Below are 72,089 nucleotides of genomic sequence, written 5' to 3'. Positions count from 1 at the left end.
CTCTGTAGTTTATTGTACTTTCAGTTTTTGTATGCAACCCACAAGAGTCCGTTTTGATAAATAATTTATGGCGCTTGCAACACTAAAGTCAGTGATCTGAATACTGGAATGTTTGATAAGAATCATGGCCAATTTACTTTTGTTATACAGTGCTGCCAGGGTTGCAGCTGTAGGTGAACTGGAGAACGTGTGATACTTGTTTGAATTTATTATGACCATGGTTTCCACTTTTTAGGAACTGACAGCTCCCTTCTAAGTTATGTGATATTTATTCCATGTCAGGAGTTACATGATGAAAGTTCACCAACCTTGTTGTTAGACATTACAATTTTTTCCTCAGCTTCCATTGCGTAACTGTGGGATTGAAAGCAAGTCACTTAACCAGATACCACTATTGGACTGCATTTGAGAAAGGTCCATGGAGATCAGTGTTCTACCCTGGAAAACAAATGCAAATAAAATGCATATATAAATAAATACATACATGCATAACATACAGGCAATAAAAGCTGCAAGTTTAATGGAATAATGAAAAATAGTCTAGGGATAGTGACTTCTAGTCACATAACACCTGACTCATTGGTTCCAGGATCAGTTATTGCCTCAAAATGCAAAAGTCCCAGTTCTAGTGTCCATATGTAAATCTTAACACCCCCCCCCAAAAAAAAGAAAAAGGTATAAGAGGAAATATAAAATTAAAACATTATAACAAATCATAAATATGCAACATTACTGAAGATGGGCAGACAGACTTACTACAAAAATACATCTTGCTAGTTTAAATTTGTACTTTGGTTTGGCAAAATAACAATACCTTTAGTGCCACAATTTGTATGAGTAAAATATGATCCTGTATTTTTTAAGTCAACATCTGATATACAAACTTGTACTAAGTCATAAGAACTGTATGTCACTGGACATGCTCATTGTTTACATGATTAAACAAATACATTTCTGCTCATGGTATAAATCTATAAGGCTTCATCCTGCCCTGTGTATTTGATCTTCAGCATTGCCATTTGGCATTAAATCCCTGCATTACTCCCACCTGAGTTATAACTGTACAATACATGGTAAGCCAGGTGTGGTATATACTCTACATAAATGTATGGAACATGTTGTTAAGATTTTGGACAAAAGAGCAAAAATTACAAAAAAAATAAATAACTTTAAAACACAATACAGTGTAAAATGATGATGAATCACAATTTTAAAGAACAAGTAAATTGTAAATGTATACAATATTTACAAGAGCCTGAGACCAAGAAAATAATAACTAAAACAAAGCAAACTTAATCATAATCCAAATAATTAAGCAGATGAAGATGATGATTCAGTAAAGGCCAAAACCACTCTACATAAATTCATGTTATTATAGGTAAGAATGTCATGTTCTCTGCATCAGATTGAGTGTAAAGTGGGTGAGGGTCCCAGTCATCAGCCGTCTGATACTGTGCTCTCCAGTTATTGTTTTACACAGTAAATCACTGTTTTACAGCTTTTTCATATGCTTGCAGTGCTTCCTTTTGTTTATTTAATTTCTCCTTTCATCAGTATTTGTGTGACAGAAGAGAGGGTATCTATAAGTTCAGGGGGTGAATGAATCTTGGTATCTATGAAGGGGTGCAAGTGGAGCCTTGACCTCTGCAAGAAACATTTACTTTAAAAACAATTCATCAGGTTGAGTTCCAGACAACCTGAATGGCTGCGACTTTTATGAGTTAAACTTTGGGAACTCATTAGTGAAGCCATAATTTCTGTAAACTAACAGATCAGTTCTGCATACGTAGTCATGCAAAGTAAACAGTTTCATTTTGATACATTTTAGAAGATATAGGGATATGTCATGTGATACTTTAGATGCATATTGCAGCGTCAGTGGATCAGCAGGTGGCATGCTCACCTTTATTGCAGGAAAATCAGAAAGCAGCATGCCCTATTCCCACTCAAGGTACTTGAATTAATTTTCCAGTACTGACACTAGAGTACAGCCTTAGGCAGATGATGTATTCCTGAGATTGCTGTATTTTAGAAAAGATGTTAAATTGAGGTCCTATCTACTTGAGTTAGTGGTTGGTCAAGTGGATATAAAAGATCCCACCCACAGCATTTAAAGGGAAAAAGAGAAAGGAAAGTGTCCTTGCTAAATTTGCCCTAGTGAGTATTAATAACACATTGTGTCTCCTCTTGAAAAAGGACACTGGTCTGTTGGGATTAACTTGTTCAACAAAGAATAGATAAGTATTTGTTACAAAGGGGAAACAGACACTACATGAGTTTCATACTTGTGCTCAGTAAGAAGACCACATCATCATTTGTGGATTTGAAGTGTGATTGTTCCCGCAGATAACAACGAACTCTTGAATGATCACTATTTGTACATACTGCCACACTACATGAAAAGCTTCAACTGTTGGCATCATGACAATTGTGCTCTATGAAGTGCATTTATTCACATTGCTTACTGGTTAATAAATTAATAAACTGGGTTTCCAGTCATCATGTTGTCTAGAAATGAATGTCAAGACATTCACCTTGAGAGCAAAGCCTGAGAGATGAATCATGACGCCCATGTTGAGAACACATAACAAATGGATTACGATAAGAGAGATCTAAGTGTAAAACTGTTTCTAGTGCATTGACTTTTACCTGCTGCCATGTACAACAAAAGTTAGAAAAGAATTGTCAGAGAGCTGTGTTTTATAACTTCGAAAGCTGTAACAAACAGACAGCAGACACTACAGAAGGTGATCAGGAAGGGCTGACAGCTTTAAAAAACACTAAACCATTCATTAAGCCTCCTAACAAGTTAAATATATTGTTTACCAGTTTTACCGCTGTTTGTCATTCTTTATATTCATTTGCAGTTGCCACTGACTGTTGTTAATACTCTATGGAAAGATCAGAGTTTAACAGAGGTGAGGGCTCCTTAACAAAAAATGAATTTAACACCTTTTTGTTTACATCAGAAATGTACTTAACAAGCCTGTCTTTTCCCTGATTTTGGATTATAATTGTGGAATTCAATGCGATGTATAAACGTTAAATCTATCTTCAAGTACTTGTTATTGTTTATCCTCTCAGGTCTTCTTTTATTCCCAAAATATATGAATCATAGGATGAATATTTACTCAAACTGCAAACAAGAGAATTAATCTTTGCCTGCATAAAACTGATACATTTGTCACCAAGAATAAAGCCAAAGATACTTCTATCCCAATATTTGTGCTCAAACTTATTAGGACAGTTTAATAGTCTTTGTTTATGTCTCAGTTAACGGAAAAAATCAATCTGACTAATGTAGAATGTATACTTCTTTTTACAGCTGATGTCTTAAAGGGTTCCAGTAGAGATATCATGGGGTTGCATTATTATTTTAAGACATAGAGATCCATTGTTGTGCTTATGTTCTCATATGAGTCGTAAACTTCCTTAAACATCAGAGTAAAACTGCATCAGAGAAGTTAGCCTTGTGGACAGAAACCATCAATAAGAAAAATATTATCCTAATTAATAGCACCTATGATTCTTAGGATCCAAATGGGTTTGGGGTGTGTGGCTATGAGCCTATGGAATATGCTAATAGGGGTGTGCTATAAGAGATCAAATCTTTAAACAGACATGTCTCTGATAATGCTGCACATATGTTACTGCCTAAGAAATAATCTAGTTTTTTGCCAAGGTAATTATCAAATGACTTTGGGGAAATGAAGGACCATTGAGTTGCAGGCAAGAAAAGTCCACAATATACATCTCAGGTGTGCCTGACTGTGAGGAATGTTCCTTATTTTGAGTTTTAAAAAGTCCATGTTACTCATTGTTCCACACCAAAAGATTGTTTTATTAGTATCCATGATAAATAACACTGAATGGTATTAATTCACCCAAAGAACTTTTTGGGTATAAAAAACATTTTAACAATACTATGAAGTTCATAATTGAAGGTGTAAATAACTTATTAGCTATTGTTCCTTATTTTGCCCATTTGGTACTGTTCCACATTCCGGAGATGGAAGGTTGAAATTTTGGTCCACCACACTATATAAGGAATTTCTGGTACAGTCTGCAGGTGTTTTGTATGTGAATACCTGCTGGACTATCTGGGAATGAGTAAAGGATCATGTCTTATGATGTAACTCTTCCCAGCTCCTCTGATCAGCTTAGACTCTTGTGATCTCATAATGTTTAAGAGGGTGGCCTAATGGTTAAGGTGTTTACCTTACAAACATAGGGTGCAGGGTTTAAGTCTCACAAAGGATAATTGGCTAGGCTTAAAATGGCTCACAAGGGCAGTTAGCCTACTACTAATCTATGAACTATGTATATAATTTTGCACAGAACTGGGAAGAAAAAGTGTATGGCTGTCTTTTATATTGGGCATAGTTATGGCATAAGCCAGGCTGGTAAATGCAAAAGCCATCTTGACTAACCATCTACTTTTCTGGTCTTCATATAACTCATGTTTATGCCAATAAATATGTTTTTTTTTATTCAGCATAAATACCCTATTTTAATGGACATTGCACTGGTGTTCTTCTTGTATAAGACAGTGACAGGTTTAACCACTTGAGCCGAGCCATCACTATGTATAATAAAATGGGGCTGTCAAGCCTCTAACACTGAAAATGACAACATGGAGGGATGACAGACATGTTAGCATTATATGTTATCTTTAAATTAAAGGTCCCTAAAGGTTAAAGGGATGAGAAATAGGAGAGACCTACAGCCGTACTAAATAATAGCTCAGTCAATACTTATTTTATAAGAAGTAAAAAGTGCTATGTGATGAAAAAATAAGTTTTAAGCTAGCACAATGTAAAACTGCTGTTAGAATTTCAATGTAATGTTGGTAGGTTTTGTGTGAGGTTGCAGGAGATGAAGAGGTCTTATTATTTTTTTTTACTGTATTGCCACACTTTCCATACTAAAGGCAAAATAGCAAATCCATAGTGATGACAGCAGTTTCCTGGCCACACACAATATCAAATGTTACAGTGCTTAATGCATAAAGTTTGATATTTTTGCAATAAAATTTCTTTATAAGGACAGCTCTTTATACATTTTCTTGAAGCTGAAATCTCTTGACATGACATTGGGCCAGATTCACAAAACCTCCGTGTAAGACTTAATATGTCTTACTCGGAGGCTGCAGTTGAACGGTATGATGTCAGCATGCCATGCATATTCATGAGGGCATGCTGAATCATACCCTAGGCTAACATGGTCTGTGTAGGAAAGTAGGGGGCGTGTCCGAATGCCGAGTACTGAAAAGAGACATGCCCCCAGAAGAGTCAGAGGCCTGAAAGTAAACACCCACGAGCGAGTCCTGAGAAATGTCAAGGAACACAACACCACACAACCCCACAGACTAAACCCTACTGAAAATGTGTAAAACGTAAAAATAGCAGTTTCATTTTTTTTTATAATTTCAAAAATGTTTGTCCGCATTTGCGCTCATTTGCGCAGGTATGCCCTTTGCTCAGCCACAGTTAGCAGACATTGAAAAGCATATAAGATCAACATATGCAAATTAAGCCAAGTAGCAATAGCGTAGCGGTAGAGACGTTGGCCAAAGAGGAGGTAGTCACGGTTCGAGCCCCCACAACATCATTCACCATTTTTATTTAAATAAGTATGAAACAATCCCGACACATACATATATATATATATATATATATATATATATGTGTGTGTATATATATATATATATCTATATATATCAAACTATAATTTAAGTAAAATGTGATGAAATGGGTCATGTATTTATAAAGAAATCTGACAGAATAATTTATAAAAAAAGGATTATAATTGCCCATAGCTGAGCAATGCTTTAGCAAGCTGAATATGAGTGCCCGTAGGTGAGCAGCACTTTAACAAGCTTAATATGAGTGCCCGGAGGTGAGCAGTGCTTTAACAAGCTTAATATGTTTGCCCGGAGGTGAGCAGCACTTTAACAAGCTTAATATGAGTGCCCATAGCTCAGCAGCGCTTCACCCAGCATAATATGAGTACCCATAGCTAAATAACGCGTTACCCAGCATAAGCCGTTTGCGCGGAGCTGCGCCGCACGCCAACCAGCTTACCAGCAGGCAACATTGGGCAAGCTGTATCAAAGCCGCCTTTACACAGACACACCTCCTAGCCTGTCTAGACAGTAGTAAAATAAAAAAAGCAATGCCAAGGGTTGAACCCGGGATACTGTGCACCATAGTCAAAGTACTGAACCACTAAGCCATGACAGTCGTACTGAGAAATACAGTATTAGCATATATATAGGAATGAATGAAAATAGAACAATGCCAAAGCAGGTTTGCTTTAAGCTGATAAATATCCAAAATGGCCAATCACAGATAAGTCTGGGAAAACCAGCATATATAAGCCCCATAGGCGGGAATACACAACATAACTGATTGTGGTACCCATTTGCAGTCAGGATGGCAGGTGCAGGAGAGGGAAATTGCTTTACAGCCCAAAGGTGGGGTGTTGAGGAGTCAAAATATATGGTTTGGCTCCTAGTCCATGATCATGAAGCACAACTCATGCAGGGCCAGGTTCAATGGGGAGCGTACAAGGCAGAGGCGTGGAACCGGTTGGCACATGATCTCACCAGTGCCACAGGCATTCCAAGGACTGATGAACAGGTCCGTCACCACCATGCGGACCTGAAGTGACGTAAGATAGACCAACTGAACCGTTGGATCCAGGAGGCCCGCCAAATGCCCAATGCCCCACTACTGAGTAAGTATCCATGTAATTACGTATGTAAGAAATGCTATCCTAGCCTATAGTATGGAGAGGTATGTTCCAATATTCCTTCATTTATATTACAGCTGCAGGTGTTCATTCCGTGAATCGGTGAGCCTATGCTGATAGGCTGCTGAGGTTGCACCACCAGGCAGGTTAGTAATTATTTAGCTGGCATTGTTATAGAATATAAGTGAGACAGATTGTAAAAGAGTTCAGTGTTGTAACCCAGTAATAAAGGTGAAATAAGCCTAGAATAAAGATTCTGCTAGTATTGTAAGATTAGATAAGTGATGCAGCCTGGAAAAGAGTGTATTGCAATCCAGTAATAAAGATTAAACAAGTCTCAAATAGAGTTTCCACCTGTATTGTAATATCAGATAACTGCTTCAGCCTGAAAATGAGTGGTAATCAATCAACAAAGGATAGACAAGTGTCGAATACATCCTTGTAAATTCTGCCATATGAAATAAGTGAGTCGGCTGGAAAGGATTCTTGCAACCCAGTAATAAATGTTAATAAAGCCTAGAATTAAGTACCATTCTGAAATGTAAATATAAAATAAGTGAGAGAGTGTGAGAAAGACAGTTTGAAGTTACCAAGAAAGCTGTAATAAGTCTGGAATAAAGGTATACTGCAGTCACTACATAATGAAATGAATGAAACAGCCACAACCAAAGAGTGTAATGTCTTAAATAAAGTACAGGACCTGGACTGTGTCCATCCCACAATTTGGATATGTTGCTGTACCCTTGCATTATGGAGATAGTATGGTTGTATGAAATGCTGAACATCCACAGTTGTCTAGACCCATATAAATCAAATGTAGCAAGATGCTGTACCTGAACACAGCCAGATATGAACATATATGAATAAAAATGGAATGTATATTAATGTAGCAGTAACATCCCCATCACCAACATTCCTACGGTTACATACAGGAAACTGTACTAATACATGTAGGGGATATATATCTGCATCTACTAGGAATGTACAGTATATGTATATGTAGTGTAAGTTGTTAATGTAATATTTCTCCACCCTACCCTATTTTCACAAGTTATGCCATTCCACACCAAACTGGGTATGTGTATTCACAATTAATTCCCATGGATGTTTGTCCTGTTGGTTCATACATATCTGCATGTACGTTGATGCATGTGCCCTGTTCACATATCCAAACCTGATGCCACCAATCAACCCTGCATGCTGTTGGAATGTCCACTCTTGCTCTAAATATGCATGTGTTATGCCTGCTGCTCAATGTTCGGAATTCATGGGTGTTTGGTTAATGGGAATACTGATGCATGCTGTTACAACTAATTTTGAATGGTGTTGTTTGTCACTAACCCAAAATGCCATAAAATACCGCTAAACATAGGACAACAGGGAAGGCGGGTTCTAGCGGACCCACCTCAGCTGGCGAGTGCACCTGGCACCAGTGCCCAGGCCGGGACCTCCTCGTCCGGTGGCCCTGTGCCACCTTTGGGTGGAAGCAGTGCAGGGGATGGGGCTCATCCCCCCTCTGCAAGCGTGGCCAGAAGAGAGCCTCCACTCACCCTCCATAGGGTCCGGTCTGTGGTGTGTAGTGAGATCAGGCGTTCTGTGACTGATCCCCTATGCCAGCTCGAGGCGAGAGTGGCGCAACTCACGGGTGTGCCTGCCCATCCTATCCAGCCCCCAGCACAGCCCCGGCCTGGGCTGTGAAGGCACAGTGGTAACTGCCCATGGGTGGGGATCTCAGTTCCACTGTTGCCATCTGTGGGCTCATGGGCTCGCGATATCCAAACATCCGTCCCCATCAATTGTGTTTCCCCCCAACATGTGTCATACTCCGCCCCTGTATGCATCTTGTTTGTCTTGTCTGTTAACCTCCCCAGCCTACCTCCCCAAATATACCTACTTCCTGTACCTCACATTCCACTCTCACCTGAAAAAAAATAAAAAAGGGCACTCTGTTCCCACAAAAAAATTACGCCCCATACATTGCTGCCCAATTCGCACACATATCCGCTGGACATGTAAACTGATAATTCTAATTGGCAGTACAACATATTTTGTTGTCCTCACCCCTCTCTCAGGGGTGGAAGTTTTCAAATTTCACACCAAATTTCAAACATATGCACAGCTGTTGCTGATAAAGAAATGGGCAGCTATGGACCTTCCCTACATCCTTCCTGCACATCCCGAGTTTGTTTTCCTACTGTCCGACCCTCTTTGTGCCCCCTTTTTCACCACTTTCCTATTTCTCCATTTTCTTTTCTTTAAAAGAAAATAGCGTGGGTGTTAGCAGGAGTAAGCACTTTTAAGCAGTAGTCAGCGGGTGTGCGCTTGTGTGCACTTAGCTAAGCGTAGATAAGCATAGCTAAGTGTTGTGCAAACTCGCGCAAACCCGCTTACAACTACTTAAAAGTGCCTTAGTCACTCTGTATGACAAGGCCTGTAGTCTGCTCATCAGCAAAATAAAATACCCCTGTCAGTCTCGAACCCCAGACCTTGGACACACTAGTCTGCATGAATTACCACTGAGCCATGACAGTCGTACTGAGAAATACAGTATTAGCATATATATATATAGGAATGAATGAAAATAGAACAATGACAAAGCAGGTTTGCTTTAAGCTGATAAATATCCAAAATGGCCAATCACAGATAAGTCTGTAAAAACCAGCATATATAAGCCCCATAGGCGGGAATACACACCATAACTGATTGTGGTACCCATTTGCAGTCAGGATGGCAGGTGCAGGAGAGGGAAATTGCTTTAGAGCACAAAGGTGGGGTGTTGAGGAGTCAAAATATATGGTTTGGCTCCTAGTCCATGATCATGAAGCACAACTCATGCAGGGCCAGGTTCAATGGGGAGCGTACAAGGCAGAGGCATGGAACCGGTTGGCACATGATCTCACCAGTGCCACAGGCATTCCAAGGACTGTTGAACAGGTCCGTCACCACCATGCGGACCTGAAGCGACGTAAGAAGGACCAACTGAACCGTTGGGTCCAGGAGGCCCGCCAAATGCCCAATGCCCCACTACTGAGTAAGTATCCATGTAATTACGTATGTAAGAAATGCTATCCTAGCCTATAGTATGGAGAGGTATGTTCCAATATTCCTTCATTTATATTACAGCTGCAGGTGTTCATTCCGTGAATCGGCGAGCCTATGCTGATAGGCTGCTGAGGTTGCACCACCAGGCAGGTTAGTAATTATTTAGCTGGTATTGTTATAGAATATAAGTGAGACAGATTGTAAAAGAGTTCAGTGTTGGAACCCAGTAATAAAGGTGAAATAAGCCTAGAATAAAGATTCTGCTAGTATTGTAAGATTAGATAAGTGATGCAGCCTGGAAAAGAGTGTATTGCAATCCAGTAATAAAGATTAAACAAGTCTCAAATAGAGTTTCCATCTGTATTGTAATATCAGATAACTGCTTCAGCCTGAAAATGAGTGGTAATCAATCAACAAAGGATAGACAAGTGTCGAATACATCCTTGTAAATTCTGCCATATGAAATAAGTGAGTCAGCTGGAAAGGATTTTTGCAACCCAGTAATAAATGTTAATAAAGCCTAGAATTAAGTACCATTCTGAAATGTAAATATAAAATAAGTGAGAGAGTGTGAGAAAGACAGTTTGAAGTTACCAAGAAAGCTGTAATAAGTCTGGAATAAAGGTATACTGCAGTCACTACATAATGAAATGAATGAGACAGCCACAACCAAAGAGTGTAATGTCTTAAATAAAGTACAGGACCTGGACTGTGTCCATCCCACAATTTGGATATGTTGCTGTACCCTTGCTTTATGGAGATAGTATGGTTGTATGAAATGCTGAACATCCACAGTTGTCTAGACTCATATAAATCAAATGTAGCAAGATGCTGTACCTGAACACAGCCAGATATGAACATATATGAATAAAAATGGAATGTATATTAATGTAGCAGTAACATCCCCATCACCAACATTCCTATGGTTACATACAGGAAACTGTACTAATACATGTAGGGGATATATATCTGCATCTACTAGGAATGTACAGTATATGTATAGGTAGTGTAAGTTGTTAATGTAATATTTCTCCACCCTACCCTATTTTCACAAATTATGCCATTCCACATCAAACTGGGTATGTGTATTCACAATTAATTCCCATGGACGTTTGTCCTGTTGGTTCATACATATCTGCATGTATGTTGATGCATGTGCCCTGTTCACATACCCAAACCTGATGGCCTGTTGTCACCAATCAACCCTGCATGCTGTTGGAATGTCCACTGTTGCTCTAAATATGCATGTGTTATGCCTGCTGCTCAATGTTCGAAATTCATGGGTGTTTGGTTAATGGGAATACTGATGCATGCTGTTACAACTAATTTTGAATGGTGTTGTATGTTACTAACCCAAAATGCCATAAAATACCGCTAAACATAGGACAACAGGGAAGGCGGGTTCTAGCAGACCCACCTCTCCCACCTCAGCTGGCGAGTGCACCTGGCACCAGTGCCCAGGCCGGGACCTCCTCGTCCGGTGGCCCTGTGGCACCTTCGGGTGGAAGCAGTGCAGGGGATGGGGCTCATCCCCCCTCTGCAAGCGTGGCCAGAAGAGATCCTCGACTCACCCTCCATAGGGTCCAGTCTGTGGTGTGTAGTGAGATCAGGCGTTCTGTGACTGATCCCCATGCCAACTCTAGGCGAGAGTGGCGCAACTCACGGGTGTGCTTGCCCATCCTATCCAGCCCCCAGCACAGCCCCGGCCTGGGCTGTGAAGGCACAGTGGTAACTGCCCATGGGTGGGGATCTCAGTTCCACTGTTGCCATCTGTGGGCTCATGGGCTCGCGATATCCAAACATCCGTCCCCATCAATTGTGTTTCCCCCCAACATGTGTCATACTCCGCCCCTGTATGCATCTTGTTTGTCTTGTCTGTTAACCTCCCCAGCCTACCTCCCCAAATATACCTACTTCCTGTACCTCACATTCCACTCTCACCTGAAAAAAAAAAATAAAAAAGGGCACTCTGTTCCCACAAAAAAAATTACGCCCATACATTGCTGCCCAATTCGCACACATATCCGCTGGACATGTAAACTGATAATTCTAATTGGCAGTACAACATATTTTGTTGTCCTCACCCCTCTCTCAGGGGTGGAAGTTTTCAAATTTCACACCAAATTTCAAACATATGCACAGCTGTTGCTGATAAAGAAATGGGCAGCTATGGACCTTCCCTACATCCTTCCTGCACATCCCAAGCTTGTTTTCCTACTGTCCAACCCTCTTTGTGCCCCCTTTTTCACCACTTTCCTATTTCTCCATTTTCTTTTCTTTAAAAGAAAATAGCGTGGGTGTTAGCAGGAGTAAGCACTTTTAAGCAGTAGTCAGCGGGTGTGCGCTTATGTGCACTTAGCTAAGCGTAGATAAGCATAGCTAAGTGTTGCGCAAACTCACGCAAACCCGCTTACAACTACTTAAACGTGCCTTAGTCACTCTGTATGACAAGGCCTGTAGTCTGCTCATCAGCAAAATAAAATACCCCTGTCAGTCTCGAACCCCAGACCTTGGACACACTAGTCTGCATGAATTACCACTGAGCCACAGCAGATATACAAGAACTTGGTGCTGAAAGAAATATAGCATGAAATACAAGGAGTGAATGTAAAGGGAAAATAGGAAGGCCATTACACAAAGCTTGTTCTGTGTATCTCTACTGGCAATTCTTGTGGAATTGCATTACATTACTATGAGAAGAGAAGCAGCCATGCTAATAGGTAATAATGTTACAGTAGCACCTTACAAACCCCACACAGTATCAGAGCAGGATAAACACCGCCATGTTTGAATAGGTAAGAGGCCAGACCTCCCAACTGTGACTGATTTACAGGGATGTCCCTGATTTGCAAACAACTGTTACCTGTGCCCCACTGACTCCCTGAGAAATGTACTAACAGTAGGCAGAAAGGTGGGGAATCCCACGTAATGGTACCTGTCAATAAGTTAAGTAGACACTACTTGCATGTCAGAAATGGTGTAGTAATACATATGCTCAAAATACCCCACAGTCACAACTGCAGAATATCTGAAATATACTACGGGTGTATCCCACTGATATGTACCTTTCCCTGAGGCTGGTCAAATAATATACCTGAGAGTATCTGAGGCCTACAAGTGTCAGAAACACACAGGTATATCAGCCTGTCTGCTGTTACATACTCTGTGAATAGCTGTAGAATTACTTCCACAAGCATGCCCTTATGTAGGAGTACAACACAGAAATATCAAAGATGTAGCCATCTAACATACTAATGACAGTATAGCAGTTCACAAGCACTGCATGTGCCTGATATTCATAATTGTTAGTATAATATACTTAGTTGTCCTCACCCCTCTCTCAGGGGTGGAAGGTTTCAAATATCACAGCAAATGTAAAACATATGTACAGCTATTGCAGTTAAAGAAATGTGCAGCTATGGACCTTCCCTACACCCAGCCTGCACATCCCTAGCTGGTGTCCCCACTGACTTCCTGCTTCCTGCTTACAACTGTTTAAAAGTGCCTTATTCACTCTGTATGACAATGCCCTAGTACTGCACATCAGCAAAATAAAATACCCCTGTAAGTGTCAAACCCCAGACTTTGGGCTCACCAGACTGCATGAAGTGCCACCAAGCCACAGCAAACATATAAGAACTTAGTGCTGAAAGAAATATATCATGCATTACAAGGAGTGAATGCAAATGGAAAATAGGAAAGCCATAGCAACACATTCCAGTAAAGACAAATACCAGGCATTCAAGGAGTTAATGTAAAGGGACAATACAAAAGCCATAGCAACACATTGCAAGAACTACTGTTGTATGCCAGTTAATCCTCAAATCCCACAGGTAAGTACATACTCCCATGTAAACAGTGTTAGCATTAGCAGGTGTGAGTTAACATGCACACTGAGAAGAGTGAACTGGAAGAAGCAACAGTCAGGTTTCAGTACAACATGCATTTCAGTGGCTACAACACAGCATTAGATATGAGAGATATACCAACCTTCTGACTCACACAACAGTGTCCACAGCAAACCAGCATGGTCCCCATCTTGCAAAACTGAAAGGCCTACGCCTACCTAACCTATCATTTTATAGCAGTGTCCTGAAATCACAGTGAGAACTGCAATTAACACACAGCAGGCTGCATGCAATTACTAAATGCTGGCCACCAATTGGTGCAGAGGCCATCACATGCACATGTGCAGATACCTACAAAAGCAGCCTGTACTGCCAGTCCACACATGCAATAATATCATTGCAGCAACTGGATGGAGAGAGAGAGAGAGATAGATAGATATATAGATAGATAGCTAGATAGATAGATAGAGACAGAGACCAAAAAATAAAAAGCAAGCCAGCCAGCACGCCAGCCAGCCAGCAAGCCAGCCAGTTGGCCAGCCAGCAAGCCAGCAGAAAAAAAGCTGTCAGAGACAAAGGTAATGTAAACTACATAATCTAATAATCTACATACTGTGAACCCTCCATATGTGTTAGCAGTCTGTATCTATATGTATATGCAGATGTGCATAGGGCAAGGGACATACTGCAACTGTTAGTGAAGGCTGGACATACATATGTAGTTGAAGGTTGCTATGTGCACATATCAATGTAGGTTGCAGTGTGTGGCATTGAAAACAGCATGCAGTGCAGGTATATGTCATGTGGTGGTGAACTTCTGTGGGACTGAGCCAGTAAGGCCTGCTACAGCTATATGGCCTGAGGACAGCATAATGCATTATGCACAACACTGTGCAATATCATTACAGAATGATATGTCTCACAACTGTTTCAGAAGTGATATTCCCACCATGAAAGGTGGGCAGTCTATGTGCCTACATGTGTATGTATATGTACAGCAATGGATGTTTAGAAGTGTGTGTGTATATATATATATATATATATATATATATATATATATATATATATATATATATATATAGATAGATAGATATATATAAAGAGAGAGAGAGAGAGGGACAAGGGGGGAGATGTACTGCAACAGGTGCCTGGTGACCAAGGCATGGACTGAACACCATTGTTGATACTGCAGTACCATACCCCATTCCAAAACATGTTACCCACTAACTACCACATAGGTGGTTGCCTGCCTACCACTGGAGGTGTCAGAAGGGAACATGGGACACAGGTGTACAATAGCCTCCCGTTTGATATCTACAGCAGCACACTAGTCTTGTAATCCCTGTACATGGTACTTGTCATCACAAAAGGTGTGTCAGCTAGGGAAATGTAAGTCAGTGTACCCCTCTACACCTCACAATGTCCTATGCAGTATGTATCCCCCATGAGAACTACAGCAAGTGGAAAGGCCACAGACATACCTAACAAAGACTGATAATGCCCTCAAACACATTTCCTATGCAGACTGACTCTCAAAACCTTAGCTAGAGTGCCTTGCATACTTCCAACACAGAGGTTACCACTGCTGGACATACACAGTTATGTCACACCCATACCAGTTGGCCACCCACCATGGCAACACCTCACAATCCGTTCAGCCTACATGACCTAGGGCCCTAATCCTTGTCACTGCACTAAACAGCACATGCTGGAGGTACAGGTTTCTATACACAAATATGCCATACCCTGGAGTAAACCACCCAGCATTAACAAACACAGCTCCTTATTAGTAGATGTCATACATACCCCTGGTGAATGTTATGGAGATAGGTAATATGCCCTGTGAGTCACCTCTGTGTAACCGTTTCACAGGAGCAAGTAAAATCACATTACATGTGTCCCAAAGGGCAGGGTAGCATATGGCTAGGCTGCCCTAGGCCCAGGGCCAATAGCATAGTACCTACCTATGACACAATGCACACACATATGTATTCAGTGCAATACCAGCTATGTGACATTGAATGAGTGTGACACTGATTGTGCGCAAGGTCTGTAAAGGTGTGATAGCTTAGTGTGAGTTTGTGTCTGTCATAGTAGTTGGTGTCCTTGGTGTGAGGCCAGAGAAAGATGTGTCAGTTATCGGGATGCAAACATAGTAGATTGGCATATGTTGTGCCGTACTTACCTGTGTACGACTGTGCTGTCCCATCGTAGGCAGAAGCAATACATGTATGCTGAGTAAGTGGTACTGCTGTTGAATCCAGCTCACATATGAACTGTTGTACTACCTGATGTTGTAGGCCTAAACACTACAGTATGGTGTATGTTCACATTCCCTGGTAACACTGTCTGGTGTGTTTCCTGTAGTCTGCACAGATTACATACCTCATGCATAGGTATCTGTAAGTAGGGGCACACAGTACTATAAGGTACACAGTTAATGCTCATCTGTGTTGTCATACATTTGTGTGTTGTATGTATGTGTAATGTGTGTGTAATGATGCCTGTACCATGGCCGCAATCACATGTGTGTTACAGGGTATGTGTGTGTACCTGGCAGCATGTATACTCTGTGACAGCAGTATGCTGGCTATAGTAACAACTGTGCACATATGTCAGGTAGGGGTATGGCATCAAAGACTGGGGTGGATTACCATTGAAACTGTAAATGTGCATTGCATTCATTGCATGGGATGACAATATTCTTCATCCATTAGCTTGATACATACCCCCAGTGTGAGGTTGTGCATTGTATCCCACACAGTGTGCCGAGTGCTTGTGTATACTATTTTGCTGTATGGAGTGTGGCAGGCACTGTCAGACAGTTGTGGGCTGAGCACTGATATGTGGTATTGAACATATGTATCCCCTGATAGACAGACAGAGGCTATATATGGCAGTTAAATGATATCAGTACATTAGAATATTAAGTGTGCCACATGACTTGCTCATATATTTTTCTTTTCCTTCCAGGGTGATGGTGCATCAGCGAAACCCACCTTATACAGCAGCAGAGGATCAGGAGATCCACCAGAGCCTGGTGCAGAATTACTGTGTGCTGTTTTCCAGGACCAGCCAGAACAAGCATGAGAGGGCTGCAGTGTGGCAAGATCTTGTCCGTCGGGTAAATGACATAGGTATGCATAACTGGACATATGAGCGGGTACGCCATCACTGCAGTGATTTCATTAGACATGTCCGGCAGCGTGTGTCTGATATCCACAGACAACAGCTTGCCACAGGTGGTGGGGTACCTATCCACCCCCCCCTCACCAGTGTGGAGGAGCACCTACGAAGTGTTGTGGCTCCAGGCCAACAACAGCAACATCCACAAACATGTGTCATCATGGAGGCTGGAGCCACCCAGCATGTTGAAATGGAGTGTGCAAGTAACATGCCATATCTGTAGTTGACTTTTCTCTGTACTGGTAGTTTATGAGTGTGTGAGATGTGTACTGTTTGTGTAGCTGTTAACCTGCCTATTCTTCTGCAAGATTGATATTCTGAGCATAATCTGTACACCTGTGAAAGCCACCTGTTGTACTACTGTACTTTATCATAGACACAGTATCAATGGCACAGTTGTGGCCACTGGCAATCACTCTCATATTTTTGCAGGTCCCTCTGGAGTGACAGCAAGGCAACCAATCCATGCTGGTGAGTGTGTAATAACAATACTGTTGCTAATGACATGTGCATGTCATATGGAGGTGTAGTCTGTGCACATGTAACACACCTACGCATAATGCATGCTGTGCATGTTTGCTGTGAGACTATGCATATCCCATTATTCTCAAAAGCTGCCTCACTCACATGCAATACACAGAGAATGACACACATGTGTGGCAACACAGTACTGGACATTGTATAGGCATACCTGATACACATGTACACAACACACACATGTTTGGCATACACACTACACCTTAGCCTGCTACACATGTCCAATTATGACACCTGCTGTATGGCCACCCTTCAATATCCCACTTATCATCTATGCAGCACACATAATATACCTGAGGGGTAGAGGCGTATCATGTCTTTGTGCAACAGTCTTGAACAAATAATACATTCATGTTAGGCAATGCTCACTATTGGCCAGCTTACAAACCCATGTAACAAGTGGCTGTGTAATTGTGGATGTAGTCATGTTACTGCACGTCAGGTACAGCATGCTAGCTGCCTGTCTGGCACACATTATTATTGTTGACTGACCACAAGAAGCATGTTGATCATGGCTCACGTTACTACACCACATCCAGTTCCGACCACAAAAGTACACATAGCAGTCATTGTAGCACTGTCATGTGTTGTGTATGTGTGTGTGTGTGTGTGTGTGTGTGTGTGTGTGTGTGTGTGTGTGTGTGTGTGTGTGTGTGTGTGCAAATATATGCACCCACAGCTTGTAACACTTGCACAACATTGTTATGTCCTTGTACACATTATGTCCCAGGGTGGAGACAATCACTGAACAACTACACACAAGCATCAAGTACACGTATACTGTTATTAACAAGGGCTGTCTACACTTGCACTGCATGTTCCTGTGCAACACATAATCTGCATGCTGACACGTGTGCAGTGATGTTTTTCCTTGTGATACTGTCACCCACCCTAAAACAGTACTGTGTATGTGTTGGATTGCAGGTGTGTCTGTGTTTGTATCTGCTGTACTGAGGAGTGTGCCCGTGTGCTTGTGTGCCTGTGTGCCTGTGTGCATGTGTGCCTGTGTGCATATGTGCAGTGTGCCTGTGTGCATGCGCACCTGTGTGCATGTGTGCCTGTGTGCTAATATTGTGTACACATTTGTAAACTGTGTTTCCTATCTTCCTCTCACAGGTTCTGATGTTGCTCTGGTGGAGTGCAGCAGGGAACCTGAAGCCACTGCTGGGGATAGTGATTATGATGATAAATGTGTAATGGCACAGGGAGGTGTGACAGGGTCTGTTGTTGGTCAGCCAATTGACACTACACAGCAGTCAACCCCATCAATGCGCACAGTCATCCTGCCGATACATCCATTGTCACCAATGTCCTTAGCTGAGGGACAGCATACAGTGGGCATTGACCAGGGTAGTGTGGTATCATTGACACATGTATCCCCCTCACAGCAGCCATGGCCAGATTCCTGACATGGTACCACACAGGCAGATGTCCAGGGGTTCTCATGGGAGCATCCGTGGTCGTACTGCCCCTGTCAGATGTTCCCACAGAGGTCTTTCAACCACAGCTATGTTCCGGGGTGTAATGCAGGCACAGGCACATATGGAACGGTACACCAGACAGGGTCTGAGGGAGCTTAAAGTACATCGCACTGCTATGAATGACACTATGCATGATGTTGCATCTGCGATCCGTAACATCAGCGAGGTCATTGATAGACGTTGGCGGGATACATTAGATCTCTTCCACAACTACATGTCCAGGAGCCAGGACAGTGCAGGATGGTTGAGGCATTGATGTGGACGTATGCCAGCAACATTATCAACTGGCAGTCGTCACGGACGACAAGAAACCCGCAGCCGCTCCCATAGTGCCAGTACCAGCCCCAGCAATGCTGGGTCTGTGCTGTCATTAGACCATCCGAGAAGACCATGTGCACATGGCTCTGGACAGTCCCAGCAGGGACATGTGTCCAGTCAACAACCCACTGCTTCTGATGACAGTATCCAGTCTGGCTTAGTACCTGATACTGTCCGTAGCACCCCTGCCAGGCACAGGTACCGTGTCCGTGGCCAGAGACAGTGATCTGTATGACCTGGCAGGTACAGTCTGTGGCTGTCCACAAACACCCGTATATGGCAGCCACATGGTGGAACTGTGTGCATGTATACACACACACATGATGATAACACCTAGGGCTAACACATACACACACACACATTGCAGCAACATTGCCCCATGTTGTACTGTTGTCCCTCACTAACACACACACACACACACACACACATACATGTCAATTGGATGTGTCAATGGCAGACTCTGGCAAACCAAGTACACACCCTGTGCATATGATGAAACTGTGCCACCTCCTGCCATCTGTAACATTAATGCAGGAACAGGGTAGCATGGTGCTGATGCACAGGGTGACTACATAGCACTGTAGTAATATTATCATGTTGTTAACAGTACAGTGTAATGATGTTGTGGGTATATTTGAGCATGCATGATGCATTACCTATGTTTGTCATTGCAGTTTTGTATACACCAGTGTTAATTCCCAAAGTGTACTGTCTGCACATGTGCCACATGGCTGTTGTGTGTACCTGTGCCTGCATGTGTTGGGGTGTGGATAGTACATGTGTGATGTTTGCAGCACTGAGTTGCAGGTGTACATTTGTGAACATGGTTAGCATGGAACATGATATGGTTTGACAGTATGCTGTGGGTGATACAGTTTCCAAATGTCAATGGTCTGCATTCTGGTAGTATACACAGCTTACATAGCTTGACATTCAGTGGTCATTACATGGTGTCTCCTCAACTGATGCACAGATGTAGGAACCTGGTGTCAGTGATATCCCTGCAGTACTACACTATACCAGTAGCCATTCTTACTGATCCCCACACATCCCTGGGAACAATACTCTTTGGCATATAGCAGTCTCACGTACATGCCAACACACTATGGATATGTCCATCCACGACTGAAAATGCATACAGTGGCCTACAATGCATTCTACACATGACACACCTAACCACCACACGGATATCATACGGACAGATACCTGTTGTCCAAGCCATGCTGTATTGCTGTAATGTGACTGTGGCATTGGCATTAGCATGTAGTTAACATAGTATTCCAACAGTACCATGTAGGTGGTAGCACCCATCATGTAGAACAGGTAATGGTGTGTACATGTGGACAAGTGTTATCTTGTCTTTCCTGTGATATTCACATTTCCAAAGGTATTCTGCAGTCCCTCGGTGTATCACCTAAGCAAGAAGGTGTCTGTATGCATATTGGCGACAGTTGCCATACACCAACACTGGGTGTCCATCACTCACAGACTTTGCTGTGTTTTAACATGTCTGACATATACTCCAGACATGAACCCTCACCCACATTAACCTATCAAAGCTTTCATGGGTGTATGTCACATAGTTGGCCTAGGACACAGATCACTGCAGTAGCCTGCATTGTCACCAACATACATGTATGGCCTAAGGTCTGGTAAGCTGCGGCACATGCTGGCAAAGGTAACAACTGTATTCATATGGGGCAGGCTTCACACATAGGAACTATTAAAGGTCACAGGTAAATATCTGTATGTGGCACACACATACCTGATGTGTGCATTAAATTACTGTTATAATAATATGTCATACAATAATAAAAGCAAAACACACAACACATTGACAAGCTGTGTGACAAACGCAAACATGGCATTTGTAGGATTCAAACATCTTTTAGTGTGTTATCCCAGTCTTCAAAAAGGCCATTCCTTTCACAGAGAATTGCATACATACCCCCCTCCACACAGCGTTTGCAGGATTCAAACCCCTATCTAACTATGTTATGATACTTGAGAGAGAGACACATTAGCGCAGCGCGCTATTCACATTACTAGATGAGTTCTCTTCTCCTGCTGTATTTATAGCGTGCTGACATCATCAGTCTTTCCAAAGAGGAAGGTACATCTTTAACTATCCCTCAGTATGGGGGATAACAATATCTGTGCATTAACAGACGCCTAGTTCAGGGTCACATATGCACACTGGCACTGCCATGTTATGTTCTATAGTATGATTCGTGACCACAGGACTTGTAACACACAACACAAATAGGGGGTGTATCCATATACATCACAGATACACACACCTCTGGGTTGGTACCACTGCACTAAGCATGACAGGCCATACATATACAACTACCATTGTGCAAAACTGCCTTTTGGTTTGGTGTGTAGTTCAGACCCCCCCCCCCATACCCAGTAACCACACTTGGCTTTCCTGGGAAAAGTGTAGGATATGCAGGTCTTCACACACACCATTATAGTGGTTGACTTCAGGTACACAAATATTGACTGGGGATACTACTCAGACCCTCAACAGCATCACCCTACAGCCACTACAATTTGTGAATCCATGTGCTATGGCACAACCAGTCACCTCACCCACAAGGGGGAATACATATTGGACCTGATCATCACCAACATGGGGACTCTATGTTCCACACCAGAGGTAGAACTGTCATTGTTAAGATCAGACCATAAACAACTTTCCCTGGACATCCATATCCCATCCCCACCCCCAGCCAAGGAAATCACTGTAAAGAATTTCTCAAAAGCAGACTTTGCACTTGTGAAGACTGGGGTGGAATACTTCAAAGGCCCCATGCTGGAGGATAATACAGCCCAATCTGCAGAATCCTTTACAAACACATTGTATGAGCACCTGCAGGTATGCATTGATCATGCTATCCCAAATAAAACCATGACTCCTCCAAAACAGGAGACCTGTCTGATTGACCCCAGCCATATATAAGCTGTACAACAGAAGGAGGAAGCTACTACATAACAGAGCAATATCCCACAGACCCACATAGATAATAACCTCTCCTTTGCTAATCACATTGACAGAGTAATTGCAAAGACCTTTATATAGCCCTCCTTATCACATGGGTGTTTGCATGTAGATCATGGGAGGTCATTGTGGCCCTCTACTAGTCACTCATCAGGCCCATGTTTGACTACAATGCCCCTTTTGGGGTGTACCTTACCCAACACCTGCAGCAACTACAGTGAACACAACAGTACCTCCTCAAGAGGATCATGGGCTACACACAGATGTCCTATGCAGCTCAACTAAAGGATCTCCAGCTCTACTCAGTTGCTTAACGCCTACTCCGAGGTGATCTATGCCTGACATACGCAGCCATTTCAAACTCAGAAGTAATGGACATGCTCCACCTCATAACATCCAAGACCCTTAGAGCTACACACTCCAGGGACTTAAACCTCAGCACAAAAATAAATAGGACATGCTGCAGGGACAGATTCATTACCCAGAGGCTCCCCTCACTCTGGAATTGAATCCCAATTAAAGTTAGACATAGCCCCTCGCCAACCCTCTTCCAGCGAAATACAGCCACATGGATGGGAAATTGCAAATTCACCCCTGGGATCTCCACTGTGTCCCTGCTTGACAGAAGCACAGCAAACTAGCCTTAAAGGGTGCCTTCTGTGACCTACTTTACAGAGGCACAGTAGGCTACTCTACTGGGGAGGTGGACACCAAATACACTCTGCCTAGGCTTATGAATTCCCTAGGGCAGACAGCCTAGTATTGACCTCTGCACCTGTGCTTATGTTTGGGATGCACAATATTTGTTGCTGCTACTGTTTGCAGGTGTTTATTGCCATAGCTTTCCCAATTTCTATGAACAACTTGTGTATCTGCATAACATGTTTGATCATGACAGGGTTCCAGTATATTAATATATGTGTCTGTTGTCATTTAACTGTGTGCACAGGGCGGATTGCTGGATCATGTAAGGTTCCTGGCTTAACACATACAACTGCCAGATATGTGTGACTGACTGCTATACTCAGACATGGCCTAAGTGTGTGAGCATGCCCAGTTCAGGCTTTCCATGGTTTGTTGCCTGACATATGTCTCATTTATCCAAGTGTGTGAGCATGCCCTGTGTGACCTTTCCATATGTTGTGATCTGGAGTCCACTACATTTCTGGTTGTGTGTGAACATGACCAATATTGACATTTATACTGTGTGTGTTGGAAGTCATGTTGTGTTCTTACTGCCAGACTCCTTTGTGTCATAACTCAACAGGGATTATGCTGTGCCTGCAGGGTTTCCATGTGATAGTTTGCAAAGACTTGGCAACATTCTCTCATACTGGCTGAGCACTTCAATACTGTCATGGTGTAGTGGTTCAGTACTTTCACTACAGTGCACCGTATCATAGGTTTCAGTCCCATCACTGCTTTAAATGTTCATACTGACCAGACTGGTTAAGGGTCAGTTGGGCAACTATGAGCATGTTGCATTTTGTTCAGCTATGGCCTACTTAAACCAGGCGTGTCCGACATTGCTGTGTATTCATCAACTTGGGTGCACATTGCCAAACATTACTCCACATTGGCCACAGTTGTACTAGTTGGTGTGTGTGATTCTGTTCTTAGTTTCATACTAGGCTATCTGTCCTAGGGTATTTATAATCCTAGCCAGTGTGTTTGGCTTTCAACGCACATTTTAAGTGGAGTTTGCCATGACATTTTTCAAGGTTAGTATACTGTGCCTCTGTCTAACAGACGTAGAAGTGATACCCAGGGTAAACCTACAATCTCCCATCCACTCATCAAGATTCCTCTTGAAGAGAGTCAATGAGGGACTCTGGCTAACCTGGAGTGGGGGTTTACTCAAGAGTGGGGGGAGCCTCTGGGTTATGAATCTGTCACTCCAGCATGTCCTATTTATTTCAGTCCTGAGGTTCAGGTCTCTTGAGCATGTAGCTTGATGGGATTCTGATTTTCCAAGGTGCAGCATGTCCATTGATTCCAGGTTGGACATGACTTTATACAGCAGACACAGATTGCCTCTGGGCAGGCGGTATGCCACTGAGTGGAGCTGCAGTTTCTTTAACCGGGCAGCGAATGGCATGTGTTTGAGCCCTTTGATCCTCCTGGTGAGGTACTTTTGTGGTCTTTCCAGCTGCTGCAGGTGTCTGATAAGGTACATCCCACAAGGGGCATTGTACTCCATTATGGGCCTGATGAGGGATGAGTTAAGAGGCACGATGACCTTCCCTGATGTAGATGTGAATACCTTCATGATTAGGTGGGCTATATGAAATTTGTTTTTCTAAACATTTTGGCCACGTGGTTATCAAATGAGAGATTGCTATCAGCTTGGGTCCCCACGTCCCTTATCACTTCTTCCATACTTAATGGTTTACCACCTATGTGGTAATTTGTGGGCACTTAGTTTTTGAAAAAGGGGAGGACTATACACTGTTTTGCGTTTAGTTTGAGGACATGGCTCTGGCACTGGTTGCCTGTTTCTATGAGGCCCTTTTGTAGGATACTTGTGTCAGCTGGAGGGTCAATTATAGCACCCAGTTTGTAGTCATCTGCAAACTTGTTCACCAACAGTCCTTCTGTGTTGGCCTGTACCTCTGAGAAATATATACCAAACAAGGGTGGTCCCAGGACTGAGCCTTGTGGGATGCCACTTGTAGCTGGTTTGGGGTCTGACATGGCTCCAGCATTTCTGACCATGTGGGTTCTGTCCTTGAGCCAGTTTGCAACCCATCTAGTGACATAGGGGTTTATATTGAAGCTAGTGATCTTATCTATGATGACCAAGTGGGGTACTGTATGGAAGGCTTTTGTGAGGTCCAGGTAGGCTGTGTGGACCACCTTCCCCTCGTCAATGGCCTTGGTGACTGTTTCAAATGACTCAACCAGGTTTAAGAGGCAGGATCTGCCCTTAACAAAACCAAACTGGGTAGGATCCAGTGTCTGTAGATCCCCAATATGTTTATTTCTGAGGTCCATGATGATCCTTTCCATAGCTTAGCAGACCAAGCTAGCCAGGCTTCTGGGGCGATAGTTTGCAGTATCCATTGAGGCACCACCTTTGTGGAGAGGGACCACTGTTGCTGTACACTGCTCTTTGGGTAGAAATCCTGTGGTAAGGCTGAGATTGAACAGTGGTTTTATGTTTGTGTTCAATTCTTCTTGGGGTTCATGTTGGACACAGCCCAGGGCACCGTCTGGTCCCATTGATGCTGTGTGTTTTACTTTGGAGAGGCTATCTGTTACCTGAGCATCTGCAATGTCAGGGGGCCAGCACTCTGCTGGGATAGATATTTGCCCTTTGGTGGGGAGTTTGCACTGAACCTGTCAGCTCAGATGTTGGCAATGTCTGTGGGTTTGGTGTATTGTTTGTCATTTTGGACTACTTCTGAGCATATTTGAGGATTCCCACACAGGTTCCTACCATAAGTAAAGAATGCCTTGTGATTATCCTTGGTGTCCTGTACAATTTTTATCTCAAAGATGGCCTTAGACGATCTTATGTGTGGCCGTAGTTTTTCTATAATACTGATCAGAGATGCCTTCCCTTTTTGGGATTTTGATCTATCATATAGTAGCTTTCTCCTTGTATTGTATGGTTTGTTTATGGCTGGGGTCCACCGGACAGGATGCCTGGCTTTGGAGGATTGGGTCTTGGTTTTATTTGGGATTGCATGATCCATGCATTCCTGAAGGTGTTCATAGAATGTGTTTATAAAGGGTTATGAGGTCTGGGCCATATTTTCCACAGGCACAGGGGCAGTGAAGGATTACACCTCAGTTTTGAGGTGTGTGACATTTGCTTTAGTGAATAATTTTCACTGTGTTTTTCTGGCCATGGGCTGGGATCGGGATTTGAATATCCAGTGAGATTACTCTCTGGTCTGATCTTACCAGTGAGTGATACACTTCTGGTCTTGGGCATAGAGTCCCCATGTTGGTAATGATCAGGTCCAGTATGTTTTCCCCTGTTGTGGGAGTGGTAGCAAGTTTTTCCATAGCATTTTGGTTTATAAATTCTGGGAACCTTCGGGCTAGGGTGTTGGGGCTAGGCTAATGCTCCCAGTCTATGTTTGGGTAGTTGAAGTTGCCCAATATAATGGTTTTTGGGGAGACCTTCATATTTCCATGTGTTCTCCAGTCAGCCAAGTGTGGTACCTGGGTTTAGGAGAGTGGTCTGTAGCAGGCTATGAACTGGAAGGCGGTTTTAGCCACTGTTAGTTGCACATGGCTAGTCTCTGATGCTTCATGCTGTGGCACCAACCTGGGGGTGTGGGTATCTTTGAAAAATATTGATACTCACCCTCCTTTTGTAGTTTGTTCCATGTTTTGCAGCTGTAAAGCATGGTATGAGGTATAACCTGTTAATACTAGGGTGCTCTTGGGAGCCTTGAACCAGGTTTCTGTTATTGCACAGATATCAACATTTTCCATGCTGAGGAGAGTTTGGAGTGTGTGCATCTTGTGTTTAGACTTCTGGCATTGAGTAGCATTACTTATGGTTTCTTATCCTTTGTGATACCTATGGAGGTGGGTTTGTGTTTTGAGCCTTACCTAAAAAAGGCACTATGGGGGTGACAATAGCCTTTGGCAATATCCAAAAGGCTACAGGTGATAGGTGAAATCCATCCCTAGCAAAGCATCATGTCTTGTCGAGCATGTCTTCCCAGGCAGACAGGCATTGTATCCGCTTTCACTGACACCAATACTTAAGCCAATTGTAATTGATCATCTTGTCTTCATATTGTGGCCTCATGTTTGGTGAGGGTAGGATGATACTCAAGGTCATCAAGTTTGCATATACTACATGGTGGTAAATGCTGTTTAGCACTACCTTACATTGCTTAACACATGGCAATCATGCCTCAGGTGATGCTGCAGGGCTGCCTATGTCAGATGCACATACTGCACTCCCTATACATGTTTGGAAACAGGTATTGTCAAGTTAGGCATCCCTTTTACTATATGAGCGAGTCAGAGAGAGGTATCATTTCCAGGGTTCCTACTGAGCCAGTGTATGTGCTATGCGTTGCTTCTTTGCCAAGGCCAAGGCATACTGGGCACAGGCTCAGGTTGTTCCTCCTCAGAGTCATGCTCTGCCTGTGATGGCCTTGGCACTGGTGGGGGGCTGTTTGGCCCAGGCCTATGCTGGTCCTGCTGCAGTTGTTTTCGCAGAATCATATTATGTAGCATAGCCCATACCATGACAATTTGGGTACATGTAGTTGGTGAGTATTGCAAGGCTCCACCAGATGTGTCCAGGCACCGGAACCATGACTTCAGCAACCCAAACACACACTCGATTACATTTTGTGTTTGTGCGTGTGCCTCATTATGACGTTCCTGTTCAGGTGTGTGTGCATTTCCGATGGGTGTCATCAGCCACGGCTCCAGTGCATAGCCAGCATCCCCCACTAAGTGACCATGTGGGATGTCCCCATTGGCAAATGTCTGGTACAGCTGCGTCAGATGCCAGATATGGGAATCATGGTAGCTTCCAGGGCAGCCAGCACACACATTCATTATTGTGCCCTGGGCATCACACACAACCTGGCAGTTGATGGAGGGGAAGCCCTTGCGGTTAATGTAGGTCCTACCCCGCTCACTGGCTGGTGATTTGATGCGTATATGCGTGCAGTCTATTGCACCCACTACCTCAGGGTATTCTGCTATTTGCTGGAAGAGATGCATATTGCTGGCCAATACCTCACGGGAATTGGGGAAATATACATGATCACCGACATGTGCTGACATGGCATCCAGGAACTGGTGCAGTACCCTGGATGCTGATGCCTGTGATATCCCCATCATATCACCAGTTGGTCTCTGAAAGGTACCTGTTGCTAGTATTCTTAGGCCAACACATACCTTGGTTTCCACTGGGATGGGTTCCCCTCTGTTGGTTCCGTATGTGAGGCATGGTCTGCACAGCTCAACAATTTGCTGCAGGAGGTCTCTGTCCACTCTATAGCGCTCCACTATCTCCAGCTCATGTAACCCCTGGTAGGTGACCCTGGGCCTGTACACTCTTCTCCATCTCCTCACTGTGGGTTGTCTGGCAGCATTTGCATTGTCACCACCCTCAGCATGTTGCGTATGTCACCTTATAACAGCAATGGCAGCCCCTAGCATTTTTTGTCCGAGTGTAGCTTTTTCAGTTTTCACTTCTAGTAGCTTACTCCAGTGTTGCGGTGTCTCTTGAGAGAAACAAATTGCACTGTTGTTTGCAGAGTTTTAAGTGCTGGGCTGGGCTAATGTTCTGCCTGTGTAATTGCCTGATTCTGATTGTTTGCACCTGCTAGCTCTACTAGTATTCCCTGGTAGCTTCCTACTATTTGTTGTGCTTCCTTTTTCCTTTCTGTTTCCTTGGGGGAGCGACGCGCATACAAGCGGAAACACACTTTCAGCAGCTCACACATGCGCACGCATGCTTAGACAGACTAAAACTTGCTTATTCGGGTTGAAACGCTCGCACACCAGCGCAAACACACTTACAGGTCTTCCAACAGCCTTATACATGCTTACTCCAGCTTAAATGCGTGCACTCACGCTTCCACGCTCGCATTCTGTCTTACTCGAGTTTACAGGCGTGCACACATGTGCATACCCACTCAGCAAGAAACTTTGGTGTTATCCACAGTATATACCTTCCATTTTTTGGCTTTCCCTGGCCTACCTGTTGACACACCACTTTCCATGATGTCTGACTGACAGCTAACACATGCCACTGAGCTCCAATGAGTTTCACTACTTTCATACATACCCCCCTTGTGATGTCACCTATCTCCTACTCCTATACTCCACTGACTGTGCTAATTTGCTATGTAAAAGTGTGATTCACTATCCTAACACTCATTTACATAGGATTGCCTACTAATGCTTGGTTACATGTCTTAGACTGGGCTTCTCCCCTTAGCAACCCCTACTCGGTGGCCATGTTGTCTTCAGCCTGATATTCCCTTACATTGTCACTTAATTTTCATAAATTCCATGTTTGTGGCTTTTATTGTCTTATTTTATGATTTTTATAGCACACTCCATTTGTGCGGTGCTGCGCTATGCTTAAACATTGGAAATCGCCGAAAAAAAAAATATTTTTATTTTAATTTTGCATCTGGGAAACTTTCCAATGGCCATATATTTGGCCATTGGCATGCTTCCTCAACCATATGCAACCTTTATTTGGAGCTGACAAGGCTCCATTGTGCTATTTGCAGAATGGTACTCAGTTGTCAACTGAGTCCATTTCTGCAGCTAACACGTCTCCTACTCGGACAGGTGTGTGCTTCCTGGATCACAAATTTACATCATTTGCATGCCTTTCGGCTGCAAGTGAGGTAATTTGCATATCCCAGCCCTGTCCTTGTAGGAGACGTTTTAGGAGCTCTCTTACATGCCCCTACAGGCTGTTCCTGGATTGCTCGTCGGACATGATGGCTGCATGGAGTCTTACTGTACTCGTAGACTCGATGCAAGCCATCGTGAATCCGGTCCATTGTGAAAGACTGAAACCAAAGTGCCTCACTACCAACCTAGATTGGTATATAAAGCACTATTTTTCCATGTGAGAGCATCAACGCGGGAGTCTTCTATCCCAGTAAGACAAGCTGTCGGCTGTGTCTCACAGGTGGAACATCCTACAATGAAAACTAACATGAAGATATATTATAGAAACAATAATGTAAGTATGTTGATGTTTCCCTGAAGAAGTAGAGTGGGTTTGACTACCAATAATGCTTTGCTGTTTTTTATAAATCATTGTCAATGGCTGCATTGACATTCTTTTGTAGGCATGGCCTTAAGAGAAAAAATGAGTTAACAGTGAAACTAAAACATAAAAAAAAAACCCAGTCATAATCTTTGTTTTTTTCATACCGAGAAAAAATAAATAAATGTAAAATAAAGATACATGAAATGTATATGGATACACCTTAAATTGGTTCCAGTTGCTCTGTGTGTTATCTACTTATGAAAATGAATGAAAGAGGCAAATGAACATGTTGAAACTTTAGTAAGGCAACTAGCTGGCATGAGGTACCTTTTACTTTGCGTGATCTAAATTACATATTTTTATAATTATAAACATTTGCTGTTACTTAATGAATGCTCTTGATTTTGTTCCTATCTTTCCTTTGACAAGACATGCCATGCTAGTTAGTCTTGTTGCCTATTGTTTTAAGACTGTCCCCTGGATTTATGAAGCCCTTTATTGCATGCAGGATTAGTCTAAGAGCTATTTTCAGCAATATGGCCGACGTGCGATCCAGGAATGAGCTCCCGGGACATGCACATGATCTCTTAGACTAATCCTGCACGGACCAGGCTCCTGTATGCAAATTACCCTCATTTGCATGTGAAAACCATGCAAATGAAGGTAATTTATGATCCAGGAAGCTGGCAGCTGTCAGTGCAGGACGAGTGCAGTCTGCAGAAATGTACTTGGTTAGTAACTGAGTACCATTCTGCAAACTACAAAACGGAGCTATGACAGCTCCAAATAAAGGCTGCATATAATTGAGGAAGCATGCAAGTGGCCAAGTAGAAGGCCATTGGCATTGCAAACTGTCTAAAAAAAAAAAAAAAAAAAAAAAACTGTTGTTTGTTTTTGCTGATCTCGGCTGTTTAAGCATAGGACAGTGGCACGCAAACAGGATCGTGGGGAAAATAATAAAATAAACCTAAAATAAGCATTCTAACTAAAAGCAGTATTCTGCCATGCAAGTCAGTGGCAGGCATAAGACAACCTAGCCAGTGGGTAATGGCTGCTAAGGGGGGAGGCTCAGTGTGGGACATGTAACTATGCATTAGCAGGCAATCATAAGTTCATAGGTTAGTACTAGGCTAATTGCCCTTGTGGGCTATTTTAAGCCTAACCAGTTACCCCATGTGAGAATCAAACTCTGCACCTTGTGTCTGCAAGGTAAACACCTTAACCATTATGCCAACCTCCCACCCCTCAATCTTATGTAAATGAGGTGAAGGATAGTGAATCCTAGTTTTCCCCAAGGTGTGAGGCAGGTCCCAAGAGTGTAAGAGTATAAATACCTAGGTGCAAGACTAGGATATAGGTGATATCATAGGGGGGGTGTCAGGCATACTGAAAGTGGATTGGAGCCCTGTGGCTCGGGATTGCTCTGAGCTTAGCACAGCTAAGCTAGGGGTGTGTCTAAACCTGCCTCGCACTCTTTACAAAGTGTAAGTGGGTGTGCGTGCTGTGCACCAGGTTTTACAGGAAGAAAAAGAAGTTAAACCAGGAAATAGCAGCTCTGTGCACATTTGAGCACTCCGTTTGCACAGCGCACACACGGGCTTAAACAGGGAGGCAATGGGAAGGGAAAACAGCAGTAGGAAGGTAATCAAGGAGAACTAGCTTAGCTGACAGGTAAAATGTATCAGAATCAGCCAATTACATGGGCAGCAGACCAGCCCAGCCCAGCACACCACTATAAACTATGTAGACACCTTTCCCTCTTGTTTTTCCCAAAACTCTGCACCACTGGTGTATACGAACGGGGAAATTTTACAAAACAAAAGCAAGAGAAAAATGTTAGGGGCTGATTTTGCTATCATAAACCAGCATGTGCAAGAAGCCGAGGGTGGTGAGGATGTGAATGCTGCTGAGCAACCCACAGTGAGGAGACGGAGAAGAGTGTACAGACCCAGGGTAACCTACCAAGGGCTACATGAGCTGGAGATAGTGGAGTGCTATAGGGTGGGCAGGGACCTCCTACAGCAAATTGTTGAGCTGTGCCGGCCACACCTCACACACAGAACTAACAGAGGGGAACCCATCCCAGTGTATACCAAGGTATGTTTAGGCCTAAGAATACTAGCTACAGGTACCTTCCAAAGGCCAGCTAGGGATATGATAGGGATTTCACAGGCATCAGCATCCAGGGTACTCCACCAGTTCCTGGATGCCATGTCATCACATGCCAGTGAGCACATATATTTCCCCATCATCTGTGAAGCGTTGGCCAGCAATATGCGTCTCTTACACCAAATAACAGAATACCCTGAGGTAGTAGGTACAATAGAATGCATGCACATATGCATCAAAGCACCATCTGGTGAGCAGGGTAGGATCTACATCAACCACAAGGGCTTCCCCTCCATCAACTGGTAGGTCATGTGCAATGCCCAGGGCATAATAATGAATGTGTGTGCTGGCTGCGCTGGAAGCTTCCACGATTCCCACATCTGGCATCTGACGCAGCTGTACCAGACATTTGCCAATGGGGATATCTCACACAGTCACATAGTGGGGGATGCTTGATATGCACTGGAGCCATGGCTGATGAAACCCATCAGAAATGCACACACATCCAAACAAGAACTCCATAATGAGGCACACACACACATGAATTATAATAGAGTGTGTGTGTGGGATGCTCAAGTCACGGTTGCGGTGCCTGGACACATCTGGTGGAGCCTAGCAGTACTCACCAACTACATGTACCCAAATTGTCCTTCTATGTGCCATACTACACAATATGATCCTGTGGGAACAGCTGCAGCAGGAACAGCATGGAGCAGGGCCACACAGCCCCCCATCATTACCAAGGACTGCAAAGGCACAGAGTGACTCAGAGGAGGAACAGCCTGAGCCTGCCCCAGTAGGCAGAAGGAGGCGTGCCCAGTATGCCCTGGGCTTGGCAAAGAGGCAGTGCATAGCACATGCACTGACACAGTGGGGACCCAGGGAATGATACCTCTCTCTGCCTCGCACATACAGTAAAAGAGATACCAAACATGACACTACCTGTGCTCAACCATGTATAGGGAGTGTACTATGTGCATCTGACATAGGCAGCCCTGCAGCACCGCCCTCAATACTGGGACACCCACAAGGTAAGTGACTCACACATGTCAGTTGGGGGGGTAGTCACATACCCAACAGCAGTTACAGCCAGCTGGATAGGTGTAGACAAACACAAACAAATGCTTTACTATGGCCTCTGAATGAGCCCTATGGGTAACCCATCCCCCAGGCCTACACAGACAGACTACAGCAGGCCAGGCAGTTGGATGTAAGTTGTGAAGGCTAGGAAGTCAGAAACTAATATGTAGGGAGTTAAAGCTAAGATCTATAGAACACTGGTATGCCTCTAGCCAGCACGATAGGTAAAACTACAGACTGAAATGGAGTACCCGACATACCAGTACAATCCTAACAAATGTGTACAAGTGTCAGGTGTACCCCCCATCCTATGTACACTTATAGTAACAGTCAGGTGTGCCCCCCCACTCCTGTGTAGAAATGTAGAAACAGTCAGGTGTCCCCCCCACTATGCAGAAATGCAGCAACAGTCAATGCCAAATGACCGATGGATACCCTGCAGACACAGCATGCTACCTGTCGGTGTACAACACAAAGGTCAACACCGCAGTACAAACTACCTGGACTTGATCCACTCATGCAATACAGATGGCCATACTGAGCATGCTCACACACTTAAACACATGAAGGCCATGTCTGCAAACACCAGTGGACCAGACATATCTGGCAGTTGCAGTTCTTAGTGCAGACACGTCAGTATGCACCACTCCTTCCTTGCACACACAGTGGATAGGAATACAGACATACATGTGAGGACAACACACTATAATAAGCCAAAGGTAGATGGACATAGATGTGTGGAAGAGGGTGACCGTGACAAGGAGCCATCCAGCCCTGTCCCACCCAGCACATAGCCAAAGGGCCCTAAACACTTGAGGTGCAGATTTCACTCACTGCAGATACTAGCCACCAGTATCTGTCAGCATGACAGACTATGCGGTGCACGTGACAGCTGTGCAACATAACTGTACAAGGAAGTAGTCATCTAGTAGCTATATACATGTACCTGTGACATATGACCCCGTGTGTGCCTGCATGTTTCATGTCAACCCCTACATGAATGGGTTATGGCCCATGCACACACTGCCCTCCCCATAGCAGTATTATGACAAGCCTGTTGAAGTCATCCAATGTGAAATACACCTTTGGGAGAGCTGTAGCTCAGTAATCTCCATAGTGCGTCCCATAACTGCGTACTGCTGTAGTGATAAACTAGTTAGGTAGTAGTTCTAATCCCAGACATGGAAACTGTGTGAGTGTGTGTTTGTTGCCATGTCTGTCTGTCTCTGACTGTGTAGATAGAAATGCTTTTTAGGCTACTCACACTCCGTACAATTCATATACTAAACTTTGGCAAGGCTGCTGTCACTATGCATTCGCTCATTGCAGATTCAGCAGTTTGGGTGTGGATGGCACTATAGTCGGGATGGGAAAAATTTACCTTTCCCCACTGTAGTGTGAACTCAGAGTTAGTATATCAAAGTAGGGGGGTTGTGGGGGTCCCAGTCCCCCAGATGGGGGGTACAGGAGGGCTTGCCCCCCTGCATTATGATATGTATTCCAACTTGTAGTTTGAGAATCAGTAAAGCTGCTTTTAAATTTGCTGGGTTTTGCACTGTGGTGCAATTAGAAATGACGGATTGGTCCTTTCGGTTCGCAGAAAGGGCCATTCAAAGGAATGATTGTCTCCCTTTCAAAGGTAAACATATATATATATATATATATATATATATATATATATATATATATATGTATCTATATATATCTATACAGGTATATATGGACATATATCTGTAGATGAAACTGGGAACATAACCACAACATATATGTCCACATGCACCATTGATGGGTTTGAGAGACCCAAACAACATATATCTGGCACAGATAGGTATTCTCCCCCACCCCACAGCCAAACATGTCTGGCCTGCAATACACTATCAACCTTAGCAGATCCCATAACCAGGACCCTACACAACAAGGGCAGTACATGTTAACAGTATGCCATCCCACCTGTAGGATGTCAGGCTGGCATTACTAACATATCATGCAGTACAGTCAAGTGAAGTGTCATGCTTGGGGGGAACCCCCTTGGCAGGCGCAGTAAGTAGCTGGGATCCTTCATATGATCCAACAGGCCTACACCTGACAATGCATTCATCAATGTTGGCAAGGATGACCACAAATCCACCATGTCAGCTGGGAACTACCACCCAGTAGCCTGATGACCCTGGTCTGCAGGGACATTGAACATATCAGCAATGAACCCATGGCTAATGTCAGTGGTAATCTTAACACATGGGACCCCGCCAATGTTGGCCTTGTCAAAGGCAGAGAAACCTGAACCTGGTATACTTCCTTAATGCACACAGTTCCACCATGTGGCTGCCCTATACAGGGATTTGTAAGACAGCTGCAGACTGTACCTGGCATGCTTTGCAGTTCACCGTCTCCGGCCATGGACACGGGACCTGTGCCTGGCAGAGGAGCTACAGGCAGTATCAGGTAAAAAGCCAGATTGGGTACTGTCGCTCGAGGTTGACAGATGTCCACTGGATCCAGGTCCCTCCTGGGACTGGCCAGGGCCATTCCACTACGGGAGCGGCTCTGACTGGTGGGATTTCCACGGTGACCTCCAGCTGCTGGTGTTGCTGGCATACATCCACATGGCCTTCACAACCATCCCGCACTGTCCTGATGCATGGACATAACATTGTTGATGAGATCCAATGTCTCATCCCACCGTCTATCCATGACCTCGGTGTAATTACGAATGGCACCTGCTAAGTCACAGATGCTGTCATTTACAGAGGTGTGATGAGCCCTCTGCACCCTTAGACCCTGTCTGGTGTACCGTTCCATTCGTGCCTGTGCCTCCATGACAGCCTGGAACATGCGTGTGGTTGATATAGATGTGGTACGTATGCCAGGGGTATGATGACCAGCAGTGCTCTGATGAGCACCCCTGAACATCTGCCTATGTGGTACCCCACCAGACATGTGGCTATGGCTGCTGTGTCCTGACAAACATGCCATAGATACCACACTGTCCTGACCAATGCCAACTGTAGACTGTCCCTCAGCTAAGGCCAACGGTGATGAGGTATCTAGAGGCAGTGTGACTGTGTGCGTGGATGGGGTGGATATTTGTGGGATGTCAATTGGTGGCCCAGTGGCAGCCCCTGATGACCCTGCCTGTGCCACAACACACCTATCCTCATGGTCATTGTCTCTATCAGTGACATCATATTCCCTGTGGGAGGGACCCAGCCCCACCTCGCCACCTGTGAGGGGAAAATAGGGAACAGACTGTAAGACCTGTACATCACCGCTAAACAGTACATACACACACACACACACACACACACACACACACACACACACACACACACACATGTGCAGACATGGCCACACACACAGACATACACACTTGCAGTCTACATAAATGACAACCCATACACTCCACCAGACAGCACCTACAGACAGCTCCAGCACCCCCATAACACACACAATAGCAGGTGATGATGCAGTACAGTATTACACACAAACCTGCATTACACACATGTCAGCATGCAGGACATGTGGTGCTCAATAGCATGCAGTGCAACTGTAGTCAATCCCCGTTACCAACATTATACATGGATGTGATGCATGGCTTCTGTTAGTAGGTAATGACCCTCCCCCTGCAACACCCTGCTCCCATGTCCACAGCATTGCTTTGCATCTGTTCAGCACCCTGGCATGTACTGTGCACCATACCTCATGAGTGTACACACCATTGCAGGGTGTGTATCTGTGTGTCAGTTATGTTTCCTCTGCTGCTCATTGCCTCTGTTTGTTTTTGGATTATATGTGGGCACGTGTTTAGTGAATGCCTGATGTGTATTCACAGATGTCATCATCAGTGGTGCATGCATGAGTGATATGATACCATTAGACAGACCACAGACACAATGTACTGTACCTATGGTGAGAGTAGAGACCATTATTGACATGGCAGTCTCTTCCATGACATGCCATGGTGCACCACTACTGCATATGCCAACAATACACATACCTGATATGTGACATATGACCTAGGTAGTTAATTGCATTACAGGCCATATGTGTCAGTTGTGCAGATGCTGGTTGGGATGCATACTTTTTGTGGGTGCATATGTATGTGCACACACATATGATGGTGTGTAGCAATAAATGCTATATATACTACTGCGGTCACTATACCTGGCAGGGGTATAGTAGCATGGGTCATTATCATGAGCCAGTAGTTGGTCAGTCAGGCCAGCAAATGTTCCCCAAACCTGCATGTTTGCATGCTAAACATGTGCACAGCCCTTGGAGGTCATACAGTACCATCACTAGTGCCGTGGAGTCAGGGTTATGCCTGCCACACTTCCTGACCTTGACTGTGTGCAGATAGAGCCATTCTCAGTGGGTTTGTCTCTCCCCTTCAGTGCACTGTTGTGTTTCAGGATGACGCACCCTCACCATCTCTTACTACATTGCAAATGCTCGACATCAGTGGCCTACACATGTGTCATATTGCAGTATCCCAAACTGAGAACACCATGTGTACTGGCATATTCCCTGCCAATGCAGGGAAAACATGCAGGTGTACAGTGGCACCAGCATTGTACAGATAGGGATGTCATCCCTGAGTTGATGTGAGGTGTGTATTGTGCAGCACATGCATCATAACTGCAACTTCCTGGACTTCCCCAACATGGTGCTGGTTCATCAGATCCCATTGCAACACATGGCTTTGGCAATGTCCAACCATTATGCAGGTTATATCTGTATTGAGCCCTGGCTGATGTTGCCTGTGGTACCCATATGTTTATAGGTGAGTACTGGTCTATTCGTCCTGGGGCCTACATACGCATAGCCACAGGGGTTCCCAGCCATGCACCACCCAATAATGTTATTCCCCTGTGCCCCTGTCAGGCTGTGGCAGAGATGTACTACCCAGGGTGAATTCCCCTTTTCCCATCTAGTTGTCAAGTGTTTTTGTAAAGAGGGCCAATGAGTAGCATTGCCTGACATGAATGGGTAGTCTGTTCCAGAGTGTGGGAATTCCCCAGGACAGGACAAGGCCCTATCCCTCCAGTATGTTTTGTGTAATGTGCTGATGAGATTTAGGACCCTGGAACATGTGTTTGCAGAGTGAGTGGGATTTCTGTCTGTGTAGCATGTTCAACTGCTCTGTGTATGACACAGCTGTGTATGTTAGGCAGATGTCAGCTCTGCTTGGGCAATGTGTAATGGAGTGTAACCACAGTTGCCTGAGATGGTCTGTGTATTGCATGTGTTTGAGGCTGGTAATCCTATTAGTGAGGTGTGTGCTCTGTCAGTGAACATGTACAGCATGCATTATGGATAGGTGTGTTAGATGTGTACATGGCCTACACCTTAGCTATGACATGCACAGTGAATTGCCAAGCATAACCTTAAACCATACTCACCGGCATCTGGCCACTGCCTTGCTGGTATCCCAGAGGTACCTACATTGAGATGAGATAGAGTTGATGTCAGTGGCCACAGCTGTGGCATTGCTACAGGGTGGGTGCAATATTACAGTAAAACAACAGCTGAAGTCCAAAGTACTACAGATTATGCATAACTGCTTAGCAGCTATACAGCAACAGACTCCACATCTCACATATGCATGATCTATCTGTACAGATGCATACACAACATTGGTCTACTGATATGCCCTGGAACCTTACCATGCTCCATGTCTGGTGTGTGGGTAGCACCCACCTCCATGACTGCATATGTCTTTAGCTCTTGTGGGCGGGCAAGTGCCACCAGGCTCATGAGCAGGTCCTCCACTCTGGTGGGGGGATGGATGTTATGGTCCCCCCTGTTGCAAGGTGGTCACCCCGCACAGCAGCAGCACAGCGACATACTTGGCAAAGCAGGTCATTACAATGATGGTGGACCTGCTCATACATACGGCTGTGTATCCCCACCTCATTCACTCTATGGACCACATTGTTCCACATGGTGGTCCGCTCATGCTGGTCCTTTCTTGTCCTTGAAAACAGCAGCTGGTAGTGCTGGAAGATACTGGTGAGTATTATATCATCCTCAGCAGCACTGTGACTGGGATTCCTTGGGTGTGCCATACTCCCTGAAATACATAAAGATGGAAATATGTCTGAGCAACTCATATGGCACATTTACCATAATACAATACACATATCAGTCTCCCGCCACCATATCAGCTCCAACTTAATGTTCACACAACACAAGTGGTATGTCTCCGGTTTATCTACCATTGGGACATATATTGTATTGTACAACACTTTCTGCTATGTGTTTATAGACATGCTCTTTGTGGGGATGCTAGAGTTGCCGGGCTGTTACAGAATATTTCACTTGCATGCCATTGTCACTGCCACTATGTTTCCACATATGCATGTGGTATGCTTGCTAAGTGATTGCTACACATCTGCCATTTTGTGTTATGGGGGATATCTATGCATGCTGTTGGACATGTTCTGGGATTGTGTGGACTATTACAACCCACATATGTTCCATGACAGTTACACAACAGTATATGTAAGGGTTATTTGCCAGCAGGAACACCACTCCCACCTAATGTGCCCATGTTACCAGTCCACATCACATCCGTGACCTGCCATGGAACCTCATTATCTACTGTTCTGGCACTACCTTCATGTGGAACCACCTCAGAGGATGGTGCCCCCCCCCCATGGAGCACACACAGACATATGTCTGAAACCCAGTTAGGTCCAGGATCTTGTGCAAAGGGAGCTCCACAGAGACATGGGGTATGTGCTACATCACCTGGAGGCATGTAGTACACATACAGAAGGTTAGACATGTGTGTTCCTCCAGCTCGACCCACAGCCGAGGCAGCTTTATGACCATGTAGATGCTGTCATGACTGTCCATGGAAGGGCACCATGTTCCCTTTGTTCCCATATGGGGGCTCAATGGCCTCCACATTACAAATGGAACAACCCATCCACAGTATTTAACCACCACATGTGTCATATACTAGCCCTGTATGCTGTCTTGTTTGTCACCCAAACAAACCTAGATACCAATATGTGCCTAATACCCTTCACCAACATATATATCCCACCTTCTCAAACAATTCCAATGTGTTCCCAACATGGGATACACACCACACTCCACACTCTATTTTGCAGCCATGTACTGGTGTGTAGATATGTTGTGTGTTGATGTGTGATATTCTCTCACACATATATATATATATATATATATATATATATATATATATATATATATATATATATATATATATATATATATATATATATATATATATGTGTGTGTGTGTGTGTATACCTATATGTGTCAGTATTATGTATATGTGTGTATGTGTCTGTATATATGTATGTATATATATATATATATATATATATATATATATATATATATATATGTGTGTGTGTGTGTGTGTATGTGTACATATATGTGTAGATATTATGTATTGTTTATATATATATATATATATATATATATATATATATATATGTATATATATGTATAACTGTCAAGGTTCTGTAGACATACACAGCTGTGAATATGTATCACACATATATGTTTCTGTATGTGGGGTGCATACAAACATCTGGTCCACACTCTTGTAACTCTCTTTACTTCACAGCTGAACTGTTCTGCCTTGCTGCAACACAGACAGGTGTCACATATGGTGACAGATTTTAGATAAGCATGTTATACTGCTATGGCAGTTGGGCATGCCATGCTACACTTTAACATGACTGTCCTGCAGGTGGTATGGTCTCAAATACATGTGTCTATCATGGCAGTATTAATACCACCACCAGCCATTGGCTACAGTAATGTACAGAACACAGATATCATGGGTCACATCTTTGTCATTCACTGCTGATCTGCACAGTTAACAGGTATGTCCCACTGCCCACAGGGAGTGACACTATTGTCCAGAGCAGTTGAGCTGAACAACATTACAGGAACAAGTACTGATGGCACATATACATCATTTCACATTATACATCCTATTATTCTATGCCATATACTACATGCAAGTAAATACATATCTGTTTCACATACCTTTTATGTTTTTTCCGCTGTAACAAATCCCTGGGCTTTGTTACTTTTATTAAAGTTATTTCTCTCTCTCTCTCTCTCTCTCTCTCTCTCTCTCTCTGTCTCTCCTGTATAGTGATTGAGCTGGTTTGAATAGATTGCAGCATGCTTTTGTAGGTATTGCACATGATCAGGTGATGGCCTCTGCACCAGTCTGTGCCCACCAGTTACTGACTGCATGCAGCTGGCTGTGTAGTACTTCAGATAACCACTGTAATGGCAACCCTGTACTATATATTGTTGACTTTTGTGGGCGTTGTCCCTTCAACTTTCCAGTATGGATGACATCCTTCCTGTGTGTGGACATCAGTGTTACAAACAGCAGGTAACAATACCTCTTACAGCAGAACCTGCAGACAAAGGCCAAATACACATTTGGGTAAGGTTCCAGACTGACAGATAGTGTGAGTAGTGTTGTTGTATGCATTGTATCTTGCTGGTCTTACAGGGTTTCTATAGTGTGAGTAGTGTTGTTGTGTGCATGGTATTTTGCTGGTCTTACAGGGTTTCTGTGTACATGGTACTTTTGCATGGAATGTTGTCTGTCTGCATAGCTCTCAACTGTGGGCCTATCCATATGATATCAGGAGGATTGGCTGTTAGGTTTTGTCTGTGCACCACATAGGTTTTGTCCCAGATATATCAGTGGCATTCTGTCTGTTGAGTGCTATCGGTACATGGCTACATCCATTTGTATTTCAATATCGTGTTCCTCCATAAGGGTATGCTGCAATAAATCCTGTAACACCAGCAATTTTCAGGGTGTGCAACAGCAATAATGCAAATATGGCTCTATTTTCCTGCCTCTGTCCTCCACATATATGCCAGTCTTTGTCCAGCTGTGATACAGAAAGGGGTTGTTAGGTAATGGCCTATCATTATTTACCACTAGCATTACTGCTATCATCACAGTCATGTCATGGGCTCCCATACCAACTGTTGGGTCAAGTCCATATATATGGGGGCAACAGCTGGCGAACACATATGTGCCCTTGTACATTCCAGAGGTAAGTGTGTGGTACACAGTGTTCCTTGCCCTTGTACAACCTTTTATGGGGGGGGGGTCGATGCCATTAACCTAGGCTGTGACACCTTTTCAGGGATATAACTGTTAAGACAAGGGTCATTCAGTGTGATAGTGAGATGTTATGTTAAGCAATGTTATGTACAAGATACTGTGACATTAACACAAGTGCTACTTTTCCCCCCAGGGCTTGACTACAGGGTGTAATTGGAAGCTGCTGAACTACATCTGTTATTGTTGATTGTTATGTATCTTGAAGGCAAATCCTGTGTCTACTGTTGTACTAATTAAAGGCCTTGGCCTGGACAGCATAGTATAGTATATATCCAATTGATTGCATCTACTGTTTTGTGTTGGCCTTGAATTCATCACTGATTACATAATTCAAACTTTATGTGGTGTGAGTACTGACATACATTACAAATGAAGGTTATCTGTGTATGCATACCTGTGTGTCGTGTCATGTCCTTAGAAATGTGGGTGGGTATATGTTTAATGTCAGTATTCTCATTTGTGGGAATGGTTGCCACACTACACATTTCACAGGTGAAAGTTAAAGGGCTTGTGCCTGAGGGATATACTTTTCACCCAGTACTTCCACACTACTTCTACATATGTATGGCTAATAATACCATTTGTCTGTGTATATGTGTATGTAACTGTATATATCTCATATAGCTATATTTATATATATGCATATATATATATATATATATATATATATATATATATATATACATATGTACATATATATATATATATATATATATATATATATATGTATATATATATATATATATATATATATATATATATATATATATATACTTATACATATATACATACATATGAACAGATTTATGTATCTATATACAATTGATGTTATATGATTATTTGTGAGTCATACATATATATATATATATATATATATATATATATATATATATATATATATATGTGTGTATTTATATATATATATATATATATATATATATATATATATATAGCTGTCTATCTGTCTACATTTACAGATATATATCTGTCCATATGTCCATGCATGCTTGGCTCATATTTTGGCATGTACCTCATTCTCTTGGCAATTGACATGGATGATCGCAGCATTGAAGTCAATAACTAGTGCTGGCACTTTTGTGTTTCAGACTTCATCTCCTTCTACATGTGTTCTAATACATATAACTGTGTAACTAGCAACATTTTAAGTGTATTAGAGCATTAGTTGACATATATCTCTATTTGTACCCACATTGTGGCATACTCTGTCCAGACTTCTTGCATTAACAGGTTTTGAGGTATGATATTAATACATTTCCTGTACTGTTGACTGATTGTGCTGGATGATATGTTTGTGAAAACATCAGGTTATCTATATCTGCCATGATTTAGTAGTAAATCACTTTGTGTATGGAGTGCAGGGTCCTGGGTTCGAGCCTTGCAGAGGAAGTTTATTTTGCTGCTGGGCAGAACAAGGGCCGTTGGATACATAGTGATTAAGGCACTTTTAAGCAGTTGGCAGTGGGTTTGCACTGGTTTGCGTGATGGTAAGCTCTGCTAACCTCCAGTTACAGTTTCTCATACTCTGTTAGCTTTTAAATACCCCCGCATAAACAAGCTTAAACCCGCTTACTGCTGCTTAAAAGTGCTTACTCCCACTTTCCCCCGCACTAATTTCTTTAAAAGAAAAGAACAAAGGGTTGATAGGAAAGTGGTGAAAAAGGAGCACAGAGAGGGTAAGACAGTAGGGGAAATAGCTATGCATGTGCAGGAAGGGTGTAGGAAAGGTCCATAGCTGTCCATTTCCTCTACAGCAACAGCTGTGTATATACACTGAATTTGGAGGTAGCTTTGGACCCATAAACCCCTGGGGGAGGGGTGAGGACAACATAAATTTGTTGTGATGCCAATTAGATCAGATTACATGTGTCCAGTGGACATGTGTTCGAAATGGACAGTTATGTATGGGGCGAGATTTTGTTGTGGTAACAGATTGCCCTTTTTTTCTTTTTCAGGTGAGAGTGGGATGTTGGGGAAGTGTAGTAGGTATATTTGGTGAGGTAGGTTGGGTAGGTTAACAGACAAGACAAAGAAGCATACAGGGGTGGTATATGACACATCCATGAGCCCCCAAATGGAAACAGTGGGACTGTGGTTTCCACCCATTGGCAGCCACCACTGCACCTTCACGGCCTCAAAGGTGGCTGTGCTGGGGGCTGTGTAGGAGGGGCAGGCTCACCCTCTAATTGCGCCACTCAGCCCTCAAGCTGGTGTAGCCAGTCTCGAACCTCCAGAGTGAGCTCCCTATGCACCATGGTTCAGACATGTTGACAGGTGGCAGGTTCCCCTCTGAGACTGCTCTTGGTGGGGGGCAAGCCCCATCCCCTGCAGTGGTTCCACCCGAAGGTGGTGCAGGGCCCACGGAGGAGGAGGTCCCAGGCTGGGCCCCAGATGTGCTGGTGCCCAGTGCCATGGCCAGCTGAGGTGGGACAGGTGAGTCCACTGGAAATGGCCTTCCCATATGAGCTATGTTGTAGCAGGTTTATCACAGATATGGGTTAGTAACAGTCAACAGCATTCAGGATTAGTTATAACTGCATGCATAGGTATTCCCATAACCCATAACACCAGATTTAACACAGTTGCAGAGCAAGCAGAACACACACATATATGGAACAACAGTGGCCATTACAGGAGCATGCATGTTTCATTGATGGCAACAGGCCACCAATATGGGTGTATTTTAACATGGCACATGTATAGAAACAAATGTGAATATTTATAAACCATTAGGACGTATGTCTCAACAAAAGTTTGGAGTGTACACATACCAGTTGAGGAGTGTCATTGGGTTATTTTGCACATATGGTAGGGGTGAGAGAGAGAGAGTTCAATTAACAACTAATATATCCTTGTAGTTTTCACAACATTCTTAGTCATTGCAGTGATCTTTCCCTTACATGTATTATTACACTACCCAATGGCCTTATATTGTACACTGGTATGTTTATAGATTATTATATACGTGACCTTTGTCTTACATACAGGCGTGACAAGATGCAGGTGTTAATGCAACATACATTGAGAATTGCTATCATACACTTTGTGTGAGGTGCTAGAATGACAGGTTTGTTTTCATATACATTCTATGACTATGTACATGTTTGACTATCAGTTATATGTCATCAACGGCTGCCTACATTTCTTGGATCATCACACTGATTTTTCAGGGGAACAGGGTACCAGGCTGGTGATATGGGCCATTTATCTGGACATGCTGGACAGATTGGAACAGTTGTGGGGTATAAATATACATACAACTTTCAATTTGAACATTCTAGCAAATTTGTACAGTTGTTGGGTGTAATTATTCATACAGTTTTCTATCTGAACATTGTAACAAAATCTGTACAGTTGTGGGGTATGATTATTCATACAACTTAGTAGCACTCCAATGGGATTCAAACCCATGCTGTGTGTGACAAAATGTTATATCTAACATCACAGTACACTTTGCTATCAGGGAACTGATGTAAAGCTTTCGACTGTTTTCTATCTAACTCTCCCTCACTTGTACAATATGGCTGACCTCTTAGCACTTCCAGCATTGTTATGCAGGACTTCATACACATTTTATCTGCTTACCACAGTGTGGGTGACACTGCTTAAAATACAACAGTAATATTTATAGTATGCAACAGTTCACTAACACATGAAAGAAAAGTAAATAGAAGCACTCTAGGGATTATACCTTTATTCAGAGACTATTACACATTTATTTCTACTGGTACAACACTTTCTAAGGCTCTTATATTTATTTGTTATGACAGTACATGCAGACGAATTACTAACCTGCCTCGCAACACAGCCTTTGCAACCTAGCATCGTGGGCTTGCTGGTTCACAGCCCACTCATCTGCAGCTGTCAAAGAAATACAGTGATGTTTAGCCATACCTATCCATAGTATACACAAGCTAGGCAATTATTTACTACTTAGTAGAATGAGTACTTACTCAGTACTGGGGCATTGGGCATCTGCCGAGACACCTGGATCCACTGTAATAGTACATCCCCCCTACTCCCCTTCAGGTCAGCATGGTGGTGCTTGACCTGCTCACCAGTCCGGGGGATACCTGTGGCACTGGTGAGGTCATGGGTGAGACTGTCCCAGTCCTCCATTTTATACTGCGAACCCTGGTACTGGCCCTGCAGTAGTCTCTGCTCATGGTGTTTTACCTGGAGCCATACCATGAATTTTTGACTCCTGAATGCCCCAGCGCTGCATTCTAAATCGAGTGCCTTCACCCATGCTAGCCATTCTGCCTGCAGTAGGAAGCTGCAACCAGTTATGAGAAGTATTCCTGGCTGTGGGGTTTAAATACGGCCAATTTCCTGCACTTTACCGTGATTGGCCGGTTTTGAAAAGGCTAAGCTATGGGCACACCTGCTTACATAAGGTTGGCACTGCTTAAAGAGGTATACCACTAGAGAGATTGAATTGGCTCTCCTACACATTGCTTACACTTGCTAACTTAAGCTGTGCTGTGGTTAGCATTGCTTAATAGTTAATTAGCACTATATTTGCCATTTGGCAGTGATTTATTCTTCATTACAGGTTATATATGTGTCTGGTATCCATGATTCATGTGTACATACACTGTATGGGGACCTGGGGACTTCAACATATTATTACTCAAACACCTCAAATCTATGCTTACCGCAGTACTCCAGTTCACATATTTATGTTCTATGGCAGGTTATACAACATCACACTGTACATAGATTCAGTTCACATGTTTGGTTTGATTTTCCTGTGGTGAGGATTAGTTTGCTGATACCTCATTTATATGCATTGCTTGAATGACTTAGTGGTTAACTACTGTGACTGTGGAGTATAGGGTCCTGAGTTCGAGCCGTGCAGTAGCTGTTTATTTTGTTGCTGGACAGTACACAGGCCATTGGGTACAGAGTGATTAAGGCACTTTAAAGCAGTTGTACACGGGTGTGCATTGGTTTGCTTGGAGCTAAGCAATGCTAACCTCCAGGTACAGTTTCTTACACTCAGTTAGCTTCTACTTTGCTTAATCTGTGTAGGCAATGTTTACCCCTGTGCAAACACACTTAAATACACTTACTAGTGCTTATATATGCTTACTACTGTGCATTTGTGCTTGAACCTGCTTACTAGTGCCTTATTCATTATGACACTGACACTTCACATGTGCATTTAATGCAGTACTCCGGTTCACATTTAAATGTTATTTAGTAGGTTATACAGCAAAAACATGTCAAAAAATGTTCATATACAGATTTCACATAGAAAATGGTATGTGCTGCAGTGGGACTCAAACCGGGAATGCCTGCTCTTTAGTCAGATGCTCTGACCACTACACAATTGCTGTGCAGTTTCATTTGCATATATCATCCTTGTTGTCCTCTTCAGCCTTTTATGCTGCTTTAACTGTAGCTAAGCGATGGGCACACCTACGCTTAGCTGTACTCGGGGTTTTTTAAAAAAAATAAAGGGGTTTCTTTTATTTTTATGTCCTGTTGCTGTGGTACACATGGGGGACAGTTGGTGGGGATATGCAAACACCTATGAGCGGTCTCGCACATTTATTTATAGTTCCTGCTGTTCTACTTTGCAGGGGCATGTTTATTCTGATAGCTCTGCTCTCAGACATGCCCCCTGCACTCATCCACACTCCATGTGGGATTAAGAGGTCAGGCAGCGCGCCTTCATTAATATGCATGGCACGCTGCCATTATCCTCATAAACTGCCGATTCCGTGCAGGACTAGGTTAGTCCTGCACAGAAAATTAGTAAATCTGGGGGTGTATTTGTATTTACTTATTTGGCATTATGTTTTATAACTGTTTTATAACTCCATTTTTTTCAAGTGTCAGGGTGGAGAAAATCTTCAAAAAAAAAAAAAAGAGTTACAGTAACTCACTTCAGGGTGCAAAGAAGAAAAATACCATAGCATTCCATGTTTGTAGTCCATCTCACCTACATTCTTGCTGGATGGGTTTGGAGCTGATTCTCGGCTCTGACTCAGCCAATACTAAAGCTCGAAAGCTTTTACTGGCTCGAGGCTAACCCCCATCCCATGTTGCACCATGGCAATTCCCCAGATCTTGTTTGCAAGAAAGTAAATAGGTACATAATAGTCAGCAACTATCAATAACTATGCCCATACAAACAGAACACTATGTATTATAGGTTCATAGCGAGGTACTAGGCTATGTGCCTGAGGGCATTTATAAGCCTAGCCAGAGTGTGTCAGCTTTTGCCACCCCATTGATTAATTAACTGAGCCTCTGTCAAGAAGAGCCAATGAAGTGATCCCAGGGGTGTATTTTCTGTTACCCATCCACTCATCAAGGTTTCTCTTGAAGAGTGTTAGTGAGGGGCTTGCCTAATGTAGTTAGAAATTTTGTTCCAAAGCATGGAGAGTCTCTGTGACAGGAATCTATCCCTCCAGCATGTTCTATTTATTGTTGTGGTGAGGTTTAGCTCACTAGAGCGAGTGGCTCACAGTGACTTGGATTTCTTTAGGTGGAGCATGTCCATCAATTCTGAGTTGGACATGGCTTTGTAAGTCAGGCAGAGATCACATCTGAGTAAGCAATATGCCACTGAGTACAGCCTGAGTTTTTCCAGTCGGGCTGCATAGGACATATGTTTGAGGCCAGTAATCCTCTTGGTGAGGTACTTTTGTGGTCTTTCCAGCTGTTGGAAGTGTTTTGTCAGGTACATCCCAAATGGGGCATTATACTCTATGATGGGTGTGATGAGTGACGAGTAGAGGGGCACTATAACCTCTTTATTTCTAGATGAAAAACCTTTAGTAATTAGATGGGCTACATAGAAGGATTTCCTAACTACTTTGGCTATATGATTATCAAAGAAAGATTACTATCTACCTGGGTCCCCAGATCTCTTATTACCTCTTCTGTATTAAAGAGGCTGCCACCTATGTGGTAATTCATGGGTGTTTTGTTTTTCCCAAATGGGATGACTATGCATTTTTTTGGCATTTAGCTTGAGACCATGACTTTGACACCAGGTGTCCATCTCAGTAAGGCCCTTTTGGAGAATGTCCATGTCAGCCAGAGAGTCAATTATGGCTCCCAGTTTGCAGTCATCGGCGAACTTGGTTAGCCATAGTCCTCCTGTGTTTGCCTGTACTTCTGAGAAGTATATGCCAAACAGTAGGGGTCCCAGGACTGAGCCTTGTGGGGCACCACTTGTGACTGGTTTAGAGTTGGACCTGGAGCCTGCTATTCTTACCATGTGAGTTCTGTCTGTAAGCCAGTTGGCAACCCATCTCATGATGTAGGGGTTTATGTTTAGGCTGGTGAGTTTTTCTATAATTCCCGAGTGAGGAATGGTGTCAAAAGCCTTGGCAAGGTCAAGGTAGGCTGTGTGAACCACCTTTCCTTCATCTATGGCCTTGGTGACTGTCTCAAAGAAGTCAACCAGGTTTAGTAGGCATGATCTGCTCTTAACAAAGCCGAACTGGGTTGGGTCAAGTGTTTGGAGGTTCCCAATGTCTTTGTTAATGAGTTCCATGATGATGCGCTCCATAGCCTTGCAGACAAGGCTAGTCAGGCTTATGGGGCGATAGTTACCAGGGTCAGTTGTGGCCCCTCCTTTGTGGAGTGGAATAACCGTTGCTGTGCACCATTCTATGGGCACGTAGCCTGTGGAGAGGCTGAGGTTGAACAGTGTGTTTAGGTGGGGGTTAGTTCATTCTGTAGTTCATGCATGATGCAGCCTGGGACACCATCTGTCCCCATTGAAGCTGTGCTTTTGGCTTTTGAAAGGGCTGTTTTCACCTGTGCATCTGTGATTTCCGGGACACTACACTTTTCCGGTATTGTTGTGGGCCCTTTTGGGGGTGAGAGGGGGGTGAAGTTTGCACTGAATCTATCTGCCAGGATGTTGGCAATATCAGTAGGTTCAGTATATTTTGTGCTATTTTGCACTAGCTCAGAGTATATCTGTGAGTTGCCACTTAGAGTCTTGACATAGCTAAAGAAGGCTTTGTGGTTATTTTTTTAATCCTTGGCTATTTTTCTTTAGAAGTTAGCCTTGGATGATTTTATGAGGGACCTTAGTTTCTTACTGATACTGATCAAGGATGTCTTTCCTTCTTAGGATTTGCTTTTTTTCCTGAACTAGTTTCCTCCTTCTGTTGTATAGCCTGCTTATGGCAGGGGTCCACCAGACTGGTTTCCTTCTCTTAGGGGAGTGAGTCTTGGTTTTGCTAGGGATGTCACTATCCATGCATCCTTGTAGGTACTCATAGAGTGCATTTGTAAAGGCTCCTGCATCTTGGACACTGTTATCCTTTAGTGTGGTGGCTGTGAAACTTACCACCTCTGTCTTAAGTAAGGTGAAGTTTGCTATAGAAAAGTTTTTCACTGTGGTTTCCTTGGTTGGGAGTGGTGGTGTGGTGTGGACATCCAGAGTGATTAGTTTATGGTCTGATCTAACCAGTGACGAGTTGACCTCTGGTGCGGAACACCTGTCGACCATGTTGGTGATGACCAGGTCCAATATGTTTTCACTTCTGGTAGGGGGAGTTTACCAGCTGATCCAGGGCATTTGAGTTGATAAATTCCAGGAAGTGCTGGACCTGGGAGTTTGTACTTGAGGTGTTTTCCCAGTTAATGGTAGTGTAATTGAAATTGCCCAATATCAGGGTGTTCGGTAGGACCCTCATGCTTTCCATTGTCTCCAGAAAGGCAGAGTGGTGGTCCTGGGTCATGGAGGGTGATAGGCCACAATTTGCATTGCAGATCTGCCCGATGTTAGTTGCATATGGATGATCTCAGAGGTTTCATGCTGCACCACTAACCTGGAGGTGTAGGTATCCTTGATGAATATGGATACATACCCTCCTTTTGTGTTTTGGTCCATGTTCTGTGGTTGAAATGTGTGGTATGAGTTGTAGCCCGGTAGTGCTGGGGTGCTCTGTGGAGCCTTGAACCAGGTTTTAGTTACTGCACAGATGTCGAAATTCTCCATACTGAGGAGTGCTATGAGCATGTGCATTTTGAGATTTAAACTCCTGGCGTTGAGTAGCATAACCCTCATTATTTTATTTGTGCTGTTTACAGAGGTGGGTTTGACTTTTGACCCTTGTTTAAAAAGGCACTATGGGGGCAGCAAGAGCCTTGGCCAGTATTCGAAAGCCTAAGGGTGACAGGTGCAAGCCATCTCTTGTGAAGCCACAAGGCTTGTTGAGCATGTCGTCCCAGGCTGACAAACACTGGATCCCCTTTCAATGACACCAGAAGCTTAGCCAATTGTTTAAATTGATCATTTTTTTCTTTATACTGTGGTATCATTCTTGGTGAGGGCAGAATGCTACTCAGGGTCAGGGTCATACTTTCCATGCCAGGTGGACAGACAACTACAACCAGGTTAGACAGCATAATTGATAGTCCACCAATTCCTCCAGAAAACAGGAAGGGGGAAGGATGGTGAGATGCAAGAATGTAGGCGAGATGGACTACAAACATGGAATGTTATGGTAAGTACATAACTTCTTTATGTTATGTAGTCCTATCTCACTGTAATTCTTGGTGGATGGGACAGTGTCCCTAGCACCTTTATCCTGGGTGGCTCAAGTGAAGAGACACTTCAGCACAGCGGACCCAAAGGATGACCTGTCCCGGGAGGCCAAATCCAATTTGTAATGAGTGACAAAGGTATGAGGTCTTGCTCAAGTAGCTGCTGCACAAATGGTATCAATTGGGAGTTTAGATCTAAAGGCATAAGAAGTAGATACTGCTCTGGTTGAATGGTCATTTACTTTGGCTGGTAATTGTTTGCCTTAAAAACAGGCAACCCTTTATTTTTATCTGAAAAGGAAACAAACAATTGGTCTGATTTTCGAAATTCTTTAGTCCTGTGTAGGTAAAACCTGAGAATTCTGTGGACATCCAATTGGTGTAGTGTGTATTCTGATTTATTAGTATGATTTAGGAAGAAAACTGGTAGTTTGATAGTTGTGTTGAGATTATCTGAACATACCTTAGGAAGAAAGGAAGGATTAGTTCTAAGTGAGACTCTATCCTTATGGAAAAAAATGTAAGGAGGTTGAATGGTGAGGGCTTGCAATTCAGAAACTCTCCTAGCAGACGTTATAGCCACTAAGGATAAAGTCTTCCAAAACAAGAGTTTCAAATCCGATGAAGAAGAGGGTTCAAAGGGTAGGGAAATTAAAGATGTAAGTACTAGGTTTAGGTCCCAGGGCTCTGGTGGTTGCCTGATTGGAGGTCTGAGAAGGAGAACTCCTTTCAAAAAGGTTTTGCATAAAGAGTGGGACATGATTGGTTTTCCCATGTAGCCAAAAATGATAATTAGAGATGGCAGTTAACTGAACTCTGATAGTAGCAGCTGCAGATCCTTCATGAAAAATAGATGCCAGGAAAGATAGGATAGACTCTATAGGAGCTGAGTAGGGATCTATGTCTTGGTATGCTGCCCAAATGGAGAACGTTTTCCATTTACTGGAATATAATTTCCTGGTGGAAGGTTTGTGTGAAGAAATCAGAATGTGTTTGACTGTAGGGGAAAGGGAAACACACCTAGCTATTCATGGAACTGGAGCAGCCATGCTGTCAATTTCAGGGTTTGGATAGTAGGAAGGAACTGCCCTGATTGATGAATCAGGAGGTCTGGAGATGGTTCCAGAATCCATAGTTCCTCCAAGAGATAGGGCCACAGGAAGGGGAACCAGACTTGGCAAGGCCAGTAAGGAACAATGAGGATCAGGGTACTCTACAACAATTTTGCTTTCTGAATTACTTATGGAATGAGAGTAAAGGGTGGAAAAGCATAAAGGAGTCCCGAAGGCCAATTGTGGATCAGAGCATCCTTGGGTGACATCCCCAGATGGGGAATTAGGGCAAAGTAGCTGCTGCATTTGGTGTTCATGTACATGGTGAATAGGTCGCAGCAAGGCTGGCCCCATTTGCGAAAGATGTCTTCCGCAACTTCTGAATTCAGAGACCACTCGTGAGGAGTCAGAATTGCTCAACTGAGTTTGTCTGCTATCACATTGGACTTCCCCAGGATGTGCGTTGCTACCAGAAAGCATTGAGTGTCCATCACCCATTTCTATACTCTTAGTGCCTCTAGACATAGTGGGTAGGATTTGGTACCTCCTTGCTTGTTTATGTACCACACTATAGACATGCTGTCTGATTGAATTGCAATTGTCCCAGTGGGAAGAGAACTGTGAAGTGCTTGCAATGCATATAGCACTGCTCTCATCTCCAGAACATTTATGTGCAAGTAGCTCTCATAATCCTGCCAAGTACCCTTTGACCGTCATTCCCAGATAATGCCCCCCCTGTCTGTGAGGTCAAGACTGCATTCTCTTGAGGGGGAGCAAGTGGGTGACATAGATGAAGTTTATCCGTATGTAACCATGTTAGATCCTTCTTGCAGGAGTTTGCAATGAGTATTTGGTGAGACAGGGGGAGATCATGCATTGAAGTACTTTCATGTGCAGATGAGCTAGGGGACCTAAGAGAATGGTGGAAGCCATAGTCCCTAGGACTTGGACTATCCTGGCCTGTACTCTGTCTCTCTTCAGCAAGAATCTGACTTGGTCATGTAACGATTCTATCCTTTCTAGTGTCAGCTTTGCTGTCATGGTGGTTGAGTCTATTTCTGAGCCTAAGAATACACTGTGCTGCGATGGAGATAAGGCTGATTTTTTTAGGTTTATTGTAATGCCTAATCTGGCACACAACGATAGAGTCTCATCCTGGGTTCTGATAAGCTGGTGCTTGGTGGTAGCAGTGAGGAGCCAGTCTAGGTTTGGAAACACCTGGAATCCTTGACGTCTTAGGTGAGCCGTTATGACTGCCATGCATTTGGTGAACACTCGGGGCTGTTGTGAGTCCAAAAGGCAGTGTTCGAAATTGAAAATGACAAGCTCCCAGCCGAAAGCGTAAGTGTCTTCTGGAACATCTGTCCATTTTGATGTGGTAGTATGTGGCCTGAAGATCTAATGAGCACATCCAATAAATATCGACTGCAGAGTGATCATTCGGAACTTTTCTTTCTTTACAGACTTGTTGAGTTTGTTGATATCTCGAATTGATCTCCAGTCCCCTGTCTTTTTTGGAACTAAAAAGAATCATGATTAAGTTCCAGATCCTATTTGCTCTGTGGGGACTTCTTGGATGGCTCTTTTTTGCAACAACGAGATGACCTCTGATGTTGCACAGTTTAATTGAATGGGTGGCATGTCTGGTAGAGACTGGTTTACTGAGAGGTTGGAAACAAAGGGAATAAGGTAACCTCTGGATATTATGGATTGTACCTAACAATCTTGGGAAATTTGTATCCAGGTGCTTGGGTACAGTGAAAGACGACCCCAGACTGCCTCCAGAGATGGACAGTCAGGCAACCGCTCAGGGGTGATGGAAGGGATGATCAGAGAAAGTATCTCTATCTCCCTGATGTTGCGGACCTCCTCTGCTGCGAGGGTGGAATCTTCTGTTATATCCTCCCTCCTCTGCCTCTAGGGGAGGGTTGACCTTGTGCCTGAGGGAAACGTTTATGGGATTTATGGAACCACATTTTCCCTCCTGTTTGGCCCTTGGGATAGGGTCTAGAAGGAAGGGAGAAATGGACTCCGACAGCAGATAAGGTTTTCCCTTCCTATTTGCACCTGTTCAAAGTCTCTTTTACCTGCAGTCTAAAAAGAGTTGAACCATCAAAGGGGACATTGGTAAAGGAAGACTTAAAGGATTCTGTAAAGTTACATAGACACATCCAGGAATGTCTCCTAAGAGAAATTCCTGCTGCGGCTGCCCTGCTCGCTCTGTCTGCTGCATAGGAAATCAGCCTCATGGAGGAGTTAGTTATAGATGCAAGGGTGGAGAGCTGTGCAGATACCTTGTTTGTGGATCCCAAAGCTACTGAACCCTGAATGGTGACTCCCAATTCCTTCAGGAGATCCCTTTGAAGTCTAGTAAAATGGGACAGGTAATTCAGCGATCTTAAGGTAAATGCCGCTGAAGAAAAGGTACACTTTCCATACCTATCCATTGTCCTGGACTCCTTGTTAGGAGGATAGATATTAGAAGATATCTCGGACAACTCCTTTTTCATGGCTGCTGCTACCACCATAGCATCAACAGGAACTCACTTAGAAAGAAAGGACTTATCTTTCAGATTAGTCATAAATTTGTTTGGCCTCCTTGAAACAGGCTCCACTGTATCCAGGGAGGTCCAGGCTTTCAGGGATATGAATCCCAAGAGCTGGTCATAGGCAGTGTCACCCGGGAGGTGGAAGGTCTGGAGCCAAAGGCCTCAAGGTACACTGATATATCCTCAGTAGAGTTAGAGGTCTTCCAGTTGCTCCTCTGTCTAAGGATTTCAATGATGTCAGAAAAGGAGACATCCTCAAAGGGGGATCTTGGGGACCCTTCTGACTCATCCCAATCAGTGTCTGACATGACAGACTCAGGTGAGTCAATATGCGTCCTCTTACAAAGTCTATTCCGAGAAAGCTCTCCAGTGGGATAATCTGGGGAGGTCTCGGAAGAGGGGACACCTCCAATGTGGGCTGCTTGAGTTTCTGGTTCTCTATGCTGTGGGGTTGGCGGGGGAGAAGAGGTTGCTGCCAGCCACTGGTGGGACATTGGGTCCAAAGGCATGGTTTTGGTACTAGGCAAGGCTTTCTCTATTGCTTTGAAGGCCTTTCTACCCCACTCCAAAGATGACTTCCATACTGAGGAGATGCAAGGTCGGCTCTGATCAGGAGAGACAGGTTCCGAAGCAGACGTGGGAACCGAGCTCAGTCGAGACAAAGCACCGAGAGGGAGGATCAGTTCTGAAAAAAGGCCAGACTGACTATCCCTCTTGGAGTTGACTCAATATCATCGGCTCCCAGATCTCTTAGCTCCAGAATGAGTCACCGAGGATAGAGTTATCAGTTCTGAAGAAGCAGGAAGAATTCTCGGAGCCGAAGGATCCAACATGGAAGAACTCAAAGTGTTTGGCTCCAAGAGCGAAGCAGTTGGAGAAGGAGCAGTAGTCTGTAAATAGGATGGCTCCGAAGCCTTTGGGTCCAGAAGAGCCAACTTTTTAGTGAGAGCCAGGTCACAGAGCAGCCTCTTCATCACCCGCTCGATGTTCTCATCTGAAAGTGTCCTGGAGGAACGGGTGGAGATAGAAGGAGACCTCCTCCTCATTAAAATAGGAGACCTCAATGTTGGTGAAACAGGGTCGATAGCTGGTGAGTGTCTCGATACTGAAGGTTGCCTTGGCACTGAAGAAACTGACAGCACTGTGACAGAAGAAGCGGAATCGGAGCCAGAACTCCTTGGCTCTGTTGCTTTAGATTTTTTAGACAGCTCCGATGCTGGAACCGAAGATTTTCTCTTTACAGTTTTGTGAGTTGTCTGAACAAGTTCCAGCTGTTCCTGGAAGGAACCAGTCATAAGACGCCTGTCTGTTAATTTACGTTTCCTCTCATTAAGAACCCTAGTACTGAAGGCATGGCAAAAAGTACATGGTTCTTGTAAGTGATCCTCTCCCAGACAGTACACACAGCTAGTGTGACTATCAGTTAATGACATTTTTTGTGAACACTTGTCACATTTCTTGAACCCCGAAGGGCGGTTTCCTTATGTTCTCTTTCTTTCTCTTTAGACATGCTGACAAGAAAACAAGGCTAACAGCAATTTTCAATAACAACAATACTAACTATAACTAACAACAAAGTTATGACGAGAAAAAAAAGTTTTTTTTTTTTTTTTAAAGGAAGAAGGACTAGCACTCAGGGAGGAAAGGCCCTCCAATGTAAATGGGCAACTACAGCCCTCTAACTATAATGGGCCGTACAATCTTAAAAAGGTGGAATAGGTGATCAAACACTCAACCACAATCACACAGGTAATAACTAACAACTATTAAAGGTAAAAAGTGAAGAAAAAGGATGAGAAAAAATAAGATTTATCAAAAAATCGTCTACTTAGCCAACAAGACAGTAAGGAGACAACCTTGATGTTTTCATGGCAAACAAGATCTGGGGAATTGCTGTGAGGCACCATGAGATAAGGGTTAGCTTTGAGCCAGTAAAAGCTCTCCAGCTTTAGTATCAGCCGAGTCGGAGCCGAGAATCAGCTCTGAACCCATCCAACAAGAATTACGGTGAGATAGGACTACATAACATCCCTAGTTATGATCTTGGTGACCTGAGAATGATTAGTAATCCATGTACTGGAGGGGACCTATAATGTGGGTGTACAGGATCAGGTGGGTGTACCCGATCAGACAAATGCAGTTCTCCACAGCAGGCATGCCCATGTGCTAAGAGCGCACATGCCCACTACATTCCGTATTATGTGCATTGTACTCAGGGTAAGTTATGTGAGCAGAAATAAACACGAATTGATAGATTGGTACAATGAATTATAGTGTCAGTCTGACATGGGTTAATGGGATCTGTGTCAGTGATATAGGAGGTGCAACACTGAAAATCTTTGTTGGGATTGGGATACTGTTGGAATTTTAACTTTCTCCCAAAGGGTTCATAATTCTTCTCTTAGTTGTAACAATGATTTTAGTTTTCTGGTCATCTGTTGGTTAATATTTTATTTCTTTAATTGTGTGCTGAGTGGAAGTGTGCTGCATTGATGGCTGGTCAGGTATTTGAATGTATTCTGTCTTCCAAAACCACAAAATGGAATGTTTGGTATAAGTAGTAATACTTTTCTTGTGACCTTGAACTAAAGGTAGACAGGTGTTCATGGGAGAGGGGATTGAGGAGACCTATAATTAAAGTGAAGATGGTAATATATTGATGACTTAGAGGAGAATGGAGGAATTTAAGATACACCATCTTCTGAGGAATGTTTGTGATGATAAATGCATGCAATGGATGCCTGATACTGGTTTAGTATTGCTGATTCATTTATTAGCTGCAGAACAGTCAAAATCTGCAAGTAATTCAATGATAGCATGTCTACAAGCTCCTAGAAGGATGACATTAAAATTATCTAGGATGATGAGGTCTTTGAAGGAGTTCATGTTTTACACCATGTTGTCCAGAAGATTCCATAGGCATTGGAAGCTGAAATGGTATCCTGAAGTTAAAGTAAGGGATTCAGTTTTCTGAGAAGTTATTGATGTGATACATATGGAGTTATGATAACTAACTGATGCTGCTTTACAACTATTTTAAGGTATGGATGGTCATTATAGAAAGATGTAAATCATTTGGCATTTTTTCATCCTTTCATTATGGATATGTTGGTAACCAAGAAAGAATTATTTAGTTTAGCTGGAGTGGTTGTGCTATTTTTGAACCTCACCTGCTTGAGTAGCATATAGAATAGGAAGAATAGTCTATGAAATGAGAGAAAATTGTGAAAAATCTAATCCCACCCCCTACCAGTACAAATTACAAAACACTTTAGTTTTCCTACTCTCTTTCAGTCTCATCTGTCCTCATTAGCCTCTGTTTACCTGACCTGTATTTCAGAGCATTTCTGCTTCTCTGCCTCCTCTCAGTTAACTAGTTTATTTACCCTAATTAAGAACTTTAACATTATCTGACTTTTTACTTTCTGAAAACCTATGCTTTTATGATAGTCACTTTTCATTAAGCATATTAGTTTTGTTGTTTAATTAGTTGGAAGGATTCAGAAAGATTTACTGTGAATAATAAGGCCCATCACACTCCCCCTGCCCTAATACCTTCCAGTTCAGAAGTTACCCTCCCACAATGATTTTCTACCAGTAAAATAATCACAGTGGCAAATGGTACATCTAGCCATAGTAAAAGAAGGGAAGAGGCTATTGCTAATTACCCATGTGCCCACCCCTGGAAATGCTAGTGGCTGCCTGTTTACACTGTTGAGCAATTCTGAAAATCTAACAGCTGCTTATATGACTATGTCTGGCAGACAGAATTAACTCCACAATAGAATGTGGTCACCCATTGCAGCCAATGGGAGAAGCCACAAGGCAGGTAAGTTTAGATAAGGTCAGCAATCACATACTTGTGGTGGAGGAGTGTGAGTGCATGTGTGTGTATGCACATGTCTGTAGGAGCAGAAGTGGAGTAATATGGCATTTTGAGGCTCTTCCTAAATGATTGCAGTAGGGGGTTAGGTAAGGGATTGTGAGTGCAGCTGCATGTGTGTGTGTGTGTGTGTGTGTGTGTGTGTGTGTGTGTGTGTGTGTGTGTGTGTGTGTATACGTGCAGGGGATGAATGTATGAGTGTGGGATTGTGGGAGGATGTAACATTGAGTGGATTTCTATGCATGTATCAGGCTGTGTCTGTGTGTGTGTAAGAATTTGTATTCCTATACACTTTATAAACAATAAGCAGTAGAAAACTCTAATGCCTGTGTTTTGAATTACCTGAGTATGTACAATATGATGAGGGAAAGCATCTTTATACTAGGCAACCTTACGGATGTCCAGCAAACTTCTTTATAGTTGGAAGGAATGGTATTTGTGGCAAAATGACGTGTGGGCCATCAGAGGACACAGCCTCTGCAAGGTGCTTTTAGCACAGGCAGTATAAAACAGCTGATAATGAGGTCTAACTCATTTCAGCTAAAGCTCTCTCTAAATCATTTTTTCCTGCAATCGCATAAATTGACATACACATGGAAGGCACATTATGTAACCATGGAACTCTTTTTTCTGAATTTTGCCAGTGTTATGCATTATGTTGGATTAAGTTTTATTTATGTATTTATTTATTTATTTATTTATTTATGTTTTTCAATTTCTATGCAATCCAGAGTAGAGTCCTATTTCTTCTTAACTCATAGGTTTTCAGGTTTTCACTGACAAGAATCATACAATTAGACCTAAAAAAAGGTAAACAATGTGCAGAGTGTTAACCCATCTCTTTTAAGTGGCTATATTTCTCAAACTAATTACAGAACTGGTTATTTGGTTATTAGGTTATATAACTTTTAAAATAAATTTTCATTCAAAGGAGTTTGATATAAAATTGAAAGACCACTGTGATAACTTACTCTGCATCTTTGTTGAGATTTCCTTGACTTCAATGTACATAATTGTAAGCTAAAGCCATATTTCTTTAAGCAGATGCATTAAATCTGACGTCTGAGCTGCAATGTAGCTTGGGCTTTTGAAATCATATGTTGACTCAAAGGGTTCTCATACATTTATAGTACCTTAAATATGTAGTAAATATTCAACATTTTGTGGAAATGTTTTATTGGGCAAGTAGTCATTTTTATGATGGGCATAATACAAAGCAGAAATAACAAAAATGAATAATGTACTTTGTGGATGGTCTGCCACACACTTTACACAGCTATTACTATATTCTGATGCTAGTGGGTATCACAAAACATGTGGGTAGTGTCAAAAAACTTCAGCATTGAACTATATGGAATGACTTTATAATATTATGATTTTCAAATAAGCCTTAATGGGATGTAAAGACAAACAAAAAAAAAAAAACTTTTCTATCTTAAATTGACGTTTTTACCAATTTCTCATTAAATGAAGAGGGTTATATCAGGTTATATTGGCCCATGATGGGAAGTTTTGAGACTGACATTATAATGCTGAAGGTTTAACAAGAAGAGGAAAAGGAACTAAGATGGGCATTCATACTGAACAGAAAAAAATAAAAACAGCAAGTATATTCAGAGAAAGTGTCAAGATAAGCATCTGAGTCCATGCTGCATATTTCACATTCTGTAGATACAGTATGTATAACACAAGCTTTCTAGATACCTTTGCACTCAGTGCTGTCCTGCGATATGACACCCCTCAAAATAAAGGGGGGGTTGCAACAGTTTATGCCACTCACACACAGAGCACAAAAAGCTCTTCTCTTCCTTCAAACTGTAGCAGCTGCTTGATACAATTTATACCACACACAGAGTGCTAAAGCACTCAGTTTTGAGTGCAGATGCAATGCTGGCATATATTTCTAAATACTTGTAAGAATAAATATCAGTCATGATCAGCTAAATGTGCTGCCTGACAATTTGCAACCAGGGCAGCTGCCCCATTTGCCACACCCTAGCTTTTCTAGTGATGTATAGAGTAAGACTTTCTAAGAAGACCATGGACAAAAGACCAAAACTCTTTTAAATATAGTAATTCCAAAGTTTGCTAGATCATGGATATTTATTTATTTAACATTTTTGTACTGAGAAAGTCTGACGTGGAACGAGACAATTTTCAGTGGAGGCACAGGGAGAAACATTCTAGATGCATGTCTTTGTAATGTTTAAGGAAACTGGAGCACCCAAAGAAAAAACACACAAATGCAGGGAGAACATGCAGACTCCACACAGAAGGCACCCCAGCTAAGAATCGAACTGCCGAACCTTTTGCTGTGAGGTGACAATACACCACCAAAGATACTGGTTTAGAAGTCATAAACTAACAAAACTATATAAATTAAGGGCCTCAATACTGGTTTATCCAATTCTGTAGCCTCAAGGAAGTATAACACATCACTTTTCAACAGACATTTGGTGATTAATAATGGTCTGAATCAATGAAGAACAATATATATTCAGTATAGAGTTCAATTAATGATACTTGTCACTATAGTAACTCAGTTATTTTTGAGTCTCATTGAATCCATGCTGTTAATTTATTATATAAAACATTATTTGGCCTACTCTAACTCATATCAGGGAACTATGATAATGGGTGGAGAGGCCTACATGCCTCAGTTTGCCAGTGTTTGCCTGCCAAATAGTCCAGCAACCCTGAATCAATAAGCTACTGGCCTGCCAGTATCTCCTTGCCCAACCTGGGTTACATCGTATAGCTCCTTTGAGTGAGAGGAGGACATAAATCCAACCCACCTTGAAAATATGAACTAAAGAATGTCTCACTTACTATAGGTTCACTGACAGGATACAGTATGGAAATAGATTACATGATGCTAAGGATGACGCTGGGCATCCTGTGTATCCAGGAAACAAGATGGAAGGGGAGGGAACCAAAGACACTTGGTTTGCTTACTATTCAAGTGAAAGACAGACTAGAAATGGTATGAAAATTTTAGTGAGAGAGAGAGCCTTCTGAAGACCGTGAGGGATATCATCAGAATTGGTGAATAAACTCATGGCAGTTTGACTCCATTGTAAAGATAGGGCATTATTCATAATCTCAACATATGACCTAGAGCAGGGTTGTGATAGTGAGAAAAAGAGAACTTGGGGAAGCCGTTGCAATACCTACTAGATAAAGTAAGACAACATGAGGAGAGGGTGATAATGGGAGACTTGAATGCTCATAGCCAAATAGACAGAACAGGATATGAAGTCTGCATGGGTTCACTAGTTTGGAACAACATGAATAAAAAGGAGAAGACATTCTACACTTCTTTCTTGCAAATAACTTGATGCTAGCCAATGCATTCTTCTTCTGACTTTTTCCTGGTTAGGGGTCGCCACAGTGGATCACCTGTCCGCTCATGATTGGCAGTGGAGTTTTACAGTGTCGAGTTGCCAGCCCAGCACCCAACCTTCCACAGAAGGCACACACACATACACACTCACACCTAGGGCCAATTTAGAGTGTCCAATACACCTACAGCATGTCTTTGGGATGTGGGAGGAAACCAGAGCACCAGGAGGAAACCCACGTGACCACAGGGAGGACATGCAAACTCCGCACAGAAGGAACCCCAGCCGAGAATAGAACCGGAGAACCTCTTGCTGTGTGGTGGCAATGCTAACCACTGCACCACCATGGCTGCCCATGCTAGTCAATACATACTTCAGCAAAAGAAACATTCACAAGATCACATACAAGAGTGGTCACCATGCAACTCAGGTATGCCCACTCATAGTCAGGAAAGAGCATTGAGGCAGAATTGGAGATTTCTAAGTCATCCCCAGTAAAATAGTTGTTTCATAGCATAAAATAGTGGTAGCTACAACCAGCTGAAGTGGTCATAGAAGTCTCTTAGGTCAACATAGAAGGTACTGAAGACATGGAAAATGACTGAAGTGAAAGCTCAAGAGTTCAAGTAAATACTAAAGATGCTAGCATCTCTGGAAGAAGCTGAAGAGCAAATAGGTGGAGATGAAGATGAAAGGCAGCATTTCAAAGCACCATGATTGATGACTATTGAATGTATATCAGGCTGAAAAGGTATGACAATAATGTAGATAAGGAATGTTAATGGTGGACTACAGAACTCGAGAAAATTAGCAAAACATGCAAGTGCAAGAAAAAGTGGTAGAAACAATAAACCAGCCTAAGAAGGAATATTGGTTGACTAACAAAGAGGCAAAGATGAAGGCAATTGCAACAGCAACAACAACAACAAAAAATTCATCAGAGGCACTGTAACAGCCTCTAAAAAGTGTCTCTACATATGTCTCTATAAACTCAGTTGGTTTGCAAAGCAAAGACAGAAAGATATGAAGATAGTCATCAAACATCATTCATAAGGGACACCAGCAGCAACCTCCTCACCAGTCCCCAGGACATCAGAGGCAAAAGAAAACCAGAGAAAATATTTACTCCTACATACTCAGATTATGATGAAAGAGGAAGAACAGACCACCACTGAAGAAGTAAAAACAGAAATAAGGAAACTGAAGTCAGGAAAAGCATAAGGCTCAGAAGAGATCATAGCAGATATGATCAAAAATGTTGTGTGTGTTAGGGGAGGAATGGCTTCTGAGGGTACTCACAGGATTATGGAGGGAAAGGCATATCCCAGATGAATGGAGAATAATCATTCCATAGCCAGTGTACAAAATGACATGAACAACTGTGGACAGTATAGAGGTATCAAACTCCTGCTACAGAGTTTTAGAGAAGGTGATTGATAAATACATGCTGTGATGACCCAGCAATCAAGGAGCCTCAATCCTCACCACTAACACCAGGGAGGGTGTCTCATATAAAAGGAAAGGATAACCAATACACACAGTAAAGTACAATTTATACACACAGTAAAGTACAATTTCCCTTAAGTGCACACAGGGATCACAGTCAGTCTGGAGCAGGTTGCTCCCTTGCTCTCCAGGTCCCAAATAAGATTCCCCACTGGCACAGCTATATGATCCAGATCTCAGCGTAGCTGGCAAACTAACCTCCAGTACCCCCTCTGTCCCACCAGTGCTTCGTGTCCCTGACAGGTAGCTGACACACCACACACACTTTGAGATAAGTATTTATACAACTTCACAGACACTCCTGGGAAAGGCTAAGACAGATTCTCCAGCTGTGCCCCTTTACCCAGACTATACGGTAGTAATTTCTGCCACCACCAGCTACTTACTAATCAGCTACCCAAAAGCCCTTAAAAGGGTGTCCAATTATTACTGTACAATATTATTATCTAACTGGTAATGTGACTATTCAGTCTAAGGCTTATTAGAGTGAATTATTACAATAAACTTTATAACTATGCAATGTACTCTAGAGCTTACTTATCGCTACACAAACCAGCCACAGGTAAAGGGTTTAACAATGTTTAATAACAAATAATTAAAACACAAGACAATGCTACTATACCACAGTGATATCTAAGAGTTCAGAGATCACACAGAAACCTAAAATAATACAGTAGGGCAGGTCTGATGTCAAAGAAAAAACAATCTAACTCTCTAATCTTTAGCTATTCATAAGAGAAAACACAGTGCTATTATCCTACTTACATACATAAAGAGCATAATAAGTGCTGGGTTTGATGGTCCAAGACAAAATGCTTACAGTCTCTCTCTCAACAATAGTTTTTAAACTCACTAACAAGCAGTTCTGTTAGGCCCTCCCAAATTACATCATGTTGACACTTATGTTTTCCCAGTATACACATTACATCATTTTGACACTTAGTCTGGAGTTCCCAGGCCAACAAACTGCATTATTTAGCAAACTGACACCTGCTCAGGAAATTACAACAATAAAAGACATTTCACATGTACACTCTAGTAATTATTCCTTAAGTTAAGACAATAGAAAGAATGTGTTCAGTCAGCCACTTTGGCACCACTATTTAGATAATTTTACTTCAAAGAACATTTGAAATGCTTGGCTTAGTTTTCCTTACAGCAGATGGCAATGTTGCAACAATCTTGAAGTTCAATTTTACAGTGTTTTCTTTCATTTAAGAGCACAAGCCTGCATTTCACATTTATATTTACAAATGATAGAATTATGTATCAAATTCTATTTGACTAAGCTGGCAGTCTTCGCCCATCTTCTCCCAATCTTCACACGTGCTGTAGTAGAAAGTAAGATGGAAGATATGCAGTTTGACTTCCGATCAGGATGCAGCAAACTGATCTGATATTTGCAGTGAGACTGATAATTAAAAAGACACTTTAGGTGAGGAAAAACTCCAGCTGGGCATTCCAAGACTTGGAGAAAGAATATGACAAGGTCCCAAGAATGCTGTTTTAGGCAATCCTTCAATTGTTAAAAGTCCCAGAAACATTGTTAGAATTAGTACAGGCTATAAACAAGTACCAAAAGTATGAATAGTGTTTGAACTCACAGACAGGTTCCCAGTGGGAATGGGTGTGCATCAGGGTTCAGCACTGAGCCAACTGCTGTTCTTACTGGTGATGGACTACATTAACAAATAGATTGTAGGGCACAGATCATTAAAGTTGTTGTATGCAAATAATGTTGCATTACAAGCAGAGTATGAACACTAACTTCAGGAAATGATGGAGGAACGGAATGCAAAACTGAAAGCATATAGCCTGAAACTGACTACAGACAAGACAATTGTTTTGGCAGCAAATTGGGGAAATAAATAGAAGCTGAAAACTGAGACAGAAGGGAAATAGTGGAAGGGTTAAGAGCTTCAAGTGTCTGCAAGGGATAGTTGAGGAAAAGGGACGCCTGAGTGAAGATGACAGTGCTGGAATCAGATAGCCTGCATCCAGCTAGCACAGAGTATTAGAGGTAGTGAGTGACAGAAGTATGCAAATAAATATTAGAACTAGTGAGCGACAGAAGTATGCAAATAAATAGAACTAGTGAGTGACAGAAGTATGCAAATAAATATTAGAACTAGTGAGCAACAGAAGTATGCAAATAAATATTAGGGGTAGTGAGCGATAGACGTTTGCAAATAAATATTAGGGGTATTGAGGGACGGAAGTATGCAAGTAAAGCTTAACAGTAACATGTACAAAACTACAATGTGACCAGTACTTCTGTGTGCTACAGGAGCCTGGCCAGTAAAAGCAGAATAGATGAGGAAGCCAGATGTGATTGAGAAAAATTGGAAAATGGAGGTTGTCAGTGATGATGGTGATATGCTCTATAAAGAAACAAAACAAGTAGATTGTGCGACCATCCATGCAGGGTCCCTCTGTACTAAGGAAGGAACCAAGAAATGACCAGTGCCTTTAATGGCCACTTTCTCACTTAATATCTCTTCTGGGAATAGAAATACGTATTCTATATATCTTATCTAATTCCATTAAAGAGTTTAATAAATAAAAGAAAAATAAATATTGATAAGAAATAGGCAAAATTCTAACATAAATAGCTTTTCATGTGCATGCTATTTAGATGTCAAAGAGTCTTTACAGTCGGAGGTCCTCAACACGCAGTCATATTGTTAACAGTATTAGATCAAACACATTGATTATTAATGTACCTGACAAAAATGGTTCAGTTTTCTACAACTTATAATTTACAAAGAAGCAACTAGCAACAAGTTTATTTTTTTATATTCTACAAATATGTAACAGTCCTTTTAAGTCATGTTTTTTGAGGTTTTTGAAATCACCTGCACTCATGAGCTTTGAATCATCAGTAGCAACAGTGGTATAAAATAAAAGTTATAATACCTACTAAATGCTGTACTAATGATGCTTTTACATTATTCATACATTTAATCCAAGGTACTATAAAATGAGGGGGCAACCTAAATGCTGCTGTATAATTTTCACCGGGGGTAAACCAAATTCTGCACAACATGGTGCACCATGTCAGCAGTTTTAAAGTCATTATTGAAAGATGATTTTACCTCTGAAAAGAAGAAAAGAGCTTGAAATCACCCTTTTACTGTTAAAGCCATTAACGCTGTAATACCAGGATTGTGAAACTTCCCTTCAGGCAGAACTGCAAAAGTAATTGCCCTGATATTCAACTACTGTTAGTGCCTTGCAGGATTAAGGAAACACAGCTAGCTACAACTGAAGCTGGAAGCAAAAATGAAAACCTCCCTCTGATTCATAACTATCTAAAATTAAGCTTGCAGATGATATCTCGTGTACAAGAATACTATACAAAGATTAAATACATGGGATAAATTATATATATATTCTTTAATTATAACTCTTAGAACGTACATGCAAAGAGTCATGCAAAGACATTAAGGGTCTGTCCTACCATATTACAAACCCTCCAAACAATTTTTATACGTAAATGAGTGACTGCCCAGTCTGAGATTCCTCACATTTTACCTTAATAATTTTAATTAGACATTAGTTTGTTCAAAGAGGCTTGTGATGGCATTTGGAAAAATAGCCAGGTGTAGTAAACTGGCTCAGTTTTGTGGTACTTGATATCAATCCAGTCTTTGACTGCATGCATTCAACTGGACTAAGAAAATGAGAGATACCAAGTTTGGACTGATGCATCATCAAACATGTTAGTCTTGTAGTGAAAGTTTTTTTTCTTTCGAATTTTTGAAGTTATTATCACTTATTAAAATTATAATGCTTTATAAATGTACGCGTACGCATATGTTCTGGTGTCTTGGTTGCATAACTGCAAATTCCAAAATCTGTCGTACTTCATTTGCAACTCACATTTGGCTTGTTATGAAAAACAGCCCATATTAAATGGAGAGATTATTATTATTATTTGAACAGTGAAGGCTAGGTATCGTGAAGTGTGTTTAATCAATACTGCATCACAAAGATTATAGTTTGCCTTTTACTGCGTAATACCATTTAAATTTTATCCATGAAATTTAAATTCATGCTCTATAAATGCACGCTCTTCTTAGTGCTGTAGCCCCTGGGTATTCATATTAACTTAACAACACCTGCTAAATGAGCAGTCATGATTTCAATTCCGAGAAGCACGTGGCCACAAGATAGTATCCCTTCAGCAGGTCAACATTTATTCCAGTCATGGGCCTTCACAGGTCATCCCGGAAAACATATATCCATGCCTCATTCACCTTGTCCTGTTAACAAATGACATTTAATAAATTGTCACTGCTATGAAATTAGTCTGGATTTCATTTTGGCAGCATAAAGAAACTGATCAAATCATTAATAGCCATGGGTAGCCTTCCATTAATTGCTCTTGCATTTGTTGTCATCCAAAACAAGATATAATTGTCATACACCAAGCCAAGCTAAGAAGCTCATCAGAATAACTGGAACTATTTTTAATTTGTTGATGTGATAGTTTCATTTGCCTTATTAGATATTTTCCTCTTTCTAGGCATTACCTAAAGCAAATGGTAGTTAAACAGCTTACCTATGATATATATGACATGAATGTAACAGTTATTTGAACACAGATCTTTATGTTCAAAGCCCTGCTCTCTAAGCAAGCTGTAGCAGATTCTTCAGAAAGTAGGTAGGAATTTTATCTCACATAGTCTGAAAATAGATTACAGCTATAGAAAAACAGCAATTGTGTATAATAAAATAAACATTAAGAATACACAGACCGCTTTGCAGAAACAATATAAGTAGCAAGTTGCTCAGCATAATGCATCCAAGGTTATACAAGTGCAACTAACTCTGGGCAAAACTGCAATCCAAATTGTAGCTTGCTACAGATCCCCCACCATGCCCCAGGATTCCCGCTCCTCTTTTCTTGATGTACTGGAAAATATTAGGGTTCATCCAAACACCCTAATAATGGGTGACTTCAACTACCCCACCATTAACTGGGAAAACTACTTGTGTACCAACTCCTTAGCTCAATGCTTTCTGGAATTCATAAACTCCAATGCCCTAGATCAACTTATCCATACCCCTAACAGGGGCAACAATATCCTAGACCTAGTCATTACCAACATGAGTGACTGGTGTTCACCTGAAGTCAACTCCTCGTTGGTCCGATCTGACCATAAGCCAATCACCCTAGATATCCACATCACACCCCCACCCCCCATTAAGGAAACCACAGTAAAACATTTCTCCAAAGCTATCTTCATGCTTCTTAAGTGGTGAACTTCATGACACCCATGCAGATGGACAATACAGTTACAACTGCTGAATCCTACACAAATGCACTGTATAAGCACTTACATGAGTGCATGGATCATGCTATCCCAAACAGAAGCAAGACGCTATCCTCCAAAAAAGGAAGCCAATGTGGTGGTCCCTTGCTATAAACAAATTGTACAACAGAAGGAAGAAACTGTTGCAAAAGAGAGTAAAATCCCATGAGTGGAGGAGCTCCCTGGTCAGCCTCAGTAAGAAGTTGCGATCCCTTATAAGATCCTCCAAAGCTAGCTATGAAAACAAAATTGCCACTAAATCCAAGGACAACCACAAAGCATTCTATAGCTATGTCAAGAATCTAGATGGCAACACCCAGATCTGTTCTGAGTTACAGCACAAAGGCATGAAAATTACAGAACCAACTGATATTGCCAACATCCTGGCAGATCGGTTCAGTGCTAACTTTACCCCCTCTCACCCCCTAAAGGGCCCATGTCTATACAGGAAGAATGCAGAGTCCCCGTAATCACAACTATGCAGGTAAAAACTACACTCTCTAAAGCCAAAAACACAGCATCCATGGGATCGGACAACATCCCAGGCTGCGTTTTACACGAACTTCAGAATGAACCGGCTCCCCACTTAAGCACCATGTTCAATAATAGCCTCACATCAGGCTTTGTACCCACTGAATGTTGCACAGCAACAGTTATCCCACTTCACAAAGGGGGAGCCACCACTGATCCCGGGAACTATCAGCCTATTAGCCTGATGAGCCTGGTCTGCAAGGCCATGGAACGTATCATCATGGAACTCATAAACAAAGACATTGGTAACCTCCAAACTCTGGATCCCACCCAGTTCGTGTTTGTGAAAGGCAGATCATGCCTCCTGAACCTGATCGACTTCATTGAGGCAGTCACCAAAGCTGTGGATGATGGTAAGGTGGTTTACACAGCCTATCTTGACCTCGCCAAGGCTTTTGACACCATCCCCTATTCAGGAATTATAGCTAAACTCACTAAACTAGGTATAAATCCCTATGTCACAAGATGGTTTGCCAACTGGCTCACTGACAAAACCCACACTGTAAAAGTTGCAGACTCCAAATCTGACCTCAAGGCAGTGGCAAGTGAAGTGCCACAGGGTTCTGTCCTGGGACCTCTCCTGTTTGGTATCTACTTCTAAGAAGTACAGGCTAACACAGAAGGCCTCTGGTTGATGAAGTTTGCAGATAGACTGCAAACTAGGAGCCATAGTCAAGTCCCCAAACGATGTGGACATCCTACAGAAGGGCCTCACTGAGACAGATGCCTGGTGTCAGAGCCATGGCCTCAAGCTCAATGCCAAAAAGTGCAGTGTCATCCCCTTTGGTAAAAACTCTGTACCCATGAACTACCACATAGGCAGCAATCTACTTAACACCGAATGTGTGATGAGAGACCTTGGGATCCAGGTGGACAGTAGTCTCTCCTTTGATAGTCACATCGCCACAGTAGTCAGGAAGTCCTTCTACGTGGCATACCTCACCATAAAAGAGTTCTCATCCAGGAAAAAAGAGGTCATTGTTCCCCTCTACTCGTCACTCATTATACCCATTATAGAGTACAACACCCCTTTTGGAATGCATCTCAGAAGACATCTGCAGCAGCTGGAAAGGCCACAGAAGTACCTCACAAAGAGGATTGCTGGCCTCAAACAAATGCCCTACACTGACCGCCTCAAAAAATTCCAGCTTTACTCCATAGCATATCGCCTACTCCGAGGTGATCTCTGCCTAACATATAAAGCTATGTCAGACCCAGAGATGTTGGACATGCTACACCTAAAGAAATCCCAATCCCTCCAAGCTACACACTCTAGGGACCTAAACCTTGTCACCACAATAGGACCGGACACACTGGAGGGATAGATTCCTGTCCCAGAGACTTCCTATCTCTGGAACAAGCTACCCATCTATGTCAAGCAAAGTTCCTCATTAGCACTCTTCAAGAAAAATCTTGATAAGTGGATGGAAAATAGGAAATACATCCTGGGGATCACTTCTGTGGCTCTGCTCGACAAGGCCACAGGAAAATAGCTTTCTTGGGTGTTGTAAGCTGGGAACCTTGTTGGCTAGGCTTACTTAGGCCCTTGGGCCGATAGCCTAGTACCTACCTATGAACCTAAGGCAATATATGTGTATATATCTATAGCTATAGCTGTATATATCTATATATATACATATATATATATAAATCTATATCTATCTATATATATATATATATATATATAATGTGTGTGTGTGTGTGTGTGTGTGTGTGTATATATATATATATATATATATACATATATATGTGTGTACATTTATTTATTCATTTTATTTGCAGTTTGTGAACTGGGAGAGTCCATTGGGCCAAGATGAGCCCTTTTTCAATGTTTTTCAATGGATGCCCGGGTAGAAAAGCTGCATGTACAGACATATAAAACAAAGCAAAAGTCAACAAAAATCAAAATGAATTAATACAGAATTAATGCAACGTAATTATATGAGCAGGATCATCAGAAGTTAGTTCAAAGTATTACATGAGTCGAAATATATTGTGCTACTCTAATATTAACAAAAATCAAGTTGATGTAGCAATAGTAGTATCAGTGTAACTTTAAAGAACAGAATAATAATCGGTTCTGAAAAGCTTGGGATGATGAGAAGTCAAATTTTGGGTGGCTTACAAATGCCTACAATGT

This window comes from Protopterus annectens, chromosome 1.part1 (assembly GCF_019279795.1).
Source record: "Protopterus annectens isolate FY-2018-M chromosome 1.part1, PAN1.0, whole genome shotgun sequence".
Taxonomy (NCBI): Eukaryota; Metazoa; Chordata; order Ceratodontiformes; family Protopteridae; genus Protopterus; species Protopterus annectens.
This window is presented reverse-complemented; position numbering follows the sequence as displayed.